At 39.3% G+C, this 72,089-nt stretch overlaps 1 protein-coding gene across 1 annotated transcript; it reads left to right on the plus strand.

Moving 5' to 3' along the window:
• The first annotated feature begins 28,667 nt into the window (after positions 1 to 28,667).
• Positions 28,668 to 30,367, plus strand: LOC121986560 (protein DETOXIFICATION 52-like). The gene has a single exon (XM_042540524.1). It carries the CDS (start codon positions 28,709 to 28,711, stop codon positions 30,365 to 30,367), a length of 1,659 nt encoding a protein of 552 aa, XP_042396458.1. The 5' UTR covers positions 28,668 to 28,708.
• The last annotated feature ends 41,722 nt before the right edge of the window (positions 30,368 to 72,089 follow it).

Genomic DNA, 72,089 nt, shown 5'->3' on the forward strand with positions numbered 1-72,089 from the left:
CGGGAGGGAAAATCCAGATGGATCGGGGATGATCGGACTCTTGGTGAAAGTCCAAGTAGGTCAAAGGGATTGACCGGACAGGTGGGGAATCCTAGCAGGTCAAGGAGTGACCGGATGCTAGGAATTAAGTACCAACAGGTCGAGGTTGACCAAATGTGGGTTTGGGAGACTTGGGACTTGGTTTGGGCAAAATGCCCGATCGTCCGCATCGATCCAGTTGATCGTTAGGTATCCGATCGTCCGTGACCGATCGATAACAAACGAAGGCAAGAAGCTATCGACGGTCGGGACCGACAGCGAAGTTGATCGGCTCCACGACCGATCGAGACGCACGGAGAGGTGGGATCGACCCGTGGACCGATCCTGGCCTCGACGGTCCCGGGGCATCGATCAGAAACGCAGAAAGTTGGGCAACTTTCGATCCGATCGTCCGGGACCGATCAAGAGGTTCCCTGATCGGTCCATGAATCGATCGGCTAGATTTCTTCTGTGGCTTCTTCGCAGTTATAAAAGGAGATCAAGGCTTTGGTGCTTCCCCCTTCTTCTTCTTCTTCCTGTCCCTAAGTGCTGCTTGAGTTTTGTTGAGCTCCTCCGAAGCTTCGCGTGAGCTTCCGGCTGGATCAGCTGCTGCTGTTGTCCGAGAAGTTGTTGCTTCACAGGCAGTCGACGAGAAGGCGAGTTAGTGTTTGTACATTGTTCTTGTCCTTCTACTTGTATTCCTTGTATTCTATCTTGCTGTTGCGAGTTATTGTGGCGAGGTTTCTCCACCCACAAGGAGTATCTATTAGCCGGGTTTCCGGGGACTCATCCACCGACGGATTGGTAGGCTTCGTCCACCTTACGGACACGCCGAGGAGTAGGAGTATCATCTCCGAACCTCGTTACATCGCTGCGTCTAAGGTTTGATATTCTTCTTTTCGTTTCTAGTTTATTTTTCCGCTGCGCTAACGAATTGTAGGAAGAAACGCGATCGATTTGGGGCGGCTATTCACACCCCCCTCTCTAGCCGAGTACAAAGGATCCCAACAAGTGGTATCAGAGCGAGGCCGCTCTTCGACGGATCAACACCCGGGGGAGCACGGGCTAGAGATGGATCTCTATGGAGAAGATGTCACGATTCAACCCTTCTACGAGTCTCACGACAACTTCACATATTGGAAGGTAAGGATGATGTATTTTCTTAGGACTAATATGTTAAATTGGTTTTGTGTACAAGAAGGGTTTTCCCCACCGATGGATGAGGAAGGAAAACCTATCAAGAAGAAGGAGTGGACGAAAGAGCAAATCCACCAATCCACAATCAACGACGAGGTAACGAAAATTCTTGAATTTTCATTACCTAGTGATATCTTGCATAAGATAGGTAGATACAACGATGCCAAGGAATTGTGGAACAACTTGGCAAAGTTCCATGAGGAGAGCTCAAATTCAAGCCATGAAGAGGAGCTAAGTGAGCCAAGTAGCTCACATCATGGAGGGAGCGAATTGGGAGTTGAGGGCTACTCAACATCCAAGGAAGAAGAGGAGGAGAGTTCCTCTTGTTCAAGTTCGGAGCAAGAAGAAGAGACATCTACCTCCGGAAGGGATGAGGAAGAGAGCTCACACCCATCCCCAAACCTAGGTAACTCAAGCATTTCAATTTCAAATAAGTTACATATAATATGCTTTGAGTGTAGGGAACATGGACATTACAAGAGTAAGTGTCCAAAGAGGGTAAGAAAGATTCCACCGGCGCCAAAAGTCAAGGAAGCCGGAGTCCCAAAACGCAAGGGCAAGGAGCACATCGTGTGCTTCCAATGCAAGCAAAGGGGACACTATAGGAGCCATTGTCCGAGGGGGAGGCAACCTCACAAGGGCAAGAGACCGGGCACAACGATAGGGGGAGCTAAGGCAAACCCTAAGGTAACCTCTAAGGTTCATTATTGCAATTCTAATAAAACTCATGCTAGTAGTTTTGTTGCAATTGTTAATAATGATAAGCATGTTAACTTTAGGAACCAATACATGTGCTTAGGAGCTAAACATGTTAGCCTAGGTAAGGATAACACTAGAAATACCAACCCTAGGATTAACGCTTCTAAAGTTAAGGAAAACCTAGGTAGAAATCCCAAGAAGACTAGACATATGCCTAGGAATATCTCAAGAGAAAATGACAAATTAAAACTTGAGGTATTAGAGAGGGAAAATCAAGTCTTGAGGTCAAGACTTGATAATTTGGAAAAGGCTCTTAAAAACATAGAGAAGTCATCTCTAGGGTTTAAGGGTCAAAAACCAATGTCCAAGGACAAGAAAGGTTTGGGTCACAAACCTAAGTCCCAATTGGTCAAGCCCACTTATCATAATGTTCCATTCGATTATGGAACAAAACCTAAGGCTAGGAAGACCATTACCAAGGTCACAAGGAGTCACCCCTAGACCTTGATGAGACCCAAATGACCAAGGCTTTAAAGCCTAAGAGGGTCATTAGGAGGGTTGCTAGGGAAGTTATCCCTAGTGAATATTTAGTGAACCCAATGAGCTCTAATAGGTATTGGGTTCCTAGGAGCATCTTCTCTACCCCATAAATGGGTTAGAGAGTGTCAACTCCAATAAGAAGGGTAGTTAACCCAACTTTGAGGAAATTGACACTCAAGGAGCATTTTCAAGGTTTTGTGAACCTTTGAAATGAAATGGAATTATCATTTACTCCTTGGAAGAGTAAAATGTGCCATTATGGAAAAGAATGATCTTATTTGGCACAATTTAAGAAAACCTAGAGAAATACCATAATTGGGATTTTGGTTTTCTCTTAGGGATATATGGGCAATCTAGGGTTAGATTTTAAGTTAGCTAAGGCTAAGGATACTTAGATAGGGAATTTAGGTATTTTATTTGTGCTAACTTGCCATGATTGGTTGCCATATGCCATGCCATGACATCATATTTATCTTATTATCATTTGAAATGTCATGATAATGCTTAGGTTATTTATATGTCATGTGTTAGTTTAGTTTCAAACTTTATGCCATGACATCATGACATTGGCACATGTTTTCATTTATGATATCATTTTATGCCATGTCATCATCTCTTGCATTAATAATCAATTGAATTGATTTAAGGATGAAAAACACATTTTGATATTGAGATCAAATTTGTGTTTAGAAAATGCATGAGAACTTAGCCTAAGTTGACCTTAACCCATATCTCACATCAAAATTGACTTGGATGTGTTTGATACACTTTAGATGTGTGTGAGATATTAGACTCATGAGTTAGGATCAAGGTACATAGGTCTTGTACCTAGATGAGCCTAATTCAAGAAATGGGGATCATAGGGAAAGCTTGTGTACAAGTCATGTACATCTAGCCCTAAGATTATGGTCCTAAATTCAAATGGTTTTAAAAGCATTTTAAAATTGATTTGAAAAACCTTGATGAAGCTTTCCTAGTGATAGCATTCATCATTGGACATTGTGATACAAAATTGACTTAACTTTGAACTATTTCAAAGCTTTTGAATTTTGTATCAAGATTGAAAAATGGAAACTATTTTCATAGAAAATTATTTTTCCGTGATAGAATATGGTATGAGGAGTGTATCCTCAAAATTTTACGATTTTTGGAATTTTCTGGAATTTATTAGGAGTTTCTGAATTTCGGAAGGGAAATCAGATTCAGAGGCTGGATCGGTCACCGGACCGATCCAGAGAAGACCGATCGGTCCGGACCGATCGAGTTCTGATCGGTCCGGGACCGATCAGTGCTGTGTCTCGATTTTCAGCGGTGTCCAAATTTCAGTTTTGAAGTTGAGTTTCAATCAAGGTTTGAAACTCTCAAGACATTGGTGCAATGGTCAAGGGGAGTTGATCATTAGGGGAGTTTACCTATTAGTCAAGGGGAGTTGACTTTAGGGGGAGTTTTTATCCTTAAGATTTTTGAGGATTAGTGATATGGGATTATCGCTAAGTTGATTGTTGAGTTTAGTACCAAGGGAAATTAAGTTTCAATGAAAGGTATGGGACTTTCATTAGGAAGAAACTCTTGACCTTGATATTCTCTCTTTTTGATGTGTGTCAAAAAGGGGGAGAGTGATTGGAGAATTATTGAAAACCCAAGTTAGGTTATCGTTAACCTAAGCTAGGGAAGAATGTCAAGGAAATGTTCGAGGAAGAACATTGGAATACTTTTGATGTGTGTCAGGGGAGAATTATTGGAGAACCCAAGTTAGGTTATCGGGTTAACCTAAGGGAGAATGTCCAGAGAATGTTCAAGGAAAGAACATTGGACATTGGAAGATGGTTGAAAACCTAAGTTAGGTTATCGATTAACCTAACTTGATTATGGTTTTGTCAAACATCGAAAGGGGAGATTGTTAGGCAACCAGGTCAAGGTTGACTGGTTGACCCGACTCGAGTTGACTTGACCGAGTTGTATTTTGATGTTTGACTTGAAGATTGTTGATGCAACCTAGGTCAAGATTGACCCAGTTGAGTTGCATGTTGATGTTCGACACTGTGAGAGAGTTCATTCTTGATGTGGGACAAGAATAGATGTTTGAGATTATTCAGTGCAACCGTAGGTCAAGGTTGACTGGTTGACTGATTCGGGAAAAGTCCAAGTATAAAGACTTGGCACGGAAAAGTCCAAGCAGGAGCTTGGCACGGAAAAGTCCAAGTATGGAGACTTGTCACGAAAAGTCCAAGCAGGGAGCTTGGCACGTGAAAAGTCCAAGTATGGAGACTCAGCCGGGAAAGTCAAGCCAGGCACGGGAAAATCCTAGTGAGTGAAGCTAGGTGAAGGTGAAAGTCCCGGTGAGTGAAGCAGCTGGGAAAATCACGGTGAGTGAAGCCGGTGAAAATCCTAGTGAGTGAAGCTAGGTGAATGAGAAAGTCCTAACTGGATGTTAGGCGGGGAAAGTCCCGTGAGTGAAGCCGAGGGAAAGTCCCGTGAGTGAAGCCGGCAATGAGAAAGTCCTAATCGGATGTTAGGCAGGAAACTCGTGAGTGAAGCCGTGAAAGTCCCGTGAGTGAAGCCGTGCAAGGAAAATCCAGATGGATCATGATCGGACTTACGGTGTTGAAAGTCCAAGTAGGTCAAAGGATTGACCGGACACCGGGGAATTCTAGCAGTCGAGGGAGTGACCGATGCTAGGAATTAAGTACCAACAGTCGAGGTTGACCAAATGTGGGTTTGGGAGACTTGGGACTTGGTTTGGGCAAAATCTCACGCCATGACACCGATGGAGTGATCCGTTTCGTTGCTCTCCGTGCTCGCAACGAAGGCAAGAAGCTATCGCTCTTCCTCGACGATCAGACACTGATCGGTCTCACGACCGATCGAGACGCAGCCGAGAGGTGGGATCGGCCTGCGGACCGATCCAGTTGGCTCGACGTCCATGCATCGATCAGAAACGCAATGAAAGTTGGGCAACTTTCGGAATGGCGCCGATCGGTCCGGGACCGATCAAGAGGTTCCCGATCGGTCCACGCATCGGGCACTGCCCGACGCAACGGCCAGATTTCTTCTCCACCGCTTCGCCTTCGCAGTTATAAAAGGAGATCAAGGCTGTGCTGGCCCCCTTCTTCTTCTTCCCGTCCCTAAGTCTTGTTGGCTTGAGTTTTGTTGAGCTCCTCAAGCTTCGCGTGAGCTTCCAGCCGTCGATCAGCTGCTGCTTGTTGTGAAGTTGTTGCTTCACAGTCGACGAGAAGGCGAGTTAGTGTTTGTACATTGTTCTTGTCCTTCTACTTGTATTCCTTGTATTCTATCTTGTTGTGTTATTGTGGGCAGGTTTCTCCACCCACAAGGAGTATTAGCCGTTTCTGGGGACTCATCCACCGACGGATTGGTAGGCTTCGTCCACCTTACGGACACGCCGAGGAGTAGGAGTATCATCTCGAAACCTCGTTACATGCGTCTAAGGTTTGATATTCTTCTTTTCGTTTCTAGTTTATTTTGCGCTAACGAATTGTAGGAAGAAACGCGATCGATTTGGGGCGGCTACACACCCCTCTCTAGCCGAGTACAAAGGATCCCAACAAGTGGTATCAGAGCGAGGCCGCTCTTGACGGATCAACACCGGGGAGCACGGGCTAGAGATGGATCTTGGAGAAGATGTCACGATTCAACCCTTCTACGAGTCTCACGACAACTTCACATATTGGAAGGTAAGGATGATGTATTTTCTTAGGACTAATATGTTAAATTGGTTTTGTGTACAAGAAGGGTTTTCCCCACGATGGATGAGGAAGGAAAACCTATCAAGAAGAAGGAGTGGACGAAAGAGCAAATCCACCAATCCACAATCAACGACGAGGTAACGAAAATTCTTGAATTTTCATTACCTAGTGATATCTTGCATAAGATAGGTAGATACAACGATGCCAAGGAATTGTGGAACAACTTGGCAAAGTTCCATGAGGAGAGCTCAAATTCAAGCCATGAAGAGGAGCTAAGTGAGCCAAGTAGCTCACATCATGGAGGGAGCGAATTGGGAGTTGAGGGCTACTCAACATCCAAGGAAAAAGAGGAGGAGAGTTCCTCTTGTTCAAGTTCGGAGCAAGAAGAAGAGACATCTACCTCCGGAAGGGATGAGGAAGAGAGCTCACACCCATCCCCAAACCTAGGTAACTCAAGCATTTCAATTTCAAATAAGTTACATATAATATGCTTTGAGTGTAGGGAACATGGACATTACAAGAGTAAGTGTCCAAAGAGGGTAAGAAAGATTCCACCGGCGCCAAAAGTCAAGGAAGCCGGAGTCCCAAAACGCAAGGGCAAGGAGCACATCGTGTGCTTCCAATGCAAGCAAAGGGGACACTATAGGAGCCATTGTCCGAGGGGGAGGCAACCTCACAAGGGCAAGAGACCGGGCACAACGATAGGGGGAGCTAAGGCAAACCCTAAGGTAACCTCTAAGGTTCATTATTGCAATTCTAATAAAACTCATGCTAGTAGTTTTGTTGCAATTGTTAATAATGATAAGCATGTTAACTTTAGGAACCAATACATGTGCTTAGGAGCTAAACATGTTAGCCTAGGTAAGGATAACACTAGAAATACCAACCCTAGGATTAACGCTTCTAAAGTTAAGGAAAACCTAGGTAGAAATCCCAAGAAGACTAGACATATGCCTAGGAATATCTCAAGAGAAAATGACAAATTAAAACTTGAGGTATTAGAGAGGGAAAATCAAGTCTTGAGGTCAAGACTTGATAATTTGAAAAGGCTCTTAAAAACATAGAGAAGTCATCTCTAGGGTTTAAGGGTCAAAAACCAATGTCCAAGGACAAGAAAGGTTTGGGTCACAAACCTAAGTCCCAATTGGTCAAGCCCACTTATCATAATGTTCCATTCGATTATGGAACAAAACCTAAGGCTAGGAAGACCATTACCAAGGTCACAAGGGGAGTCACCCCTATAGTTGACCTTGATGAGACCCAAATGACCAAGGCTTTAAAGCCTAAGAGGGTCATTAGGAGGGTTGCTAGGGAAGTTATCCCTAGTGAATATTTAGTGAACCCAATGAGCTCTAATAGGTATTGGGTTCCTAGGAGCATCTTCTCTACCCCATAAATGGGTTAGAGAGTGTCAACTCCAATAAGAAGGGTAGTTAACCCAACTTTGAGGAAATTGACACTCAAGGAGCATTTTCAAGGTTTTGTGAACCTTTGAAAATGAAAGGAATTATCATTCACTCCTTGGAAGAGTAAAGTGTGCCAATGAGAATATTTTAATCTTATTTGGCACAATTTAAGAAAACCTAGAGAAAACCATAATTGGGATCTTGGTTTTCTCTTAGGGATATATGGGCAATCTAGGGTTAGATTTTAAGTTAGCTAAGGCTAAGGATACTTAGATAGGGAATTTAGGTATTTTATTTGTGCTAACTTACCATGATTGGTTGCCATATGCCATGCCATGACATCATATTTATCTTATTATCATTTGAAATGTCATGATAATGCTTAGGTTATTTATATGTCATGTGTTAGTTTAGTTTCAAACTTTATGCCATGACATCATGACATTGGCACATGTTTTCATTTATGATATCATTTTATGCCATGTCATCATCTCTTGCATTAATAATCAATTGAATTGATTTAAGGATGAAAAACACATTTTGATATTGAGATCAAATTTGTGTTTAGAAAATGCATGAGAACTTAGCCTAAGTTGACCTTAACCCATATCTCACATCAAAATTGACTTGGATGTGTTTGATACACTTTAGATGTGTGTGAGATATTAGACTCATGAGTTAGGATCAAGGTACATAGGTCTTGTACCTAGATGAGCCTAATTCAAGAAATGGGGATCATAGGGAAAGCTTGTGTACAAGTCATGTACATCTAGCCCTAAGATTATGGTCCTAAATTCAAATGGTTTTAAAAGCATTTTAAAATTGATTTGAAAAACCTTGATGAAGCTTTCCTAGTGATAGCATTCATCATTGGACATTGTGATACAAAATTGACTTAACTTTGAACTATTTCAAAGCTTTTGAATTTTGTATCAAGATTGAAAAATGGAAACTATTTTCATAAAAAATTATTTTTCCGTGATAGAATATGGTATGAGGAGTGTATCCTCAAAATTTTACGATTTTTGGAATTTTCTGGAATTTATTAGGAGTTTCTGAATTTCCGGGAAGGAAATCAGAAATCTGCTCAGATTTTGGATCGGTCACCTGACCGATCCAGAAGGACCGATCGGTCCGGGACCGATCCGGAGTTCGATCGGTCCGGGACCGATCGGTGTTCTCGATTTTCAGCAGTGTCCGAAATTTCAGTTTTGAAGTTGAGTTTCAATTTACGAAGGTTTGAAACTCTCCAAGACATCGTGTTGGTGCAATGGTCAAGGGGAGTTGATCATTAGGGGGAGTTTACCTATTAGTCAAGGGGAGTTGACTTTAGGGAGTTTTTACTTAAGATTTTGAGGATTAGTGATATGGGATTATCGCTAAGTTGATTGTTGAGTTTAGTACCAAGGGGAAATTAAGAGTTTCAATGAAGGTATGGGACTTTCATTAGGAAGAAACTCTTGACCTTGATATCTCTCCTTTTTCTTTTGATGTGTGTCAAAAGGGAAGACGTTCATTGGAGAATTATTGAAAACCCAAGTTAGGTTATCGGGTTAACCTAAGCTAGGGAAGAATGTCAAGGAATGTTGAGGAAGAACATTGGAATACTTTTGATGTGTGTCAAAAGGGGAGAATTATTGGAGAACCCAAGTTGGGTTATCGGGTTAACCTAAAGGGAGAATGTCCAGAGAATGTTCAAGGAAAGAACATTGGATTGGAAGATGGTTGAAAACCTAAGTTAGGTTATCGATTAACCTAACTTGATTATGGTTTTGTCAAACATCAAAAGGGAGATTGTTGGTGCAACCTTAGGTCAAGGTTGACTGGTTGACCCGACTCGAGTTGACTTGACTCGAGTTGTATTTTGATGTTTGACTTGGGAAGATTGTTGATGCAACCTTAGGTCAAGATTGACCTAGTTGAGTTGCATGTTGATGTTGACACTCAGAGAGTTCTATTCTTGATGTGGGACAAGAATAGATGTTTGGGAGATTATTAGTGCAACCGTAGGTCAAGGTTGACTGGTTGACTGATTCGGGAAGTCCAAGTATAAAGACTTGGCACGAAAAGTCCAAGCAGGGAGCTTGGCATTGGAAAAGTCCAAGTATGGAGACTTGTCACGGAAAAGTCCAAGCGAGGAGCTTGGCACGTGAAAAGTCCAAGTATGGAGACTATCGTCAGGAAGTGAAGCCAGGCACGGGAAAATCCTAGTGAGTGAAGCTAGGTGAAGGTGAAAGTCCCGGTGAGTGAAGCTGGCATTGGGAAAATCGTGAGTGAAGCGGTGAAAATCCTAGTGAGTGAAGCTAGGTGAATGAGAAAGTCCTAACCGGGATGTTAGGCGGTGTGGAAAGTCCCGGTGAGTGAAGCCAGGCGGTTGGAAAGTCCTGGGAGTGAGGCAAGGAGAAAGTCCTAACTGGGATGTTAGGCGGTGTGGAAATCCTGGTGAGTGAAGCCGGGAAAGTCCTGGTGAGTGAAGCCGGCAAGGAAAATCGATAAAGTCCAGGATGGAGACTTGGTGTTGGAAAGTCCAAGTAGGTCAAAGGGATTGACCGGACATTTGGCGAAGAAGCAGTCGAGGAGTGACCAGATGCTAGGAATTAAGTACCAACAGTCGAGGTTGACCAAATGTGGGTTTGGGAGACTTGGGACTTGGTTTGGGCAAAAATTGCTCGGATCGGCCGCATCGATCAGTTGATACGTTGTGTATCCGACGGTGCCGTGACCGATCGATAACAAATGAAGGCAAAGAAGCATCGACGGTTCGGGACCGATCGATAACTTGACGGTCTCCACGACCGATCGAGACGCAACCGGAGAGGTGGGATGCCTGGACCGATCGGTGGCTGATCGGTCCCACGCATCGATCAGAAACGCAGTAAAGTTGGGCAACTGCGTGATCATCGCCGATCGGTCCGGGACCGATCAAGAGGTTCCCCGATCGGTCCACGCATCGATTGGCTCCGTCTTCTCTGCTGGATTCTTCTCCGCTGTGCATCTTCGCAGTTATAAAAGGAGATCAAGGCTTTGGTGCCTTCTTCTTCTTCTTCTTCTTCACTGCTGTGCTTTGAGTTTTGTTGAGCTCCTCGGAAGCTTCGCGTGAGCTTCCGTCGTCGATCACTGCTGTTGTCCGAGAAGTTGTTGCTTCACAGGCAGTCGACGAGAAGGCGAGTTAGTGTTTGTACATTGTTCTTGTCCTTCTACTTGTATTCCTTGTATTCTATCTTGCTGTTGCGAGTTATTGTGGCGAGGTTTCTCCACCCACAAGGAGTATCTATTAGCCGGGTTTCCGGGGACTCATCCACCGACGGATTGGTAGGCTTCGTCCACCTTACGGACACGCCGAGGAGTAGGAGTATCATCTCCGAACCTCGTTACATCGCTGCGTCTAAGGTTTGATATTCTTCTTTTCGTTTCTAGTTTATTTTTCCGCTGCGCTAACGAATTGTAGGAAGAAACGCGATCGATTTGGGGCGGCTATTCACACCCCCCTCTCTAGCCGAGTACAAAGGATCCCAACAAGAAGTACCCGCCTTTAATATGTAGCCTGAAACAAACCATGCCCCGTCACGTTAACCGTCTCAATCAACGCCTTGCACCAGCGCACACAATTTAGCTATCTTCGTGCAGTGCATGCCCAAGACAGTGCAAACATAATGTCTACTCACATTATCTTAACTATGAACACCAACACCCAATACACAATTCCGATCAGGAATACCAACTCAAAGAGCTCACCTTCGGACTATGATGGAAAACTCAACAACACAAAAGACACTCGAATTTTCCCAAATCGCACAAACTAATCCAAAACCCAGAATCTTTTACTCTGGCATAAATCCGAGGCATCCGAACAGACCATAGACAAGCAAGAACACCTTAAGCCCTACTCGTACCGTCTGATAAATCAAAACCATTATGAGGAGACAACATAAGGTATCGAAACCAAACAAAATCTCACTATTTTGATGCAACAGATCAAGAACTGTTGTGTTCAATTAACACATCCTTGGGTTCGTTTGTCGATCTACAAGAAGAATCTCCAACCATCAAAACCGAACAATAATCAAAATCCCTTGAGAGGCAACATGAGGAATCAACAACCGAGTCTACCAACACTAAATCCATTTTGAAGAATCAAAACCCAAACAAAGGAGCAAAGAAGTCCACTGAACTCAAGCGAAATCCTTCGAAACCCATTTGTAAATCAAGCGAAATCCTTGTGCAGACACCATCCCAGCACCCCTAATCTTGTTGTTAGCCTACCCAACCATACCTACAAGAGAAGTTACTTGCCGGATCAATTAGGGCACGCGCGAGGAAGAAAGATCGACGACTGTGGCTCGGCGACCGTGGCTCGGTGCTGGATTTGGGCAGCGTCGCGTGAGGGCTTGGGAAGGAGGAGAGCAAGCGGCTGTAGCTCGAGAGGGAAAGACCGTCGGCTGTGGTGTCCGTGCGAGGAGGAGAGGCCGGCGGTGAAGATGGGGCGGTGTCGCGAGGTGAGGCTTGGGGGAAGAGAAAATCGCTGGCTGTCTGGCTCGCGTGAGGGAGAGATCCGGCGGTGCAGTGCTCGGGCGAGGGAAGGAGGGAGTCGGCAGTGATGCGAGGTGCGTGCTTGGGGAAGAAGCTGGCGGTGGTTCGGAGAAGGAGGTGTCGGGTTGGAAATTTAGGGTTGGAGGGTTTTTATAAAAAAAACGTAGGTTTAGTGCAATTAAACCCTAAGTTGATTCCTTAATCAACTCCTACTTTCGGGTATTTCTAAGAGGCTTTTATCGGGCCCATCAGTGCATCCCCTCTAAATGCGTTATACGAGTTCCAATAAAATCCAAGAAAATTTCTAAAAATTTCTAAAAATTCCAATAAGATTATTCGCCTATTAACTTTATTATTTAATTATTATCTGATTCAGTATTTTACATTCTCCCCCACTAATAAAAATTTGATCCCTAAATTTACTACTTAACTCAGGGATCCTCATCTAAGGATAACAACCAAATAACATACTCATATACTAGTCCATCCTAGCATCATGATCAAATCTCCAACTATGAGGGATTATAGTTCCCATATAAAACTACAAGATGATCCTCTTCCAAGTAGATATTAATAACTCTGTGAGTTATGAGCTCACCCTGCTTTCGCTACTCCCACGCTACTATCTAACCCACTATGGATAAATCACTACTTCTGAAGTCCATAATCCACTATCAACAGATCCTCCAACATCTATATAAAGTGCTCAAATTATCAACATCATCAACCAAACCTGCTAGCCTCCCGAATAATGATAGAGAAAAAGGAAACATCCAACCTTCAACACCCACTGTCTATAAACTTAGATATACCCATCATGGTTCAACATTGCACGTCCATGTCGTACCACTACAGAGACAATATCTAGTGGGGAAGTTTATTATCATAAATCTCTAGTGAGACAAACCAATCATATTCTCATCCTTCCAAATACTCAAATATCCACAATACAAAAATTATAATCCAAAATCCAAATGATCACTCAACCGTAAGATCACTGAAATTGGATCACCAACTCCATAACTATCACACAAGTGCTACTCCTCATGTTTCTATCAACATCAAATACCAAACGATAGATCATCAAGTCATATATCCACTAATAGAGTATCTGGAAATCAAATATTACAACATTTAGATGTTGTGTAAGAGGATATCCACTAATAAATCATCAGGAATCAGCATATCACAATATCTGATCTCACCAATGACTGACACAACACAAGTCATACATGGTATAAACAACTAGTCAAGTAATAACAGAAATGTATGATAATAGTATATCACATACCTCCTATAGCATGGAGATTCCTATCGCTGCCTGATCCCAAAACCCGAAGGTCATATAGAGGAATCAATTTACAAAGGGAACACAAACAAAAAACCGAAACCCCAAAAATAGGCATCGTAAAACTTCGCTCTGATACCACTAAATTGGAATCAGATTAACTCAAAAACCCAAAACACGAAAAACAACAAACATCGTAAACCCGCTCTGATACCACTAAATTGGTATTAAATTAACTCGAAAATCTTGAACACGAAAAACACAGACTTTGTAAACCCGCTCTGATACCACTAAATTGGTATCAGATTAACTCGAAAATCTTGAACACGAAAAACACAGACTTCGTAAACCCGCTCTGATACCACTAAATTGGTATCAGATTATCTAGAAAATCTTGAACATGAAAAACACAGACTTCGTAAACCCACTCTGATACCAAAAATTGGTATCAGATTAACTCAAAAATCCATAATACGAAATCAGCATCGCAAACCCGCTCTGATACCATAAATTGGTATCAAATTAACTCAAAAATAATCATAAATTGAAACAAGATCGAAACTGCTCTGATACCATAAATTGTCACGCCCCAGAGGAGTCCTTGCTAGACAAAAATCCGACAACACCTCCCCTGTACGGGTGACAATCTGAAGCAATAAATACATATATACTCAACATATAAACATAATCCACAGCCCGTACGGCTGGATATTAGCACACAACCATGCAGTTTAAAAATACAGCCCACTCAGCTGGACAAAAATGGAAAACACACAACTACGCAATATATAATAACAGCCCACATGGCAGAAAGTAAACGCAGCGAAAAACACAAAATAATACGAACATAAGACCAACAACGGCACTAACAAAAATACCTGCAATCACTAGACTTGACTCCAAAACTCACATCGACTTATTGAAAAGCAAAATACACAAAATCAACATACCACCCGAACGATAACAAAACCAAAAAGAAAACTATTCTCGAGTGTGACGTGAGACTGGTAGCTGGGACTCTCCAAGCATCCATGACTCATCTACTTGTTACCTGGCGAAAGAAAACCAGTTTGCGAGGTGGTGAGTATTGGAACTCAGCGGGTAAGGAAAGATGGTGCATGAATATAATAAACAAATAGGGAATGCTAAAAAGGAATACAGTCTCATAAGAAGAATAGCAGATACTAAAACAAAACCATAATAAATGCTCATACCTGAAACCATATCCTAGGCTAGTAATAGAAGGTCAGAAGTAGTACTAATCTGCTACAATACGCGCGCCTCATAACTACAGAGGAAATATGTAAAATATATACAAACTTCCAATAAGTAAACCAAGGACTAAACACCTACAACGAGGGCATATCTCGACATAAGCAAACATAGCAACATAAGTGAGCAACAGCCACATAAACTAATACCAGCAGCAAAAGCAAGCAACAGCAGCATAAGCTAGCAATAGCAGCAAAAGTAGCAACAACATCATTAGCAGATATAATATAACAGCATATGCACGGATGGTCACCCCGCCCACCTCACTACACCATGACCCCTGTATGGTCGAGAGGCCGGATCGATGACAACTATATCACTCAAAGACTGCCACTCCTCTCAAGAGACCGAGTGGACAGGTGCTGAGTAGCTAACTAGCCACACAGCGAAGGGGGTCCCTGCTGCTCGCAACTTCAGCTACCACTACCCACAAGTGGCCGAGTGCGGCACGACAGGATAAGCGGCTTCAACTCCAGCTACCACTCTCTCGAGTGGCCGAGGATGCGGCCCTGGTCAACGACTCTCTCGACTGTAAGGGAGAATTGATCGTTGACATGCATGCCATGACATGATGCGCCAAATGTAACAATCATCATACAAATATAAGCAAAATTTTGGGTATGCTACATGAAACCAGCATGCTCAATATAGTACATAAATAAACAACAGTCAAAGTATACAAACATGGTGTCTAGTATCTGCTACTTATCATGGACAACAACAAGAGACTATATCGATATGGAAATGAATATCTCAAAGATCACGTGGAAGTATCAAGTGCAAGAAAAATAAGAGTGAAGTCAAGGTAAAATAGTTTCTTATCCAAAATAGTTCATGCACCAAGGTCAAAGCACTAAAAGAAACAAAGCAAAAAGTACCCGCCTTTAATATGTAGCTTGAAACAAACCACGGCCCGTCACGTCAACCGTCGCAATCAACGCCTTGCACTAGCGCACACAATTTTGCTATCTTCGTGCAATGCATGCCCAAGACAATGCAAACATAATGTCTACTCACATTATCTTAACTATGAACACCAACACCCAATAAACAATTCCGATTAGGAATACCAACTCAAAGAGCTCACCTTCGGACTGTGATGGAAAACTCAACAACATAAAAGACTCTCAAATTTTCCCAAATCGCATAAACTAATCCAAAACCCAGAATCGTTTACTCCAGCATAAATCCAAGGCATCCGAACAGACCATAGACAAGCAAGAACACCTTAAGCCCTACTCGTACCGTCTGATAAATCAAAACCATTAAGAGGAGACAACACAAGGTACCGAAACCAATCAAAATCTCACTATTTTGATGCAACAGATCAAGAATTGTTGTGTTGAATTAACACATCCTTGGGTTAGTTTGTCGATCTACAAGAAGAAGCTCCAACCATCAAAACCGAATAATAATCAAAATCCCTTGAGAGGCAACATGAGGAATCAACAACCGAGTCTACCAACACTAAATCCATTTTGAAGAATCAAAACCCAAACAAAGGAGCAAAGAAGTCCACTGAACTCAAGAGAAATCCTTCGAACCCCATTTGTAAATCAAGCGAAAACCTTGTGCAGACACCATGCCAGCACCCCTAATCTTGTTGTTAGCCTACCCAACCATACCTACAAGAGAAGTTACTTGCCGGATCAATTAGGGCACGCACGAGGAAGAAAGATCGACGACTGTGGCTCGGCGACCGTGGCTCGGTGCTGGATTTGGGCAGCGTCGCGTGAGGGCTTGGGAAGGAGGAGATCAAGCGGTTGTAGCTCGAGAGGGAAAGACCGTCGGCTGTGGTGCCCGTGCGAGGAGGAGGAGAGGTCGGCGGTGAAGATGGGGCGGTGTCGCGAGGTGAGGCTTGGGGGAAGAGAAAATCGCTGGCTGTCTGGCTCGCGTGAGGGAGAGATCCGGCGGTGCAGTGCTCGGGCGAGGGAAGGAAGGAGTCGGCGGTGATGCGAGGTGCATGCTTAGGGAAGAAGCCGGCGGTGGTTCGGAGAAGGAGGTGTCGGGTAGGAAATTTAGGGTTGGAGGGTTTTTATAAAAAAAACTTAGGTTTAGTGCAATTAAACCCTAAGTTGATTCCTTAATCAACTCCTACTTCCGGGTATTTCTAACAGGCTTTTATCGGACCCATTAGTGCATCCCCTCTAAATGCGTTATACGAGCTTCAATAAAATTTTAGAAAATTTCTAAAAATTTTAAAAATTCTAATAAGATTATTCGCCCATTAACTTTAGTATTTAATTATTATCTGATTCAGTATTTTACAAAATTAATTATACACATATGTAAATTTTTTAGTTATATATATGTTTCAATTTTTAACTCTGCCCATGACGAATCAGTCATGGTCGGTCCCAAGCTCGGATAAAAGAGAAGGGTTGCGTTAGGTTATTAGCCAACATTAAAACTATGAGAAATATTTAATGAATAAATCCATTAAATTATTGTGCTAATCCTAGGCTGTTCCTCGGAATGAAGGTATTGTAGAGTTTGACTGTAACGTCTTGGCAATGACCGCTACATCTCCAGAACTTAGTGTAGTGCTAGATATATAAGAGTTCATGTTGTATAGTCCGATTGTAATATATCGACAAGGATCACTACATCTCCAGGAGAACTTCGATGTAGTGTTAAATATACAAGAGTTCTCACACTATAAGTTGGATAATAATAAATCTGATAAGAAAACTAATAATTTAATATTTGAAACATCAAACATAGGAACCCTCATTAGTAAATCAATGAAAGTAGTAGATATGAGATTAGGAGAAGAATTAGTATTTTGTGTGTACAAGAGACAAAATGAGTAGGCGAGAAGGTAAAGATGATAGAAAATTGGGATTTTAAGTTATGGTACACAAGAAAGAGTAAAGCAAGAAATGGAGTACATATTGTTGCAGATAGTTCGTTAGTGGATAAGTTATAGGAGTAGTTAGAAAATAGGATAGAATTATAGCCCTTAAGATAATAGTAGCGAAAGAAACTATGAACATAATTATATAGTGCATATGCATCGCAAGTATGATTAAATGAAACTACCAAATCAAGGTTTTGGGATGACTTAGATGAATATTACAAAACATTCTGTCAAATGAAATGATTTTAATAGGAGGTGATATAAATGAGCCTATCAGACTGAAAAATAAAGAATATGAGAGAGTACATGGAGGTTATGTTTTTGGAATGAGAAATAAGGAAGGGAAAACTATATTAGATTTTGCGATAGTATATGACCTTATATTAGTTAATATATTTTTTAAGAAAAAAGCAAAACACTTAGTTATCTTCAAAAGTGGAAAAATAAATTGCAAATTAATTTTTTTATGATTAGGAAGAATGATAGAAAGATGTATAAAGATTGCGAGGTCATCCATGGAGAAAGTCTAACTACTCAACATAGGTTAGTAATATTGGATATACACCTCAAACATAGTATTAATAAAAAAAATACATACAACTCCTAAAATTAAGTGGTGAAAGTTAAAAGATGAGAAAAAAAATATATTTAAGGAGAAGGTAAGAATATAAGCATTAGGTAAAATATATAGTGACTCTAATAGGACATAAAATAAGATGGTATCAAAGTTGAAAATAGTAGCTAAGAGTGTACTCAGTGAGTCAAAGGGACATGTACTACTAAGTAAGGAATCTTTGTGGTAGAATGAGAAAGTACAAGAGAAAATGAATAGCTTATAAGGAATTATATATTTGTAAGAACGAGAAAAATTTTAAAAAATATACAATAGCTAAGAAAGAAACTAAGAAAGTAGTGAATGCAAAAAAAAATGAAAATTTTGAACAATTATATAAAAAATTAGATACAAAATAAGGGGAAAGAGACATTTATAGAATAACTAAAGTGAAAGAAAGGAAGACAAGAGATCTTATCTAAATAAAATGTATTAAAGATGAATATAATAAGATACTATTAAACAATAAAGAAATAAAATGGTAGTGGAAGAGGTATTCTCAACAACTTTTTAATGAAGGTTTAGGTGACCAACTTAACTTAGGTAATTTAAATAGGTCAAATGAGAATAGAAATTTAAATTTTTATTGCAGAATTCATACTTCAGAAGTAGAACAAGCTTTAAATGAGATATACAATGAAAAAGCCGTTGGATCAGATAATACTCCGATAGAGGTATGCAAGTGCCTAGGGAAACAAGGTATTGAATGAGTTATAAAATTATTTAATATGATATTGAAAATAAAAAAAATATCTAATCAATGGAGGATAAGTACTCTAGTTCCCTTATATAAGAACAAGAGAAATACACAAAATTATGCAAACTATAGGGGTATTAAACTAATGAGTCATATCATGAAAATTTGCAAAAAAAAAAAAGTAATACAAAATACATTAAGGAAGGAGACCTCAGTGATCAAAAATAAATTTGGATTTATGCCTAGAAGATCGATAATAGAAGTTATACATCTTCTTAGACAATTAATTGAAAAGTATCAAGAGCAAAAATGAGATCTACACATGGTATTCATTGACTTAGAAAATGCTTATGATAGAGTTCCAAGAGAAATTATATTGAGAATTCTAGAAAAGAGATGTGTTAGCGTAACATAATTTAACTAATTAAGGATAAGTACGAAGATGTAATGACAAGAGTAAAGACTTCATGCGAAGTAACTGAAGCATTTCCAATAAAGATAAGGTTACATCAATGATCAATTCTAAGTCCCTATCTTTTTACACTAATTATAGATGAACTCATTGCACACATTCACTACAAGAATTTTTGGATTTAACCACACCTAATAGACAACAGTTTTTCAAGAAATTGTTATCTTTTTTCCATTCAACAACAGTTTTATTGAAAACTGTTGTTGTTCACCATAATATTTTTTAAATAACAACAGTTTTTCAAAACACTGTTGTCTAATGTGTATCAAAGACAACGGTTTTAAAAAACTATTGTCTTTTAGTGTTGCTTATGTGATAATATACAACAGTTTTATTAAACTGTTGTCTATTGAATGTTGTTGAATCCTAAAAACACAACAGTTTTTTTAACTTCATGAAAAAAAACCTAAAACCCACTTCTCTGTGACTCTTCAAACGAACAAAAACCTATCTCTGACTCCTCCTTCCCGACTCCTCCACGAAAAACGCTCCTCCTCCAAATTTGACTTTATTTGGAGGTCAAATGATGGAGATCAAGCAGAATTAATATGAGCCGTTGATCCAGATCAAGAGAAATCTTCCTCCTTCATTCAGATCTAAGCCATCCAACCCTCCATCCAGATTTGAAGCTACATGGACCATTGGATCGAAGCAAGAAGGCAACTAGATCTGCACCACTCATCTCTTCATCAGCAAGATCAAATGAATCCATCTTCATCAAATCGGACGGCCCAGATTAAAGGAGGAGAAAACCATTACCTTTCCTTTATTTCTTCGCACGGCACAGTACCAGAACCCCCGATTCTGATCTCGCGCGGCTTCTCCTCGAGCTAGGGCTCGCGACGCCACCGCCCTTCCACTTCTTCTCCTTCACCAACGGCCGGCGGCAACCTCTGCCCACACACCGCCGCCGGCCGACCATCCACTGCCCAATCTTCCTCTTCTGGATTCCAATCGGTGACGACAGCAGCAAAGATCTCTTGGTGGCAATAGCGAGCGACGGCAGCAGAAATGAGCATCCACCTTGTCGGAGGGGTTCTCCCACAAGATCCTTCACCTTACGGCGGTCTTCTTCACTTCTTCCTACTGGGGTTCAGGCGGTAGAGGTAGAGGTTGGCGGTGGTTCATTCCAGCACCTCCATTACTTCCGTTCATCTTCCATCCGAGGGGGTTCCTTGGTGGAAGATTCGTTTATCATCACCGTTGTTGAAGCAAGCACAGCCGGTATTTGGTTGTTGTTCATCGGTTCTGGGAGTTCAGGAGCTGGGCGTTTTGTGTGAAGCTCCTTCATCAGATTCCGAACAAAGTAGCACTTCCCTTCATCAGATTTGGAAAGCTCTATTTGTTGCAGTTTTTCTTCACTTGATTCGAATTGATTGTTGATTTTTGTTTAAACGTTGATGAATGCTTGTAATTGATGATCTCCCGTGTTCATTTTTGCATGCACTTTGTTCAACTCAATTTATGCCTTTGATGTGTTCGACGAAATGCCCCAAACACTTTGATTAATGCATTTTAGTTCTTTAATTTCTTTCAATGCTTTGTTTGGTTAAATGTTAGTGATAGTTGTCCTTTTATTGTATGCAATTAGGATTAGATTTCTTTAATGCTCTAGATTACGTTCTATGCTTAATTTCTTTAGTTGCTTACTTTATGTTGTCTTTAATTTCCTTGCAATCATAGCTTAAGTTAGACTAGGTTTTCTTATTTGCATCGTCTTTCATTTCTTAGGTTTGGTTCATTTAATAATTTGCTCTTTCATTCCTTAGTTTGGTTCCGTTAATAGTGAAATCGTAGTGTAGAGTGACAATGCACTATGAGATCACTACTAATGGATAGATAGAATGTCTTTCATTAATTATGATTAGATTTCATACTTGCTTTGCTCTTTTGTTCTTTAGGTTTAATTTCATATTTGTTTTGTTATTTCATATCGTAGTTCAAAATTCAATGATATTTGTTTTGCGCTATGAGATGCCTTAATTTGGGATTGTAGCATACTTTTTGACCAAAGAAGTATAGATCAATGATAGATTGTTCTTCAATCTACAACTCTTTTTAGCATCTTTATCCTGCTATAATGTTATTCTTTAAGATTATGTTGCATTGATTTCTAAAAGTTGCATGACATCTCTCTACTCTGCCTTCAAAACCAACGATTTATGTTGTTTCAGGTAATTACTACAGCCATTCCTACTATAGTTGGTGAAAACTTTAACGTGTTCATGACTTTAAAATAGTATATTCCAGATTTTCTTAAGGTGAGGACACAAATTTAATGAGGAATATACTTTATAAGCTGTTAACATCTAAATTGATATCCTATGCATCAACTTGATGATGTAATAGATCTTGAGATTCCAAGAGGAAGAAATAGACTTGTTTCTTTAAACGGTGAAACTTAAATTAAAGATTAGAAAGTCAACTGATGTAACATGCCACTCCACTTCTCTTTTTATGATTTAGCTCATGATCAATGTAAACTAAAGTATTAATCCAAAGCCTATGGTAACTTTCTGAATTCATTTTTATTTAAGGCATTCTTTCCTTTAATGACCCCTTTTAGAATTTAATGTATGACTTCTTAGCATCATATGGAGTGTGTGGGAACGTTTGCATTAGATTGTACCTTTTAGAATTAATGTTGCTTGATCACTGGGAAAAATAATGTTTGCATGGTTTATAATAGAAGCTTTGTATACAGTGACATAGAATGAAAATTCTGCTTAATAAGAAATTTAAGAGCCACCATATTATTTCAAGAGGTTACCATTTATGTTACATAGATAACGCTTTTTGCACTTCTGCTAGATGACTATATCAAATGATTTTTATGGTTATGTAACATTTATGCAATGCAATTAGAATCACGCGTACAGTTTAGTTTCTAATTTGTAATATATATCTTTATTCAAATAGGTGTCCTCAAGAGTATTGGGAAGAATGCTGACAAGCTAAAAATATGGAGAGACTTTAACAAATTAAGGAGCACTAGGAGCTGCAATCCCTCCTCTTCACCGACATCTAAGTAGAAAATCTCGTGTTATATTGTTCTACCTGTGTTTTAATAGTGTTATCATTTTGTTGGTTGCTTATGAAATTTTGTTACTTGCTTATGAAATTTCTTCAGAATGTTATAGATATTATTTTTGAATGTTAGAAAATTGTATATTAAATTTTATTTTGAAATTTAGTATTTTGAATGATTTATAATATTAGAAAATTGTGTATTAATTTTTTTATTTTTTATCTAAAAAAGATAATGGTTTTTCACCGATGTCGTAGATAGTTTAAAACTATTGTTGAAGATCCTGTTATTAAAGGTAGACGCTCAAAGATAATGGTGAAAAACTGTTGTCTTTGAAGGAAAAGACAACAGTTTTTCACCGTTGTAAAAATGTTGTCTTTGCCTTCAAAGACAACGGTTAAAAACTGTTATCTTTGGGCACCCCTTTTAACAACATAGCATTTAACAATAGTTCTAAATGGGCTACGACAACGGTGAAAAACCGTTGTTGTTAGGTTTTTTTCTTGTAGTGATTCAAGATACAATATCATGGTGCATGTTGTTTACACTAATTATAGACGAATTCACTGTACACATTCAAGACACAATATCATGGTGTATGTTATTTGTAGATGATATTACTTTGGTAGATGAGACACGTGAAGGAGTAAATGCTAAACTAGAATCTTGGCGGAAAACGCTAGAAGGGAAGGGTTTTAGGCTTAGTAGAATAAAGATAGAATATATGAAATTTAAGTTTAGCAATATTAGATGTAATAAAATAATTATTAAGATAAGAGATAACGAGTTGCCATAAACCGAGATTTTTAAATATTTAGGATTATTTTTGTAAAATGATGAAGGAATTGAGAGAGATGTCTTACATAGAATATAATACAAGCAGGTGGTTGAAATAGAGGAGAGCATCGAATGTTTTATGTAACTGTAAAGTACCTCTAAAACTTAAAGTAAAATTCTACAAAACTAAAGTTAAACCTACTATATTATATGGAGTTGAATGTTGAAATATGACTCGAGCACATGAGCAAAAGATTAGAGTTACAGAGATGAGGATGTTAAAATAGATGTGTAGACATACGAGAATGGATAAAATAAAAATGAGAGCACTAGAGAGAAAGTTGGAGTTACATCCATTAAAATTAGTTTATATGAATTGTTTTTGTTTGTATTATTGTGATTGTATGGATTGTGATTGTTTATATGATTGTGATTGTATGTATGAATTATATTTGTTTTGCCATCATATGTGATGGTTTATAGATATGAAAATTGTAAACTGAGTATATTCTGAATATACAAGTTTCTTGGTCATTTTTTGAAATTTATTAACGGAATACCGACAGAATTTGTATTCCATCAGTAAATATCGAAACTAGTTTATGATACACAGTCGGTGTTCACTGATGGAATATTATTTTCCATTGGTAAACACCGATGGGATCCTAGATTCCGTCGATGTTTACCAATGAAAAATAATATTTCGTCGGTAAACACCAACAGAATCTTAGATCCCATCAGTATTTATCGACAAATACAAATTTCATTGATGATTATCGATAGAAAATAATATTTCATCGGTAAGTAATGTTATGGGACAGATTTCCATTCTATAAATACAAACAAAATTATACATTTTGTCAGTGAACATCGACGAAATTTGTATTCCGTAAGTATAATTATCGATGAAATACAAATTCCGTCACAAAAACCGTCTCTAATAATATCTTTCGACTATTGTATTTCCATCATGATTTTATCGCTAAACTAATATAGCTACATAAATTTTTGTTAGAAATAAGGGATTTTTTTTATTGCTTCCTTCCGAATTAATCGATTCAATAACTTAGATTCCTAGTGGCCATTAAAAAATCTTAATGATCGATGTGATAATTAGGGGTGCAAATATGTCAAACCACAAGGTAGCCACTCGTAAATGGCTTAGTCAAAATTCTATTTGAGCTCGAAGTTAACCGAGCTCAAGCCGGCTTAGATTAATTAGAAATCGAGTCGAACTCGAACCTAATATAATTATTACCAGTTCGGTAGTTCGTCGAGCCAAATGAATCAGTAATAATATTTATTTTTATAACATATGATATATTAATTTTTTTTATTAAAAATAATAAAAAAAAAAAAATGTGAGTTCGAGTTTAGTCAATAATTAAATATTTAGCTTGAGCTCAAATTCAACTCCATATGCTCGAACAAGCTTAAGCTTGAGTTAAACTAATATAAATTGAATCAAGCTGAGCTCGAGATTAGATTGACTTGAGCTTGGCTGAGTTCGTTTACCGTCCCGTCCCAGTGACATCTGATAACCGACTCTTTATTGTGATGGTTGGAGTCATGCAACTACCATATTATAATATTTTGTATGTAAAATTAAAATATATTAAAATTGATTATTATTTTATTTAATAGCACATGCATAGTGGTGTAACTAAGGAGTTGATTTTTGTTAAAACTTATTTATTAGAATTTTTATTAAGCTTAGTCAAATCTATTTTTTATGGAACTAACTAAGACCGTTTTGTCGTTATATAAGTATTTTATATATTCTTGTACATCAAATAAATATAAATTAACTTTATTAAACTAAATACCAAGTTTATTTATAAACATCTATTTCTAAAGAATATCTTCTTCAAAATATATAGAATATTTGGATGAGAATATCAAGGAAGACACCCAAATAAATATTGCTTCTAAAATAAAAATAAAAGGATAAACTTTGCAAAGAAAAATATTTGATGATTTAATGTTTAAATGTTGGGATTAAAAGAATTTAGATTTATTTTTTAAACCTCATATGAATATAGATATTTTTCATCTTTTAAATTTATAATTTTTTTATATATTTTTAATGTGAGACTTAAATTGTATTCTCATTAATCCTCTCCTCAAATAAAGTATCACTATTATTTTCATGGTCCGGATCTCCCCTCAAATATCTGATCATTTTTAATCTGCTTCGGGCCTCCCCTCAACGTCATTCACCGTCATCTCACATGACATCCGATCTATACGCTTCTTTCTCACTCTAATACCACTTGTTGAAATCAAAAGAATTCACATATGTCTATAATGGTATGATATTGTCCACTTTAGATCTAAACCCTCATAGATTTATTTTTGAACTCTATCCAAAACACCTCATACTAATAAAAATATCTTCTATCTTTTAAACTCATAATTTTTTCTATATATTTTAAACATGTGACTTTGATTCTATTTCAAACATGAAATACAAATGCGTAGAGTTCATCCCTTTAAGAACAATTCAAACAATAATCTAGACTCACTATTTAATGAAGTAGTTAATCATTAAAAATATAAACTATGAAAAGACTAAAATTTATTTAACGCTAATATAATTTTAAGTAGGTAGATAACTTGAATTTGATAGTTTTAAGTAGTCAACATTAATTTCCAATAAAATATTTTTAATAAGTTGTATTTTCAAAAGGAATGTGGTTCTAAGAAGCCAAGTAAGCTATAATTTTCAAAAACCAACTCTAGTTTTCAACAAGGTTCGTTACAGCCTTAACATGCAAACAAACAATTTCAAACTTATACCATCCCTACTCCAACTAACATATTAATTAAGTCTTAAGTCATAGATGTTAAGAAGGAATAATATAATGAAGCATGAAGAAGAAAAAAAGAGGTTAGGATTAGGTTTCATTTATGCTATTATCATATCACCATACGATGCTATTTATAAATATGTGTCTAAATATTAATAATGGGTCACTGGATCTCAAATTAGCGGATTGCGGGTTGTGTACGGGGAATATCCAATTATGCTTTAGAGCTTGACCATATGTGATGGATTTCTCATAGTGGAGCTGGCCACATAGTGTAAGTTTGCTATGCCAACAGAAGTTATTCCTTGGCATACATAAAGAATTTATAAAAATAAAAAAAATAAGGCAAATTTTAGGTCATCGGTTCTTTAGAATTAACCTTTGATAGAGATGTTATACGTCCATTATCTGCACTAGTAATAAAAAATTTATAGAAATCATATGCTATGTGTTTGAAAAATACAAATGATTCAATTTATTTCTTCATTTTTTTTTCATATTTAACCCTTTTGTGAGTCAAATTTGTCCTCTTACTTTAGGTTGAAGAAATAAAGAGAGAAAGAAAGGGATAATAAAATATCAATGATACCATTTACTTCAAATGAGGATGATATTCTAATTTAGAGATTTTAGTCAACTAATGCTTATCTGTTCTATCTCCACATGTACATAAATTGTAAGCTAAAATAAACATTTTGACCTTAAAAGAATGTGCAAAATAAGTTTGATATGATAAATTGTAATGTATAAATATGTAGATTGTTATTATATTAATGACCAATTTGAGTTACCCATAAAACCTATAAAAAAAATATCTACGTACGATTATTGTTTGTTGTTGGTTAATTAAACAACTTGGTTTGGTTGCTAAGTAATAGTGTGATCCGGTGGTAAGATAGAACTCGTTTGGTAGGAGGTCAAAGTGGTCAACGCCCTAGGCAGGCGTCTGATCGGGCGAGCTACCTTCCCAGTCAACATGAAGGGTAGCCGGTCCGATACTCTGACAGCTCGGTCAGATACCGGGCTTCCGATGCTCATAAAGTTCAAGCAGGGAGGCACGAAGGCCGCGCGGCCGTCTCGCTCGGCTAAACTGTGGATGTAATCTCGACCCGGCAGACAGGGGTCCCTCGCCCAATGGGGGGAGCCGGGTAGTAGAGCATTGGCTGAGCGGACGCTCGGCCCGACCATTGCATCACCCGGATAGTAGACCTGTCGTGAGCGGCTCTCCTGCTCGGCTCAATGAAAGACAAAAGGAGCAGTTGATGAGATCTCCCTAGGGACCAGTATCATTGATAGGTGGCATGGTCGGTGGCATGGTTAGACATAGAATCGTACAGTGGAAGCTTCCACTGTCACGTCAGGGATATGCTCGGGTTGTTAAGGTATGACGCCAGACACGCTTTTCTGATACATCCTTTCCAGGTATGCTTTGAGAAGCGTGTGCACATTGGGAAGTGTGCACGTGCCTCCCGAAAGTCCTATATAAGGACCCCAGAGTTCGACGGAGGTATGTTTACTACTATAGCTACAATTATGTTGTTGTTCTTTTCTCTCTACTTCATTCTTCATTCATTTGTCGCCGATGACTGACTTGAGCGTCGGAGGGTTATCGTTGGGAACCCTTCCCTGGCTTGGCACTAACTACTTGTGGTTGCAGACTCAATTTGTCGGAGATCCACATCATCTTCAGTCGATATCTAGTCAACATGAGCATTATCTTTCCAGCATTCGTCGACTCACTCTCGAACATATCATAGTGCTTGACCAACAAGTTTTCTTTGTCAATGATTATAGTTGATCCATTAATCGATCTTATGTTACTCGATCTGGTCAACCAAATAATTAATTATTTGATGCAAAAGCACAAACATTTATTCTTTATGAGCTCTTTGATCTCAATTTTAAGCAAATAGCCTCTGTAAAATTTATGCACCATATATATACACACACTCAAATCAACTTAATTGAATACACAACATATAATGTTGTGTTAAGCTCTTTGATTGCAACCTATTACAATTCTTTATCATTCTAGTTTTTCTTTTTTTTTTTATAATTACATGCACAAAATATAATTCTATGAAAATGTATAGAAAATAGAATTAAGCAAACGTCTGATAAGTGACTTATGTTGAGCAATAATATTGAAGATTACAATTATTACGTCAGTTTTGCAGGATTGAATGAGCAGTTACATGGATGGAAACAGGTTACGAAACTATATGGGCAAAACAGGGCGACAGTGCCATCCTTGCCTTTTTAATTTTGGCCATCTAAATTTAATATGAGTCCCTGCTTGGCTATCCATGAGTGACAGTAATCATAGAATGTTGATAGTGAATTATCTACCAATTCAATATTTTTAGATCAATTGTTCATTAATACAAATTCTATCTGTTAATTATCCTGCATCCCAGGCAGCTCTTCATTGGCTTTGGCAGAGAGTGGTTGGTCGGTCTATTTTGGGCCATGCATGATCAAAATGGAGGAGCTCCCCGGTGAGGAGGGGACGGGTTACAAAAAGATCATCGATCGCACCATGTCTGAAGTTGTTAAATACTATTGTTAGATTTGTAGCAGAAGGGTCACCTGATAAATGGAAAATAAAAAAAATCTAAAAGCTATTCAATTCCATGCACTGGGATTTTATTAATTTTGAAATTGAAGTATTAACAGGTCACCAATCTAAAGCGACCTTCGCTCGTTAAGGAAGCCTCTTGTTAAGGCTCACACAGTGGGCAGTGGAAACCGAAGGAAGCATTGCGCAAACAGAGCAGCGGCAGCAGCTTCCGCCGCGATGCGCAACACGACGCCGTCCGTCTCAATGGCCCCATCCGACGAGAAGAATGTTCTTCTCTCGCCCGGCCATATCTACCTCGCTATAGTCCCTCGTCTTTCTAGCCAATCGAGGCTTGGCGATGACATTAAAGAGCAGGGAACTTCCGGTGAGGAGAAATCGTTTCCGCCGCCGGAGGAGATGCTGAAGGAAGCTGCCTCACTCTTCCGTCTCTCTTTACCCATTGCGCTTACGGCGCTGCTGCTCTACGTGCGCTCGGTCGTGTCCATGCTGTTCCTGGGCTCGCTGGGTGACCTCCCCCTGGCCGCTGGCTCCCTCGCCATCGCCTTCGCCAACATCACCGGCTACTCCGTCCTGTCGGGGCTTTCGCTCGGCATGGAACCGCTCTGCTCGCAGGCGTTCGGCGCCAACCAGCCGCGCCTCATGAGGCTGACCTTCCACCGTTCCGTTCTCTTTCTCCTCTGCTCCTCGCTGCCTATCGCGCTGCTCTGGCTCAACATGTCGCGGATCCTGCTCTTCCTCCGGCAGGACCCGGAGATCACCGCGCTGGCTCAGGATTACCTCCTGTTCGCGCTCCCGGACCTCCTCTGCTTCTCCCTCATACACCCACTCCGGATCTACCTACGGTCGCAGGGCGTCACTCGGCCGCTCACTACCGCGGCCGCCATCGCCGCCGCCGTCCACCTACCGGCCAATTTCCTCCTCGTGATCCACCTTGGCCTGGGTGCGCCCGGCGTGGCCGCGGCCACCGCTGCCTCAAACCTCGCGCTCGTCCTCTGCCTCCTCCCGCTCGTGCCCCTCGGGCCCACCACGGAGTGCCTCTCGGGATGGGGCCCGCTGGCCCGCCTCGCCGCCCCCAGCTGCGCCTCCGTGTGCCTCGAGTGGTGGTGGTACGAGCTTATGATTCTCCTCTGCGGCCTCCTCCCGGACCCCCGTGCCTCCGTCGCATCCATGGGCGTTCTCATCCAGACCACCGCCCTCGTCTACGTCTTCCCATCCTCCCTCGGCTTCGGCGTCTCTGCTCGCGTCGGGAACGAGCTCGGAGCCGACCGCCCTGCGCGCGCGCGCGTCTCTGCGACCATTTCCGTGCTCCTCGCCGCCGCCATGGGCCTCGCCGCGATGTGCTTCTCCGCCGCTGTCAGGGAGCGATGGGGCCAGATGTTCACCGACGACGCTGACATCCTGCGGCTGACGGCAGCGGCGCTGCCGATCGTGGGGCTATGCGAGCTCGGCAACTGCCCGCAGACCGTCGGATGCGGTGTCCTGCGTGGCAGCGCGCGCCCGTCGCGCGCTGCGCACGTCAACCTGAGCGCCTTCTACCTCGTAGGGATGCCGGTTGCCGTCGGACTGGGATTCTGGCTTGGAATGGGCTTCGTCGGGCTGTGGATGGGCCTCCTCGCGGCCCAAGTATGCTGCGCCGGCCTCATGCTTCACGCCGTAGGGACCACCGACTGGGAGGCGCAGGCTCAACGGGCCCAGTTGCTGACGCGTGCGACCGCTACCGCAGCCGTCTCGGCTCCGCCGGAGCCAGCGGTGCTGGAGGAAGTGAAGGTAAAGGAACAGGTGGCTCAGTACCGGGAGGAAGAGGGCAGATTGTATTATGAGCCACTGTTTTCGATCAAGGTGTATGAGTTGGAGAAGATGAAACCGGCTATCTAGAAAAGGTTACTACTATCTATTAATTCATTGCAAAATTGCACTGCTCGACGATTGTTAAAAAAAAAAAAAAAATTAATTGCTGGAGTCAAAGCATCTAATAAAGCCTTATAACTTTACATAAAGAGACAAGAACAGCTAATTTGTATATCATGTTTTTGGATATCAATTGCTCTCTCCATCGTGAATTAGTTAAACTTCGTCCCCGTTTGTGTCGGATGATTTAATAATATTGGACTTTTCGAAGATATCAGCATCACTATAAATCTCAGAGGATTCATGTGAGTCGACCAGTCAAAAAAACAAAAGAAAAAAAAAACATCTACAATTAAAGTTGGCCTAGTGACTACATTTTGCATGCGTTGGAACTGTAACAATGCATACATATATATGGATGTTCCCTTAGCTTATAATTATCAGCTGGATTGGGAGACAAGAAAGAGACCCTGTCATTTGGAGCTATCCAACTAATTAAATTAGACCATGTTTCTCCCAATTGCTGCGACACAGCACGACGCTAGTCATTAGCAAACTACGTCGACGATATTTACATCGATCGATGGTTCGTTGTATCCATGCATGCCGTCGATGTCTCATCGCCTCGAGTCTGTTAGGACATATCCATCACCCCCCTCCATTAGTTTGCTTCACCTATTGCTGGCCACTACATATTCATTTTCACGGTCACAAGTTGACGAGAAGCATGACATAGAGGTTCGTTGTGCACGAATGGATGAGATCGATCGCATCGCGGAAGGATAGACCCAAATGACTCGCAGCCTGATCTTTGACCAAAAAACGGAAAACACATACTCACTCTTTAATTACGACCCGCGTCAGACGTAGACCTCAGGTTTGTTTTCAGCCTCCTTACTGTCTGATTTCATTCTCGTGACATCTCACATTCAATTTCTTTCTCAATTTGTTTATGTCAGCCGAATTGGCGTCACGTTGGCTACTTGTAGGACAGTTTAATTTTAAAGTTTTACCGAGACACAGCACTCTCGTGCCCAGTTCAAGAGCACTATCACCGAGTTCATTTAATTTAATATGCGATGGCATGGATAATTGTGGCTAACAATGACTTAGCTAACTACCAAACTACTTTTAAAAATCACTTTGGATTTGGGTGCCGATCGTGTTGAGTGGATCTTTAAATGCACCTGGTGAGTCTATTTAACACACAGTGCTACTAGCTGTCAACTTAGTGACAAGCTAACACACAGTATGGCCCCCAAATTCAATAGCTTTGCATCCATTCGGTTAGGATTATTAATGGGCCATGCTTATCTTCTCTGTTTTAAAGCCAAACGATCAAAGTAAACTTTAAGGCAAAAGAGCTGTAAGGTTCCAACACCTGATAGCCATCGATGACCCTGCCATTTTTCAGCAGTCATATTTACTTTTCCTCGCATAACATTAGAATAATCCCTCCTTTCAGTCGTATTAAAATCAACTGATTACCTCAAACTCTAGAGAGGAAATTGAAGGAATCAACGAGACGAAAACAATCAATAGCTTATAGATGAAGACGATATTGTAACTCTACATTTTGGCAAACTGTGAAGGACCATATGTCTATAATCAACTATCAGTAAATAGAGATCGATCGAGGAAATGAATGCCCTACCGAATAGCATTTCATTCCATCCGGCACTACTGTATGCACAATGGACCTGCATATGGAAAAAAAGAGAGAATATCGATGCTTATTGATACGGTGCGTATTTTGTGGGGTCGATAAGATGATATGGCTCGGAGTCAAGGCCGCAAGACGGTCAACAGTCTAGCTGACACGGAGGTCAAGAAGGTCAGAAGTCAGGACAACGTGGCCGGTCAATAGTCCAGCTGACGAGGAGGTCAAGAGGGTCAGAAGTCTAGCCAACGTGTCTGGTCAGCAGTTGGGCTGATATGAATAGCAGGAAAGTCAAAAGTCCAACCTACGTGGCCAAAGTCAAAAGAGAGAATTATAAGACCCAGTCCTGATAGTAAGTAGAAAATGGGCTCGTGGGCCAAATACAACTAAAGATGGAAACTACCAGCAGGTCTGCTTGCAGACCCAGCGTGCAGGTCGGGACGTACATGCCTTGGATAGCAATAAGCAGATGCGGGTCGGGAATCAGACCCAGCGTGCAGGTCGGAACATACATGCCTTGGATAGCAATAAGCAGATGCGGGTCGGGAATCAGACCCAGCGTGCAGGTCGAAACATACATGCCTTGGATAGCAATAAGCATATGCGGGTCGGGAATCAGGCCCAGCGTGCAGGTCGAAACATACATGCCTTGGATAGCAATAAGCAGATGCGGGTCGGGAATCAGGCCCAGCGTGCAGGTCGGGACGTACATGCCTTGGATAGCAATAAGCAGATGCGGGTCGGGAATCAGGCCCAGCGTGCAGGTCGGGACGTACATGCCTTGGATAGCAATAAGAAGATGCGGGTCGGGAATCAGGCCCAGAGTGCAGGTCGGAACATACATGCCTTGGATAGCGGTAAGCGAATGCAGGTCAAGAATTAGATCCCTCGTACAGGTCGGGAACGTACATGCCTTGGATAGCAATAAGCAGATGCGGGTCGGGAATCAGGCCCAGCGTGCAGGTCGGGACATACATGCCTTGGATAGCAATAAGCAGATGCAGGTCGGAAATCAGACCCAGCGTGCAGGTCGGGAATCAGACCCAGCATGCAGGTCGGAACATACATGCCTTAGATATCAATAAGCAGATGCGGGTCGGGAATCAGGTCCAGAGTGCAGGTCGGAACATACATGCCTTGGGTAGCGGTAAGCGAATGCAGGTCAAGAATTAGATCCCTCGTACAGGTCGGGATGTACATGCTTCGGATGACGCAGACAAAGGTGGGTCAGGAGGCCAGACACTACATGACAAATAGGCCTGCAAGGAATCGTAACCACCTGTCAGAGAACAATCATCACATGTCAAGGAATATTCTAACGGTGGGAGGCTCATACTCCTCTTGGTTCCTCCGCCAGCCTATAAGAGAAAGCCACGTGTCGACCACCGCCAGACAAAGCCTGACATCCGACATTTCCTGACATTCACCAGGTTCCAGAAGCCTCAGTTGCAGTATAAAAAGGGATGCTTTGTCCCTTACATAGGTACGCTCACTCGTCATTTTTCACTAAGTCTTTACTTTTCATCCTTTCTTTGCATTTTTCTGGAGAAAAAGTACCTGACTTGAGCGTCGGAGGGCCTGACCCGGGGACTTTTTCCCTGGTTTCTAGTCTCTAACGACTGGTGGACTCGTCTGAGTGTCTGCAGAGCGACAGTGTCATCGTCCTAATCACCACTCGTGGGAACCTTTCCAGGGGGGCACCCAGCACATCTAGCGCTTCGAGGACTCTCCGTCAACTTTCCGCACAACAAGGCCCGCCTTCATCCGACTCAGCTTCCGGACGGGATCACTTATAATTAAAATAACATAGTGCGAAATGATTTAATCTAGCATTTACACATGATCCTGTCTGAAAATTACAGAGATGACGCGCTGGGTATAATGGATTGGCGGTTGACTAACAGAAGACCTTTCTCTTCTCCATGATGCTTCCCTTCAATTCTACGCATAAGTAGACGAGTCGACAAAACGTTAGTGCTTAAAAATCAAGGAAGAGTCCTTGGCGAAGACCCTCTAACGCTCAAGTCAGTATTAGTCTGGACGGATGAACGAAGAATAGTAAGGAGTGTGTGCCTGAGAGTGGAGTTATAGATGTCAGAGAGCGTACTTTCACCACGGAGAGGACTCTCCTTTTATATGCCACCTCACATAACCTTCGCAATCATGAGGTGGCAAGGTGTGCCAGAGTTTGTTAGTTAAAGGGAAGTGTACAACTCAGGTGGCATGCAATAGTCCTCTGAGGAATCTTCCCCTTACCCACATGTATACCTCTTTTGTCGTTTATAACTTCTGTTATTACTGAGGCTGTTGAAGGAATATGCTGTTATAATTAGTCTGCGGATGAGAGACACGATGGTCTTCAAAGAAGCTTCCAAAAGAATATTCTCTGACACATAGTAGTTATTTTTGACAAGTTGTTAGGATGTTGTCTGTCAAGTATATCTTGGTCGGTCCTTAAGACCGACCATCTCTATTAAACTGCTCAGTTACATTCTGTATAATCGACTCTGTATTGTACTGCATGTATCTTGGTCAACCAATAAGGCCGGCCGCCTTTATATTTGTCTTGGTGTTAAGCGGCTCAATTATGTTCTGCACGTCATTGAGATATTCGTTTGTAGAATAATACTATGATGTCTTGGTCATGTTAGAAATCTATTTGAGAAATGATAGGATGCTTTGTGTTCCTTGGAAGACCTCTAATAAACCGTGCTTTGCCGGAAATATGTCCGAGTAGTAATAGGAGATTAAGGGCTTTAGACTCGGTGACCTCTTACCCGACCGGGCAGATATAGAGAGATTCACAAACCTCAAGAGGGCCGACCTATGACTGGCCGATTGTGAGATGGGTCCAACATCCCGGTCGACCTAAAAGGTCGACTGCCTTAAAACCTGATCGGCTACCAACTGACCAGACATGTTATCTTTTAGACAGAAAATCGGGCTCTATATATTTAACCAGATTAAGGTCGGTCGATCATTACTTGCCCACCTTGTACCTCAGCCGGTCTAGACCTTAGAGCATTAATGTTGGGTGAATGACGAAGCCATTCGGGGGATGCCCCCTCCTATTGACCTTGATCGCCATGTCATCTTGACTTTGATGGTCACGTCATCTCCTGGGTCCTCTTGTTACATCTTGTATCACCAGCCTCCCCTTCAAGTATAATCGAAAGAGGTATAGCCAATTGATTGGACCCAAGTTTAGTTTCTAGCCACTCTTCCCTTTCATCAAGGTCATCTAATAATCTGCACTCTTCTTTATGCCTTAAAGACTTAGTGATTTTTTTTCAAAAACTACCTGTCGATAGTTAGCTGTTCAAGAGAGATTACTGAGGACATGTAAAGATGTGCATGGTCATAGAAATGATTTGATTGTCACTTCCATCATAAATGCCTATTTATAGGTTGATGCCACGTGGCTCCCCTTTTTATTTTCTGAAACGACTTTTGACGCATGTCTCCTTGTATAGATAAACAGTCTTTGTCTTCGTTCAAATCAACAATATGTTACATGTTATTTCAATCCAATGGCCACAATTGAATTGTAGTTTTTTTTTAAAAAAAATACTAAATAGCCCATATTCTCAAAACTCTGCCTTTCATCCTCCTCACTTTCTTTTCCAGCAACCTTTCACCTGTGCTCTTCTCTTTGTCCCCTTTGGCTATAAGTAAGTCCTTCATTCTTTACCTACTTCCTATTTTTTATAGCGGAAGAAGCCTTTGCTCCTTGGTACACCTTGACCTTTTTGGATTTTGATGATGTCGATAAAGCTTATGTTTGTTCTTGGTATGAAATCCAGAAAGCTATCGAATTGTCATACCCTCTCCTACCACCCATCCTCATCATCCTCATGATAATCACATCACCTTTTTTGTGGACCAGCTAGCAACCGATCTCCATTTCCCTGTTCCTCCATTTATGTCAGTGGTGAGTCAGTATTTTCACATTCCTCTACTGCAGTTTGACCCAAATGCCATCCGTGCCCTATGTGGCACATTCATATTATTTCGTTTATTTAGCATTCCCCCTACATCCCAAAATTTCTTTCTATTTTCATATTCTAAAAAATCAGAATGAGGGGTTTTTCTTTTCCAATCTTGTCCAAAATCCATGCCCCATGTGGCACATTCATGTTATTTCATTTGTTTAGCATTCCTCTTACACCCCAATTTTTTTTTTTTCTATTTTCATATTCCAAAAAATCAAAACCAGGGGTTTTTTTTTTCCAATCTCACCCAAAATTCGTCTTTTCAAAGACATGCCCTATTCGAATAAGGGTTGGAAGTCATGTTCCTTTTTTCCTTGAAATGCCTAAGTCTGCCTCTTAGCCGACCAATTGACAATTTTCCCTTCCTCCTCTTCCTGAAATAGGGAATTATAAACAGAATGCTACTTATATCAAGTACTTTCCCAAGCTAAGAAGTCAACAGTTTAAGATCCACCGGTGGTTACGTGAAGGCCTCTTGCACTTGTTTGGCTTGAGTCCTATACAAAAGAAGCTTCCCGACTCTCTTTTTAAGTTTTGAGAACTTGGTCACTATATTATCACTAAGGTATTTTTTATTTTATATAGCGAATGCCCTTTTCTCTGCACTAGTCGATGACTCGATCGACCTGGAAGAGCAAGAAATTATTGCTAAGGAGCCATAACTACAAGACGATCGAGGCTTACAATCGACCGCCCCTACTAGTGAGGCGTCCGAGAGTCTCGTAGCTAAGTCCGGCATGGTTGCTGCTTCAGAGGAACTGCCTTTCCTTACATCTCCAATGTCTGCAGGTCCTCCCTTGGAATGGGAGGGCGTTCCTCTAAAAAGACGCAAAAGATGCAAACTTGTCCACATCGAAATCCCTGAAAAATAGCACCCTCGGAAGAAACACCCCTAGGTGAGGTGCCTTCCGGTCACTTATCCCCTACCTTGGCAGAACCCATCCAGGAAGAAGTACGAGAACAATCTTCCGAGCGGACCCTATCCGCTCTTACTTCTGCTAGCCCCACGTCAGAGACTGCCCAGACACAAGAGGTCATATCCCTACCAAATGAGCCAATAGATGCAACTCTCTTTGTATCTCCTCAAACGAAGACTCCGTTGGGCTCTACCGGGCCAAGATGACCTTATCAATTTTTGACCATTTTTGATATGTCGCTCACCCAGGCCATAACTTCTTCCTCGACTGCCCTGACCAGCGAGCTACTTTTAAGAGGCCATTTAACAAAGGCCTGGGAGGATGTTGTAAGTCAGCTCAACAAGCTAACTCCTAAGGAATTAGCAGACAAATATGCTTACTTTCAAACTTAGGTGAAATATTTTAACCTACTCCTTTCGACATTAACTGTTTCTAATGTTGTTTGTCTTTTTCTTCAGAGCTAGGTGATTGAGATGAGTGCCAGCCAATAATTATACTATTTGGCACAAGAAAATGAATAACTGAAGCAACAACTTTCTGAAGCCACTACTGCCCTCTCCTCTGAATGGTCGAGTGGGCTAGAAGCCCAGGTCCAAGAGGCTCAACGTCTAGTAAAAGTTGAACTTAAGAGGGCGACTAGCTTAAAGAATGCTCTAGATACCTCTAAAGCTAAACTCCAATCATAGACGATCCTTTGGGAAAATCTGAAGACAGAGCTGGCTGAAAAAATTGTAGAATCTGATTGCCTCTCCTCTTAATTGAAGGAGCAAAAGGCTACTCATGACGCTGACTTAGCTGCCAAAGTTTCTGAGTTGGTGGCCCAAGAGGTTGATCAAGATGCTTCATGCTTAGATTTAGTAACCGCCCAGACCGCATTAGCTACCAAAGAATCAGAGTTAGCGGGTATTTCAGCTGAGTTAATAGCTACCCAGGTAGAGCTGGAGGCCTACCGAGTAGGAGAAGATTAACGCTTCGAAGCGAGGAAGATAGTCCTTTTCCAAACACTTGAGTTCAATGTGTCCATCGCCCCCTCTTGAAAAGCACTTCTTCTTGGAGCAAAGGGCACAATAGAACAACTAAAGGAAGGTGGTCATTTAGCTTCCGATCCTCCAGTCCACTTCCTTAACCGCAAGAGGATAAACCGTAAAGCCCCGCCTGACCTATTTCCAAAACTATTCTAATTTTCTATGATTAACTTTGTAATCATCCTTTCCTTTGGTCATGGATCAAGACTCCATCTTTGTTTTGTGAACTATCAAACTTTTAATTTTGCTTTGTGTCTTTATTTTAACGTTTATTTACCCAATGACTTGGGTCCCAATAACTTGTGTGTTTTCTTGAGTGTGCATGATATACTAAGAGCAGTGCGAGTCTGTCTGGACTAAAATCCGGCCGGCTACAGTCTACAAGACCATTCATCGAATCTTGGAAGCTCAACGAGACTAAGTTCGTTCGATATGAACCTCGCTCGGGGTTAAGAATCGATCTAGCATGCATTCGGATAGACTTCTCATTATTTTCCCTGTCATTCTCCCAGGCAAGTCCTAAGAACTCGTTCAGGCTTATGACCATCTGGGCTTTTGAGAGAGTGGCACAAAAAATAAGGCTTACCTCGATAAAGACGTTGATGCTTTGAGAGGACTACCTGTCAAATCGATTATCACCGTAGGCTTTCTACGGGTGACACGTGTGTGTGTGCATTATTCTTATAAGTGCACGTATTTTCCCATATCGGATGTTTCTTCTTACTATCCCATGGTCCAGACTTTAGCCCACCTATTTATTGTTATAATCCGATGGCTCTGCTTGAAAGGTGATTTTTAGGGATTTTCATAACAAAGGCTTCAAGAATTTTAACTTCTTCCTTCCTTTCTTCTTCTTCTTCTTCTTCTTTGCTGCTTTTCTTCGTTGTTCGCTTACTTTCCATACTCATCTCCTTCTCCTCATAAAAATGGCTGAGGATAATGTGTGGTATATGCACTGCTCCTCAGACTTCAGCATCATGGATGCTCACAACCTCAATTTCAACTATGGGACGCCTACTTTCATAGTTATACCCAACAATGATGATCACCCTCACATTCCTCCACCTGAAAGTGTAGTTGTTTTTAGGGAACAGGTTATAGTGGTGTTGCATTTTCCTATCCACTCTTTCTTTATTACAGTTAGCCAATATTTTCATCTACCACTTCATCAACTTCTCCCCAGTTCCCTTCGCATCCTAAGTGACGCCACTATCATTTTTCGTTTATTTGACCTCTTTTTATCTCCATGTCTATTTCATCATTACTTTTATCCTCAACAAGTGACGGATGACCTATTTCATTTCCGTGCCCATCCTAAGATGGATTTATTTGATAGGATTCTAGCCCAAGGTGAATGGCGAGAGAAATTCTTCTTCATTCAACTCCCAGCTTCTTTGCCTTGCCTCATAACCTAGCTGCAACATCTTTCCACCATCCTAGATTTGGGTAATATTCACACTGACTCGTCCTTGCACAAGGCTTTGGAGAGACTGAGAAGCCTAAAATTCAGCCTACCTGAGCTAACCATAGAGGGATTGTTATATGTTTTTGGACTTATTTAGGTCAACCTTGGGCTGAGTGGTACTTTTGGTAGGAAATCTTCATCCATTCCTTAGATATTTGTAAAGGTTTTTCTTATGATGTTTTCTTATTGTTGTAGTGAAGGCTATCACCCCAGCATTTCTTTTCAAACATACTCAGCTGAATGAAGATGTTTTGAACCAATGGGGGGAAACACTGCTAAAGGATCACGCCTAGCAAGCTTCACCATCGGCCAGTTGTTTGCCCCCCATATATTCTCCTAAAGGAACTTCCTCTTCTAGCTCTACTAATTCAGACACTCCACTTATATTTAAGCACAAAAGGCCACTGCCAAAGACTTTGGGTCTGAATCTATCTGAGCAAACAACCACTAAGCGGACTTCCTCTGATATGACCAAGGGTTCCTTTGTAGGTAAAGAGCCTAGATCTCAAAAACATCGTCGAACTCATTCTAGAATTGCTATGATGGGGCCAACCCTTCTTACTCCTGCATCTTATGCGATTGCCCTAGATATCCAGCCAGTCGAGATAATACTAGAATCTTTGGCTACTTAGCTTACTCCGACGCAAGATTTAGGCGCTTCTTTAATCATCCTAGGTTCTAAATGAACTTTCAATACCAGACCGACTGATCTTACACCTGGGCTCTCACTAGTCGCATAGGACCATGGGCTGGTCAGGAAAGCACCAGTGCCTTTGCCCACTCCGCCTACCTTAGTTCATTCGAAGTCACCTAGGACTTCCATCGCTCTCCCTTTAAGGCCCAGCTTTCCAACTAGTCCTCCTTGTCATTTTAAGCAATCTCATGTATTGCCCAGTCAGCAAGGAATGGAGGCTACTACTCCATCTTCGTATGGGGTATTAAAGTTAAAAGATCCCTTGGCTAAATCTTGGTTAAAGGCTCGTGAATAGTCAAGAACATCTATCGTGTCAGTATGCATGGATGAACACGCCCTAAATGCAATCGCAATAAGCTTATAGTTTGGTATACCTTATGGACTAAGATTTCATTGGCATGCCTTATGGACTAAGACCTCCTTGTTCTTTTTCAATTTTTCACTTTTGGGATGCACTTAACCCAAATGGCTGTGTGTAGGATCAAAAAGTGCTGGGGGGGGGGGGGGGGGAATAGCACTCATAGGTAATTCATTTATTTTGAGTAGAACACGCAGCGAAAAAATAAACAATGCAAACACTAAGAATTTACTTGGTTCAAAGCCTATGGCGACTCCTACTCCAAGGCCCGCATGTAAGAGTGCTTTCGATGGGCAATCACTATAGCTTCAGAAATATTACAAAAGAATACAATAATTAAAGCACTACCAAATATTATACTGACAATAAGAAAATCTGAAATTGAAAGCTTCGAGTCGTCGGAATAAAATTAGGACTTCGCCGGATCGATTTGTTAGTAGCACACGGAAGAAGGATTGCAAGTATTTGATTTTCTTTTAGCTACTGCTCAAACCGTCCTTAAGTAGGCTATTGAGGGCGCCTCTAGTACCCATAGGAGGCACCTCCAGCCCGCCGAATCTGTAGTGTCGATAAACTCCTCCGTCTTCACTGCTTATCCACTCGAAGGCGCCTCCAAGCTCCATAGAGGGCGCCCTCCATCCAGTGTTCAAGGTGCCTTCCATCTCCTTGGAGGGTGCCTTCACACCCTGTTGTGCGCGGCTTCGACTAATGCACCCGAGACACCTCCAAGCTCCATGGAGGGCGCCTCTGGTACTATTCATCCGAGGCTTCGCTCTTGTGCAACTCCCTTCCTGCAAGGTATATTAGTCCACAAACAAAGTATACGCTACAAAATAAAGTTATCATAATAAAATAAGATAAATATAGATATTTGACAGTCACTGGATTACTCGGTTCTGACTTCGGATTTCCTCCAAAAATCCTAGGTCAAACCGACGCTTACTGTTCCCTCGTCGGGGAACACGTCCTCACTTACTCCTCTCAGGAGAGTTTACCTGTTGTCAGATTGATCCTCCAGATCAACTGGACTTTCTGTCTAGGGTTACCCCCCAAGACCTAGCGTTACCACTCCCTAGGATTACCACCCCCTAGGACCTAGGGTTATCACCCCCTAGGGTTTTCTTCAGCATAGGGTTACTATCCCCTAGGACCTAGGGTACCACACCCTAGGGTTTTCCACCTACCTAACCACAGCTAGGACTTTCCACCACCTAGGGTTACCACCCCCTAGGACCTACTACCTCCTAGGATTTTCCACCTGCCTAGAATCCATTAGGACTTTTGCCTAAGAAAACTTAGGACTTTCCTGCAAGCTCAATGAACCTTGTTAGATAACAAGACAACTTAACTTTAGACCCTTTGATATAATCAAAACACAGGTTCAATCGTCGGATGCTTCCCGCAGCAACACTATGGACTTAGAGTGTGCCAACAAAGTCTTGAGAGGGCGAGAGTAGAAGAATTATAATTTGTAGTACTCGTTCCAAGCACTGAAGTGACTATCTTACAAGGAGAGGTTGAAGCTCAGGCCAAAGTGACCTCTCAAGTATGAGGTAAAATATGAGGGAATCTCAACTATTAGCAAAGTCTCACTATACAGACAAGAAAAGGTTGAAAATCTGATTATAAACTAGTGAGTCTCAGCTTCGAGTAGAGAGGACTATGAGAGCTAGGGCCGTTTCAAACCTAGATAAAAAATCTACCTTGCTGGAGGAATAAAGGGCTTCTCACATGGCTAGCTTCTCTACACAAACCACTGCATCTTATTCCAAGGACTTAACAATATTAGAATTGTAATGCCCGCCCTTCTTACCTTATGGCAAACGTTACTCTTTCATTATAAATTTCAAATTTTTGTTTCTATTAAATGACGTAGGCATGTAGAAGCCTTGATTGAGTACTTAGAATTTCAGTGATGCATCTATTCTTTAACAACTCTAAACATGATTTTAATGGAGTCAAACAAGCATTGCAAGCAATTATTTGTATGCAAGTATTCAACATATAATGCTACTTAACGTAAGCAACATTTAGCCAATTTCAATAGACAATGGTAACTCAAGCTCTTAATCTTGTGGAGCAAAGATTAGGACTATTAGATTGCTAACTCTTTAGACGCTCTAATTACTGTCAAACTAGTAATTTCATCTTAAACAAATCATGGTAGTAATTCATGCAGAGTGGAGTAAGACAACACGATAGCATAAAGATTTAGCACATTGTAAGTATTGGCAAGTTTCAAGGTCTTCTTCCACTGTTCCACCACACACACACCCAACACCGCTCCTACTGCCTCCTCATACTCGAGCTTTCCTTTACCTTTATCTGCAGTATAAGGAAATGCAAATCTATAAGCAAGAATACTTAGTAAGTACCATCTACTCACAAAATAGTGCATTAAAAAGGAAACATGCTTTTCAAATGATTGTAGGAAAACACATGCTTGCACTTGACAGTAATTCATGCTAAAACATATAATTCGGAAATATGTACATGACATGCTCTTTAAATAAATTTTTCATGCAAAACATAAACTTAAAACCATGCTTGTACTGGAAACATATAATCTTGCCATACTTTTGAGTTCATGAATGCTACACTTTATAACCAAAGTTCCCAAGCTTAGGAATTCTTCCACTTAACAAACAACGAATTTTTGAAACTTTATAATAGATAACTATTAAAAATAATAAAAAACTTGCTTTGGGCCCGACATTGTACCACTTTGCGTGCATCCTTAATAAGATCTGAGGTAGCTAATCCCGAACCTACTAAGGTACTACTAGGCGATCTAGGGCCTAGGGGCGATCTAGGAGCCCACCCATGGACCTTGTGTCCGGTACATGCCAATTTAAAGTAAAATACTTCCTTTTTTTAATATTGTCATTTAAACAAGCACCTTGTGTGCTCTTAATCTCTCACTTATAGGGAAGCACTTTAGGACACTTGAATATGCTTCTTAGCCCCAAAACTAAATGGGAAGCAATTCAAGATACTCTAGACCTGCTCTTAATCCCAAGATTTAGATGGGGAGCATCTTACATTCCATATCATGTATCTTCTTTAAACATGCATAAAATCATACTAAAACTACTACAAGAACATTTACCCATGTATAATCGAAGCAACTTATACTGCAGGTCAGTAGTACTTGCATCCTTTCGCTATATCTTACTATTATACCACTAGGGTTTAGGAAAGAACAAAGCCCCTCTTGTATGCCTTAATCTCCGAGTCGCTCTTCACGCGCGTATTAATCCTCGTGAGAACCCCCCTCTTAGAATCTCCTCCTGAAAAGCTTCAAAAAGGTGGAAACCTAGGGTTCTTGGCCGAAAATGAGAAAAGGGGAGGAGGAGTTTCGGATGGAGAAGGAGAAAGGAAAATGAGAAGTTGTGTTTTGTCTCTTCCCTTTCCTTTTTATACTAAGTGAAAGTTGAAGCATCTCATCATGCATATCCTACATATAATGAATAGTTTCCTGTTCCCAATGTGATGCTTTACCATCACCCTAATGGCAACTTTAACCAATCTCAAATAAAAGGTCTAGGGTTCGAATCCTAGCTGGGTTATATATGTTTTTTTTTTTTTTGGAAAAGAGGCAATTTACGGGCGTTACAAGAATAGCATAGAAGACTAGATACACAAATGACCCTGTTGGGATCGCTACAAGCCAAGTTAAACTCGACCAAGGTCAAGTTGGCGATGTATAAGGCCAAGGAGGACTAGCGTTTTGAGGCTAGACGAAAGACTTATCTCAATTCTCATGATTTTGGGACAACATTCGCTAAGCACATCTCTAAGACACTCACCCATGTGGTGGAGGGAGCGACTAGACAATTAAGGGAGGGCGACAATCTATTACAGAACCTTCCCCATGATTCATAGATCATCATCGCCTCAATAGAGAGCTCCCCGAACACATCTTTAGTGAGTTCGACTAAGTGTATACCCACAATTGTCATTCCAGGGCTCATGTGTGGTCATAAATCATCAATCATAATGTTAAAACATGCATTAAACATTATTAAGTATCACCTTTTTTCTTGCAAACCTCTAGCAGATCTTCAGAACCACCGACACTTCACACAATTACTTAATCCACCCCACAGACTGAGTGTGGTAATAGCGATAATCCAAGTGAACAATATGTAGAAATGAATTGCATCATAAGGGCTGGAGGATATGCTGAATGATATATTGGTACCGACCAGAGTAATCAGATCGGATGACTATAAACCCTCAATACATTCATGAGACCATTCCTAAGAGAACTCTTCATAATTACCGGCAATACTAAATAATAACCATGGTTAGGTAATAACACTGAGAATATCATGCCCGCCTAATAATTATAGTCATTTATAGCAGACTTACCCTTTATAACAAATTTCTGAGCTGAATAATAAACCAGACAGGATGGCACTATCGAATATAATAATTCGGCTAAATAATATAATAATAATTCCTTGCTAATCTGAATCAGTTCGAAGACTTTGATAATAGGTGATTTGAAGATACAAGGACCCACTTATTTAGGACTCGACCAACTGCTTGAGAATTTAGAATATAAAAGAGCCAATAATTTTTTATTGTTGGTTGCCGAACTGAATAATGGAAGTGAGCGGGATAAGTATACCATATAGAAATTTAATAATCTAGATAATAGAAGCATGATAACATGCTTGCTTATAACCCTGTCGATTACACAGAGTCTGGGTCAGGCCTGGCTGGAGGCTCAGGGGCTATAATTTCTCGATTCCTTTGAGTCACGAGAGCATGCTCGCTTATAACCCAGCCGATCGTACGGGAGTCTGGGACAGACCCAGCCAGATACTCGGGGGGGGGGGGGTGATAATTTCTAGAATTCTTTGAGTCACGAGAGCATGCTTGCTTATTATAACTCGGTCGATCGCGTGAAAGTCTAGAATAGGCTCGGCCAAAGGCTTGGGGGCTATAATTTCCGGATTTCTCTGAGTCGCGAGAGTATGCTCGCTTATAACCTAGTTGATTGCACGGGAGTCTAGGACAGGCTTGTGTTGGAGGCTCGAGGGATATAATTTTTGAATTTCTCTGAGTCATGAGAGCATGCTCATTTATAGCCCAATCGATCGCACAGGAATCTGGGATAGGCCTGGTTGGAGGCTCAAGGGTTATAATATCTTGATTTCTTTGAGCCACGAGAGCATGCTCACTTATAATATGGTTAATCGCACAAGAGTCTGGGACAGGCACGGCTGGAGGCTCGGGGCTATAATTAATTTATGGATTTCTCTGAGTTGCAAGAGCATGCTCGCTTATTACTAGGCCGATCGCACGGGAGTCTGGGACAAGCATGGTCAAAGGCTCGGGGGTTATAATTTCTGGATTTCTCTGAGTCGTGAGAGCATGCTCGCTTATAACCTAGCCGATCATGCGGGAGTCTCGGATAGGCCTGGCCGGAGGCTCGAGGGATATAATTTCTAGATTTCTCAGAGTAGCAAGAGCATGCTGGCTTATAACCCGACCGATCGCATGGGAGTCTGAGACATGCCCGACTGGAGGGATTAAATTAAGGGGGAGGTATAACATTTTTCTTGTATTTATTACAAGATTTATTATTTGTAATAATTACATATTTACTTGTTTTAAATAGTTTTATTATTTGTTTTAACCCTAACTTAATTTGCATTGATGTATATCAAAAAGGGAGAGATTATAAATACCCTGGATAAGTTTTGTTATGATTAACTGAGTTAAATTAGGCTCTACGGTTTGACCCCTTGTGTCTAAGTGTGCAAAGACTTAGGAACACAAGAAGTCGAGCAGAAGATGCAGCTGGTGAGAAGGATGATACGGGAAGTGAGTCGACGGACTCGGTGCATTAGAGGGATGAGGAGCTACAGAATAGTACACCGATGGACAAGAAGGATGCGTACGACACTTTCGATGGATGAAAAGCTAGAAGGAAGAACACTTGAGGAGAAGGCCAGAGTTAGGCTTGTGTGAGTTCAACTATGGGGGGCTAGAGGATCACCCAAGCGGCCAAACAAGCAACCGAACAAGTCAACACCGAGTTGACTTTGTTCAAGCACCTGGACCAGGTCCAGGTGCTCGGACTCCAAGCGCCTGGAGCAGTCCCGACCAAATCAGTGAGTCATTCGATCAGTTATAGCGAGGATCAATATTGGAGTGCACGTCAGTTCTCCAAGAGCTCTGACCGAGCTTAGAAGCCTAGGAATTGATAAGTCATTGACGAGTCCAAACTTGATCGTTGTTGTCGGTGAATCCTTTTGGCGTCATGGAGATCTTTTTAGAACAATACACAGCACGAAAGTCATATAGAATGTTGTTTTGAAATTGCTAGTTGAAGGCTCTTTTTATAGCCTTGTCCGAGCGCTTGGATCGATCTCGGGTACCCCCATCAAGCTGAGGTGGCATGACCTCAGCGAAGCCCTATCCGCCAAAGTATATCCCGATCCAGGCGCCTGGACCACTCCCAAGTGCTTGGACACTAACATGTGCCGACTAATCAAAGGACACAACCTCATCTATATGAGTGGTTGGGGTTCGGGCACATCCAAGCGCCTGGACCTATTATGGGTGCTCGGACGCTTCCCGAGAACTTAAAGTCCCTTTTCTGGCCAACTTTTAGCTTCGATTTCCTACACCACAAAGTTAAAAACAAATAGACATAATATAATAATTTGGTCAGTCTCAGGACTGTCTAGTTCTAACTTTGGATTTTTGCTAAAATTTTAATTCAAACCAATGTCTACTATTCACTCAACGGGGAACACGTCCTCACTTACTCCTCTTAGGAGAGTTATCAAATACCTATTTGGACTTTTGCTCAGTATCTGACCTTGACTTACAGGACTTCTACTAGACGTTCGATCATCGCCCCATTTAGACTTCCTCTTGGTGTTCACTATTGGTTGCTACTCGGAAAACCTAATGGTTCCACTGTACAAAAATTTTGTACAAAGGTCTGAACCTTTTCCTAGCTACCATATGTTCTTTTAAATTAAACTCGGATCGCCTGCGGAACTTAACACGTTTGATCCTAAGTTTAATTTATTTATTCTTTTAGGTTTAGACTTGGATCTCCTGCGGAACTTAACACTTTCGATCCAAATCACCTAGGTTATTAATTCTATTAAATATTAATTTCCAAAATTGGCTTCCAGTACTGACGTGGTGAGGCACATGGCCTTCTTGGATATGGGAGCAACCACCACCGACTAGACAAAGCCTTTTAAGGAAAGCTAATATTTAATTTCCTTAAATAACTTTAGGTCAACCGAAAAGAACAATCAAATCACAAGGAAAAGAAAAAACAAAAGAACACAACATCGAAAACAAATTCGAAATACTAGAATCGCATGCCTCTTGTATTTGGTAGTTTTACAAAGAAATAAAACTAGCATGATGCGGAAAAATATTACTAGTTATACCTTTCTTTTGAGACAAAGACCTCTTGATCTTCTACCGTATTCCTCTTCTAACCTCGGACGTTGTGTGGGCAACGATCTTCTGAGATGAGAACCACCTTTCCACCTTCCTTCTTTCTTCTAGATTTCGGCCACAATAAATTTCTTCAAGGATGAAGAATTTCGGCCACCACCAATGCTCCAAGGGATGCTAGAGACGAGGCTTGCTTTCTCTTCTTCTTCTCCTTCCTTGATCCAGCCACAAACAAGAGCTCCACCAAGAAGATAGGTTTCGGCCAACAAGAGGAGAGGAGAGAAATAGGGTCGGCCACCAAAACCAAGGAAGAGAGGGAGGAAAAGAATAGAGGTTGTTTTTTTCCATGAAGGCTCCTCCACCTCTTCTTTTATAATCCTTGGTCTTGGCAAATAAGGAAATTTTAATAAAAACTTCCTTAATTCTTTTGCCATGAAAAGAAAAAATTTATTTAATTAAAATTAATTTTTCTTCTCATTATTATAATTGCCGGCCAAACCAAATCTCCAAGCAAATAAAAATTTTAAACACAAATTAAAACTTCCTTATTTGCTTCCGAAAATTTTATAAAAATTTCTCCAATAATTTTTATCCCTTCATGATTGGTTAAAAGGAAATTTTATAAATTAAATCTTTCTTTAAACATGTGGATAATTTCCGGAAAGTTATCTCTAAAAATTAAAATCTCCTTTCAATCTACAAATAAGGAAAGATATCAAATCTTTTCTTAATCTTTTGTAGAAACTAATAAAAGAGAATTATTAATTTTTAAACTTTTAAATCATGAACATGGTTAAAAGGAAAGTTTTTACCAAAATTAAAATCAACCTTTTTAATCTACAAATAAGGAAAGATATTTAGCTCTTCTCTTATTCTTTTGTAGAATCTTATAAAAGGAAAGATTTAAATTTTTAAACTCTCTTTTAAATCATGTTATCCACATAAGAAAAATTTTAAAAATAAAAATCATTTTATTTTAATTTGGGTCGGCCACACCAAGCTTGAACCCAAGCTAGGGCCGGCCACCTTGAAGCACCCATGAACCAAACTTTGGCCGGCCCTAGCTTGGTCTCCAAGCTAGCTTGGCCGGCCCCTATGGGATGGGTAAGAAGGTGGGTATAGGTGGGTATAGTACTCTATAATTAAGAGGCTACGATAGGGACCGAGAGGAGGAATTGGTTTTGGTCTCCCGATAAAATTAAGCATCCCGTGTTCGCCCCGAACACACAACTTAATTTTATCAATAATAATTCATTCCATTAGAGAACTATTATTGAACTACCGCACCAATCCCAAATTACATTTTGGGCTCCTTCTTATTATGAGTGTGTTAGTCTCCCTGTGTTTAAGATGTTGAATGTCCACTAATTAAGTGAGTTACTGACAACTCATTTAATTAATATCTTAGTCTAAGAGTAGTACCACTCAACCTTATCGTCATGTTGGACTAAGTCCACCTGCAGGGTTTAACATGACAATCCTTATGAGCTCCTCTTGGGGACATTCTCAACCTAGATTACTAGGATACAGTTTCCTTCTATAATCAACAACCCACACTATAAGTGATATCATTTCTCAACTTATCGGGCTTATTGATTTATCGAACTAAATCTCACCCATTGATAAATTAAAGAAATAAATATCAAATATATGTGCTTGTTATTATATTAGGATTAAGAGCACACACTTCCATAATAACTGAGGTCTTTGTTCCTTTATAAAGTCAGTATAAAAGAAACGACCTCTAATGGTCCTATTCAATACACTCTAAGTGTACTAGTGTAATTATATAGTTAAGATAAACTAATACCTAATTACACTACGACCTTCCAATGGTTTGTTCCTTTCCATTTTGGTCGTGATCTACTGTTTATAATTTATAAGGTACTGATAACATGATCCTCTGTGTTTGACACCACACACCATGTAATTGACAATATAAATTAATTGAACAACTACATTTATTATAAATGTAGACATTTGACCAATGTGATTCTTATTTCTAGATAAATGTTTATACCAAAAGCTAGACTTTTAGTATACATCCTAACAATCTCCCACTTATACTAAAATACTAAGCAGCTATATCTGCTGCCATACATCTGATTCCCAACCCTTCAACATGCCCATCAAAAGCTCTTGCCTTAAGGGCCTTAGTGAAAAGATCTATAGGTTATCATCTGATGCAATCTAGGCAGCAACAACTTTTCCTCGTTTATACGATTTCTCGTAATGGGTGGTACTTGCGCTCTATTATGTTTACTTGCCTTATAGACTCATGATTTCTTCGAGTTTGCTACTGCACCACTATTATTACAATAAATTGTAATAATCTTTGGACAAACCAGAAAATCATATCTAAGTCTATCTTGAGGTTATTGAGTCATTCAGCTTTTATAACTACCTCAGAAGTTTGCCATATACTCAGATTCTATGGTGGAGTCCAGAAAAACACCTATGCTTATCACTCTTCCATAGTTATGACTTTACCTCCTAAAGTAAACACAAAACCCCGAGGTTGACTTACTATTGTCCCTATCCGACTGGAAGTCAAAATCCGTGCAACCCACAGGGACCAAAATAACTGCCTTGTAAGCTAGCATATAATCTCTAGTGCCTCTAAGGTACTTCAATATATGCTTTACTGCAGTCCAATGTCCTTGTCCAGGATTACTTTGATATCTGCTAACTATACCCTTGGCAAAACAGATTTCTGATCTCGTGCATAACATACATTACGCTTCCGCAGCCGAAGCATAAAGAACTGCCTTCATTTCCTCTATCTCCTTTGATGTCTATGGAGACATTTCCTTAGATAAAGTTACTCCATGCTAAAAAGGTAAGAAATTTTTCTTGGAGTTTTGCATGCTTAAAACGAGCAAGGATTTTTTCGATATATGAAGCTTGGGATAAGTAAAATATTCTTTTCTTGCGATCCCTTATTACTTTGATCTCAAGAATATATACATTCTCCCAAGTCCTTCATATCGAATTGCTTGGACAACCATACCCTTACTTCTGACAACATTTTGATATTGTTTCCAACTATAAAAAATGTTATCTACGTATAGTACAAGAAATACCACCACGTTTCCATCACACTTTTTGTATACACAAGACTTATCCGGTTACTAAAAAAAAACATAGGTTTGGATTATTTTGATAAACCGGATGTTCCAAGACCTTGAAGCTTTGCTTCAGTCAATAGACTGATTGAGCTTGCACACAAGATGCTCTTTGCCTTTTGCAATGAACTCTTCTGGTTACTTTATATGGATGCTTTCTTCAAGACTTCCATTAAGGAATGCTGTCTTGGCATCCACTTGCCAAATAGATAAAAGAATCCAGATAGACTTAAGCATGGCTACCAGTGAAAAAGTTTTCTTTTTCATCAAGCCTTTCTTTTAAAGTTTCCACCTTCCTGTCTATCCATCTTTTCCTATTGTAGACCTATTTTTACCCAATGACTTTTACACCATCTGGTGATTCTACAAGCTTCCAGATTTTATTAGAATACTTATATTCTAATTCTGTATTAATTGCTCTTTGCCAAGATGCTGCATCTTTATTTTGGAGTGCTTCATCATATTTTCGGGATTAGACTCATGTTCATTTGGGATCAAGTCCAAAAACTTTCCCAAAACATGAATCCTTTTGGTTGTTTGACAACCCTCCCACTACGATGATGTACTTGTCTATAATTGTGTATCAAATGTGATACGTGTTGTAGTTTCTTGTGACATTTCATCTTGTATAGTTGGTATTAGATTAGACATGTCCTTTATAATTTCTTTAAGAACAAATTTACTTATGGTCTTGTGGTTTATTACATAGTCATTTTCTAAAAATCGATGATTGATGCTAACAATGACCTTCTGATTTTTAAGACTATAAACTACTTTCATTTCTCTAGGATAACTTACAAACAAGTGAATTCCTGTCCAACTTATCATTGTCTCTCTTCAGCATATGTGCTGGACTACCCGAATCCGAATATGCTTCAAAATAGGCTTATGCCTATTTAGCAATTCTATATGAGTAGAGAGTTCTGACTTTGGAAGGTACTGTGTTCACTTCTGTTTCCAGAGTATATCCTTAAAATGAATTTGGTAATTTTCCAAATAACTCATCATCAATCTACTTATTTCCATAAGAGTCCTATACCTTCCTTTTTCTACACCATTCTGTAGGGGTGTACCAGGTGCAGTTAGTTTGGATTGAATCCCTACTTTTGATAAGTGACTCCTAAATTCTCCCAAGAGATACTTGCCACTACGATCTCACCGTAGTGTCTTGATACTATTACTTTGACGTTTCTCCGCATCAGCCTTGTACTCTTTGAACTAATCAAAGTACTTAGTCTTGCGGCACATTAAGTAAATGTATTTGTATCTTGAATAGTTATCTATAAAATAGATGAAATATTCGATACTACCTCTTGCCTGGATAGTCATAGGATCACACAAATCAGAATAAACCAACTCCAACATATCTTTGGCTCTATACCCCTTTGACTTAAAAGCTTCTTGGTTATTTTTCCTTCCAAGTAAGACTCGCAGGTTGGAAAGATTTCCACTACTAATGAACCCAAAAGTTCATCAGCTACCAATGAATCCTACTTAAGTTAATATAACCTAGCTTTAGATGCCAAAGATATAATTGGTTCATTTCTGAAGGTTGTTTTCTCTTAAAGTTAGAAGATATGTTACTAATTTCCATTTGTTGCATCGTGGGAGTTATTGGATTATAAATTGTCAACCAACATACCAGAATAGATAACTTCCCTATTTTTCTTGATAACAACTTTGTTATCAAAATAGACACAATATCTATTCTATAATAGTTTAGAAACTGAAATCAGGTTCTTTCTAAACTTAGTATGTAAAGACAATTTCTAATAATCCATATTTTATTTCTATTAGAGAATAAACCTCTCCCACTGCAACAGCTGCTATTTTTGCAGTAATGCCCATGTGGACGGTGTTTTTATTTTCATTTAGTTGTCCGGTTTCCTGGAACCCTGCAATGAATTACAGACATGATTAATGGCATCTGTATCTATACTCCAGGTTCTGGTAGATAACACCACTAGACATGTTTCAACTAATGAATTAAATACACCTAAATTGTTCTTAGTTCTAAGAAGACAGTCTACCTTAATGTCCAAGTTCTATTTCCAATCATTACAATTGGGACTACTAAGTCTTTTCTATAGTATAACAACTAGGGGATTGACAAACATTTTAAATCCTAAGAATCACAAAAATATTTGGTCAAGATCAATTCTTTTAAAATCCTTATGAATTTTGTATGCCACGATAGTGTGGACGTATACAAAATCAAAAAAGAGATTTTATCCATTAATTTTATTATCTCGTCAACTTTACTTTATGACGAATAAAATTAATAGTTGATCTGTCTTTGATCAAATATTTGGTTAAAACTTTTTGAATTTAAAATAACATTGATTCCTCAAACAATATTATTTAAATTCACCAACACCTCAAACACCGTGAATTTTGCATGCCATGATAGTGTGGACGTATACAAAATTTAAACATTTGTAAGAGGAGGATTTTACCCATTAATTATCTTGTCAATAAATCTTTATGACAAAATAAAATTACCTCAAACACCGTTGAGTTTTGTATGCCACGATAGTGTGGACGTATAGAAAATCAAACATTTGTAAGAGGAGTTTTTAATTTTATTATCTTGTCAACCTATTTATTTGACAAATTAATAGTTGGTTTTCTTCGGTCACACAAATAATAGCAGTGACTCCGATGGGGAGGATACTATTAGACGTGCCTAAGTGTATACCATTACTTGACACTAAGTCCATTAATAAGATTGTGCCCCTTCCGATGGGGAAGATCGCACGCTCTTAATTAACTTCCTATAGTCATCCAAAATGGAAGTTTAAGCTAGTGATCTGCAAACAAGCTCATCCGATATGGAGGAAGGCACTCAGAGCCAACGCGCAAGCTTGTTGCATCACTTATAAACTAGTAATGGAGACCGTGGAATTTATTTAAAAAAAAATCTCTCTCCCACTTAGTTATTTAAAGTGAGGAATTTTGACTATGCTAGCCTACTTAGCATGCATACTAACAAGCACACACAACAAAACATAAAAAGCAATAAATAGAAAAACTAATTTTCAACTATTATGGCTTTTATCTATTGTTGTCCTCCGTGTGTCGCCAACCCTAGCTGCTGCCATCTTTGGCCACCGCCATCGGGTCTAGTTGTCGCATCCATCTTGCTCCTTGTTCCGCTGTGCCTCTGGTCCTCAAAAGGTTCCACGCCTTGCAAGATTTGATCCGCGACATAAATAGAATTTTACATTTTTCGATCCTATATTCCTCGAAGGAATGTACATGTAAACTAGATCGAACATAAAATAAAATTTACATCCATCGATCCTATATTCCATAAAAGGAATGTACATGTAACTAGATCAAAAAAAAAATCTTTATAAAACTAAATACAGCTCCTATTGTATTTTATAATACAATCATGCACACAGAATAAAATGGCCTTGACATGTCCAAGGGTCCAATCACACACATAATAACTATAAGCCATAATTGTTGGATCCTGCATCCACAAAGTTAGCACATCCTACTATTAACCTGCCTAAATTATGTATGACATGTGCATAATTAAACTAATACCAAATATACAGAGGCAAAACCCTAGCTCTGATACCAATTGTTGGTTGCTACTCGGAAAACCTAATGGTTCCACTGTACAAAAATTTTGTACAAAAGTCTGAACCTTTTCCTAGCTACCATGTGTTCTTTTAAATTAAACTCGGATCGCCTGCGGAACTTAACACGTTTGATCCTAAGTTTAATTTATTTGTTCTTTTAGGTTTAGACTTGGATCTCCTGCGGAACTTAACACTTTCGATCCAAATCACCTAGGTTATTAATTCTATTAAATATTAATTTCCAAAATTGTCTTCCAGTACTGACGTGGCGAGGCACATGACCTTCTTGGATATGGGAGCAACCACCACCGACTAGACAAAGCCTTTTAAGGAAAGCTAATATTTAATTTCCTTAAATAACTTTAGGTCAACCGAAAAGAACAATCAAATCACAAGGAAAAGAAAAAACAAAAGAACACAACATCAAAAACAAATTCGAAATACTAGAATCGCATGCCTCTTGTATTTGATAGTTTTACAATGAAATAAAACTAGCATGATGCGGAAAAATATTACTAGTTATACATTTCTTTTGAAGACAAAGACCTCTTGATCTTCTACCGTATTCCTCTTCTAACCTCGGACGTTGTGTGGGCAACGATCTTCCGAGATGAGAACCACCTTTCCACCTTCCTTCTTTCTTCTAGATTTCGGCCACAATAAATTTCTTCAAGGATGAAGAATTTCGGCCACCACCAAAGCTCCAAGGGATGCTAGAGACGAGGCTTGCTTTCTCTTCTTCTTCTCCTTCTTTGATCCGGCCACAAACAAGAGCTCCACCAAGAAGATAGGTTTTGGCCAACAAGAGGAGAGGAGAGAAATAGGGCCGGCCACCAAAACCAAGGAAGAGAGGGAGGAAAAGAATAGAGGTTGTTTTTTTCCATGAAGGCTCCTCCACCTCCTCTTTTATAATCCTTGGTCTTGGTAAATAAGGAAATTTTAATAAAAACTTCCTTAATTCTTTTGCCATGAAAAGAAAAGATTTATTTATTTAAAAATAATTTTTCTTCTCATTATTTTAATTGCCGGCCAAACCAAATCTCCAAGCAAATAAAAATTTTAAACACAAATTAAAACTTCCTTATTTGCTTCCGGAAATTTTATAAAAATTTCTCCAATAATTTTTATCCCTTCATGATTGGTTAAAAGGAAATTTTATAAATTAAATCTTTCTTTAAACATGTGGATAATTTCCGGAAAGTTATCTCTAAAAATTAAAATCTCCTTTCAATCTACAAATAAGGAAAGATATCAAATCTTTTCTTAATCTTTTGTAGAAACTAATAAAAGAGAATTATTAATTTTTAAACTTTTAAATCATGAACATGGTTAAAAGGAAAGTTTTTACCAAAATTAAAATCAACCTTTTTAATCTACAAATAAGGAAAGAGATTTAGCTCTTCTCTTAATCTTTTGTAGAATCTTATAAAAGGAAAGATTTAAATTTTTAAACTCTCTTTTAAATCATGTTATCCACATAAGAAAAATTTTAAAAATAAAAATCCTTTTATTTTAATTTGGGTCGGCCACACCAAGCTTGAACCCAAGCTAGGGCCGGCCACCTTGAAGCACCCATGAACCAAACTTTGGCCGACCCTAGCTTGGTCTCCAAGCTAGCTTGGCCGACCCCTATGGGATGGGTAAGAAGGTGGGTATAGGTGAGTATAGTACTCTATAATTAAGAGGCTACGATAGGGACCGAGAGGAGGAATTGGTTTTGGTCTCCCAATAAAATTAAGCATCCCGTGTTCGCCCCGAACACACAACTTAATTTTATCAATAATAATTCATTCCACTAGAGAACTATTATTGAACTACCGCACCAATCCCAAATTACATTTTGGGCTCCTTCTTATTATGAGTGTGTTAGTCTCCCTGTGTTTAAGATGTCGAATGTCCACTAATTAAGTGAGTTACTGACAACTCATTTAATTAATATCTTAGTCCAAGAGTAGTACCACTCAACCTTATCGTCATGTTGGACTAAGTCCACCTGCAGAGTTTAACATAACAATCCTTATGAGCTCCTCTTGGGGACATTCTCAACCTAGATTACTAGGACACAGTTTCCTTCTATAATCAACAACACACACTATAAGTGATATCATTTCTCAACTTATCGGGCTTATTGATTTATCGAACTAAATCTCACCCATTGATAAATTAAAGAAATAAATATCAAATATATGTGCTTGTTATTATATTAGGATTAAGAGCACACACTTCCATAATAACTGAGGTCTTTGTTCCTTTATAAAGTCAGTATAAAAGAAACGACCTCTAATGGTCCTATTCAATACACTCTAAGTGTACTAGTGTAATTATATAGTTAAGATAAATTAATACCTAATTACACTACGACCTTCCAATGGTTTGTTCCTTTCCCTTTTGGTCGTGAGCTACTGTTTATAATTTATAAGGTACTGATAACATGATCCTCTGTGTGTGACACCACACACCATGTTATTTACAATATAAATTAATTGAACTACTACATTTATCATAAATGTAGACATTTGACCAATGTGATTCTTATTTCTAGATAAATGTTTATACCAAAAGCTAGACTTTTAGTATACATCCTAACAATAACCCCCAAGACTTTAGCCTGATGCCCTCGATCTACCAAAAATTCTGCCAGTCCACTTGATCAAGACTTTGTGCCTAACCCCTTAACCAAGACTTTGTGCCCAATCCCTTGGCCAGAACTTCGTACCTAATCCTCTAAACCAGGACTTCATACCTAAACTGCAAGACTTCATGACCAATCCCTTGACTAGAACTTCATTGCCTAGCCTTAACTAGGTCTTGCCTGTACACTCAGGTAAGCTTGTTAGATCACAACACAACTTAACTTTGAATCTTTTGCTAATATCAAAATCATGTTCAGTTAGCTAATACTTCTAGCACTAACAATCTCTTACTTTTTGATTATGATAACCTGGCTCAAAGTTAAGTAAAAATATAGCACTTAAAATGAATTTGACACAAACAAAAATGTTGGAGCAATCCCAATGGTCCGTGCGACCATGTATTTTGGTGTTTGGGTAAAGAATTTAAGTTAGGTTCACCCTTGTATTTGATATGTGTATGTTAGTATGCATGTTTGCAGAATACACATATGACTTAGCTTGATGGCTTCGAGTCCGATGAAGGATGGAGCATCCGAGGGACCGTTGACAAGGCATCAAGGACAAGGGCCGAAGGATGCGACTTTGAGGCATACGCGAAGGATGACATTGAGGACGAGTCACGGGCTTGGATGCATCCGAGGGATGAGAGCCAAAGGAAGTAGGCTTGAAGGCAAGAGGTCAAGGCTGCAAAAAAGAGTCAAGTGAGTCGTAATGGTGAGGGTCTGAGTGTTGAGAGATTGTACTCGGGTACCAGTCGACTGGTGGTTTCATAAGTCGACTGGCTCAATCGACTGGACAGTCGATTGGGAGCAAACAAAATGCTTCTGTTCACTCGGCCAGTGTAGAGCAATCGATTGGTACTTTCACTAGTCGATTGGTATTGAGTCGTTGAGCTGTAACGGTCGAATCTCCACAGAGGGTAGTCGACTAGTACTTTCACTAGTCGACTGGTAGGCGGAATTTTCCAACCTGTGGCCTATATAACCAAGGGTTGGAAGCTTGGTTAAGGTTGACGAAATAGAGGTGGTTAACCCCTATTAGTAGTCTACCTTGAAGCTATGATTGGTGGGCGGTATATTGTTCAAGGTTGTGTGAGGTTTACTCCATCGAGAAGGAGTTCGTGATAGCTAGAGTTCCTAGGCTTGATCCACCGAAGGATCACATGGATCGTCCATCTTATGGATAATCGTGGAGTAGGAGCAAGTTATCTCTGAACCACGTAAACGGACGTGTTAGCGGTTTACTTGTCTTTACCTTTCTTGTTTATATTTCTTTGTATTTCCGCTGCACAAGCTAACCATTGTAGGAAGCAATCGATTTGGGGGTGCCGTCTATTCAACCCCCTTCTAGCTGGCCACACGAGATCTCCTACAGAAACTCTTAAAAAGTAAGTTCAATTGTTAATTTTTTTTAAAAATTTTCATAGTAAGGATTTTTCAACTTAGCTCTCCCTTAATTTATCATTCTTCCCTTGGAGATTAAGAAAGGTTGCATACTTTGAAAAAAAAATATTAACTTAACTTTTAACCTTTCTCTTCCCCTTTAATATATATCAACAAATTTTAGGAAGAAAAATATATGTTTTCAAATTAAAACATCTTGTAATTTAACAAGTTTTTAAAATACTTAGTTTTTAAAAAAAATACTCATATTTTTAAAATTTTCTAGGTTTTCAAAAATTTATAAATTACTCACTATAATTTTGAAGATAAAATCTATTTTCAATAAAAAGTATTTTAAAAAAAATTATTTTGCAATTTACTAAGACAATTTTCTAAGCAAATAAAGAAGTTTGTACTCAAGGGAAATAAATATATTGAGTTTGCTACAAATTGAGTGTACTTAGATAAGCAAGATTTCTAAGAATTAAAAACTGATTCCTTGATAGTCCAAGCACGCATAATTTTTTTGTTCTATAACCATATTCACATTATCTTTTTATATAATTTATTCAAGTCTAAATTAGTCATTTCTCGTTTTCTTTAATTCTCCCAACTTGGTAGATTATTCAGATATTTTATAAAAACTTGACAAATTATTAATTATTATTGACCATTATTAGATTTACTTCGTTTTAACTCCTTTTATGAGTCACCTATATCTAAGTGTAATGTTTAAGTAAAGAGTTGACTTAATTATTAATTAATTTTAAGCTAATTGAGTTAATTAAATTATAGTTATTCAGTTTATCTTGATTAACTATTTTTAGATTATTTAATTGAGTTAGTTAATTAGGTTGAATTAAATTGATTAAAAGTTTAATTAGATTAATTAATTTGTTAAGAATTAAAAGATTCAATTATGTTTGAATTTAAGTTGATTAGTTTAATTAATCCGTTTATATTTAACTGATTAAATTTGTTTGAATTCGATTACGTTAGATTAACAAAATGAATTTAATTAATTATGGTATAATTTAATTAGAGTAATTAGATTTAATTAATTTTAATTGATTAATTAGGTTAAGTTATTTAAATTTATTAATTAAGTTAAATTAATTAGATTGAATTAATTAATTAATTAAATTAATTAAGTTTGATTAAAAGTTTTAATTAGATTCAATTAATTATTAGGTTATTATTTATTTAAGTTGGGTATATAAGTTATTAATTAAATGTAAGTTAACTGAATTAAATGCGTTAACAGAATTTGAATTAAATTATGTTATTAATTTGATTTTCGGTTCAATAAGTTTTAATTAAATTATTGAATTAGATTAGATTAATTAATTATGTTTTGATTAATTAAGTTGATTAATTAGTTTAGGGTTAATTAATTAGATTAATTAATTAGTTACTAACTGAGTTATAATTAAATTAATTATATTGATTAGATTAATTAATTAGATTAATAAATAATTAGTTTAGGTTTGATTAATTTGAGTTTGATTACTTAATTTGAGTTTGATTAAGAGGTTTTAATTCAATTAATTGATTAAGTCAAATTTATTATTTATTTAGTTGGATTAATTAGTTTAGATTAATTTATTTTTAATTAATTAAGTAAGATTATAAATTAAATTTGGATTAATTAAGTTAATTAATTAGTTTAGGGGTATTTAATTCAATTCTATTAATTAAATGTGTTTGATTAATTAATTATTAATTTCAGTTTAATATTTTTAATTATGTTTAAATTTTAAGTTAAATTAAATTTTGGTTAAATTAACTTGAGTGATTTTAATTTAAGTTGAAATAATTAAGTTTATTTTAATTTAACCTATTTTTTCGTTTTCAAACAAGGAGCCTTATATGGTTTGTGAGATGATTATTAATTTTATCTTTATTAATTTAATTTGAAATCTAAGGATTGATTGACATTTGAGTTATATTCAATTTTAACTATTGGCCAATTAAATACACATTTAAAAATTAGCTTCCAGACTGTGGTGAGGCATAGGGACCTTCTTGGGTATCGAAATAACGACTACTTCTAGACAAAGCTTTTTTAAGAAATTATATATTTAATTTTTTTACTGAAAGATCTTGGTCTAACTAGTCTAGGATGTGGTTAGGTAACTTTAGTTAGTTCCACTTAGCTAAGTAGACTGAATAGGGTATGCCTTACCTTACTTGACTTCTAGACCAAGCTTCCCTAATGTACTATAATCTAGCTTCACCCTGGTACTAGGTTGAGCAAGTTTCAAACAAGCCTAAGTTCTTATCTAACCATTATAAATTTAAAAATAAGCAAATAAATAATGCGGTAAATCAAACAAGCATGCAAGTTTATTTAATAACAAAAATAATTTTTCTATTAGCTTCCTCTAGATTATAACCTTGATATGATCTATCTAGGTAATGAATTTGATCCTTAGGGATCTAATACTGATTTGGTCTAACTTGATTAATCAAGTTTGATTTACGGACTCATGCTTGGACTTGGTTTCTAACGTTTTGATTTATAATTGACAAGTAAGATTTAAATCTTATTTTAGCCTTGTATCCGAGTTCGAATTGATTGTATACCATCCTTTATTTTCCAAGAATCATATTAAGATTTTTGGAATCCAAAGTAAACTATTTCAATTAATTCTTAAGTTCTATGAATTGAGTTTTCAAATTAGAATTTTTTTTCCACAAGTTGTTGGACTTGAGTTGAAGTTCCACTTTGAACTGATTGAGTCAAAGGACTTGGGTTAGTCTCTTCCTTAAGGGCTATTACCTCCTTTTGGAGTGACTTGACCTGGACATTGGACTTAGCTAACTTACAAGTCAAATATGAAATCATGTTATATAATTTTTCAATTAGAATAGGACTTACAGTGGTGTTAGAACCTTCTGAATTAGATACAAATCCATAGCTTCTCTCATACTTAACCTCCAATTCGGTCTTAGGCTTGGCTTTAGATTTAGTCTCGACAATGTCAACTTGTATCAGTAGTGCCAATAAGCTTGGTTGAGTTTGTTCTTCTTTGTCCGACTCTTTCGATGACTCAGATCACGTTACTTTCAGGGCCTTTAATTGGATCATCCTCTCTTTCTTTAGCATGTTTCGAACTAAGATGACTAGTTCGGAGGTGATATCTTTGTCGTCATTTGAATCTAATTCATCTTTGGATTCAAGTTCAATTCTAGGCTTGGGCTTTGACTCAGTCTTGAATTTTTCCTGCAAGCAAGGCAATATCTTTCTCAACTAGGCATGCATTAGTTTGTTTGCGTAACTCAAAATTAGAAAATAATTCATCTAATCTAATAATTGAAAGATCCTTGGAAACCTTGTAGGAATCTACCATAGATGCCTATAAGATATTCTTAGGAAAGGCTTGTAGTGCATACCTTATAATATTACGGTTCTTCACTTTATGTCCAATCGAGTGGAGTCCATTGAGCAGATCTTGGATTCGACCATATAGTTATCTTGCTGATTCTCCATTATACATTTTGATGTTATATAATTTATTTGAAAACAAATCTTTCTTGCATACCTTAGAGTCGAAAGTTCTTTCATGAAGTTTGATCAACTTTTGCCAGAGATTCTTTGCGCTGCTGAACTATCCAACTCGGTTCAACTCCTCTTTGGTCAAGTCGCACTGTAAGATATAAGTGGCCTTTGTGTTTACCTCGATTTTCATTTTGTTGGTTCATCCCATTTGTTGTAGATAAGAGGTACTCCATCTTTGGTGGGGAGTGTAATTCTTGTTTAGATCAGGATCCATAACTCCACTTGGGTCTTGAGATGATACTCCATTCAACCCTTCCAGTAACAGAAGTCCTCACTAAAGAAAAGAGGCGAGTGTGCAGTACTGTAGCTTTCTTAACGGGTCACTTTGAATAAACCTCACAAAAGAAAAACAAAAAGTAGAATGTACCAAGACTTGATCTTGGATTACTAGTACAAAGTAAAGAGAGAAAGAAATATCGCTCGAGTGATGTTGTACCAACTTCAAGAAAATCTAAAAAATAGGAAATTTATCAAAAGATATTATTACACCAATTCTAACTTATGACTAAAACTTGAAAAATGTAAAACCAGACTAAAATTATTTTTTACTTAAAAGAAATATATTTTTTGCTTAAAAAAAATAAAAAAGCAGCAAAATGCTCTTATGGTGGTTGCATCAATTTAGAGCACCCTTGCTCTGATAATAATTGTAAATCGAAAGACATGCTAGAGGGAAGGGGGTGAATAGTGCTTATGATTTTTTCACATTTTTGTAAAATAGTCGAGAGTACTCAACGAAAATAAGAAAGATAAAAACCAATGCTAACACAATTTCTTTTACTTGATCCGGAGTCTTTGACGACTCCTACTCCAAGGTCTGTGATCGTTGATTGCTTCCATTTGAAAATCCACTAAAGATTTATCAATTACAATAAATGAAATGAAAATAATAGATACTTATATTAACAACTTGCAAGGATGTAGACTTGATCGTTGTTATCAGTGGATCATTTCAATGTTGTGGAGAGCTTTTCAAAATAGTACATAAGCATGGAAGTCATAGAGAATGATGTTCTGAAGCTGCTGGTTGAAGGCTCTTTTTATAGCCTTGTCTGGGTGCCTGGACTGGTCTCGGGCGCCCTTGTCAAGCTGATGTGGCATGACCTCAACAAAGCTCTATCTGCCAAAGTTTAACCTGATCCAAGCGCCTGGACCACTCTTGGGTGCTTGGATGCTGACGTGTGCTGGCTAATCGGAGTGTGCCACCTCATCCACATGAGTGGTTGGGTTTGTGCCCATCCAGGCGTATGGACCCACTTCGGGCGCTCGGACCTTCGAGCGCTCAGACCCTTGCCGAGTGCTTGGAAGTCTCTTTTCCGGTCAACTTCTAGCTTTAATTTCCTTCACCACAGAGTTAGAAATAATAGGGATTGTTTGGTTCTGACTTTGGATTTCACTAAAATCTTAGGTCAAACTGATGCCTACCGTTCCTTCAATAGGGAACACGTCCTCACCTACTCTTCTCAGGAGCGTTACCTTTTGTCAAACACCTATTTGCACTTTTGATCAATATCTAACCTTGACCTCCGTGATTTCTACTAGATGTCTGATTCTCGATTTATCTAGACTTCTGCCTGCTGTTCACGATCCCCAGGACTTTCGCCTGATGTCCTCGATCTGTTAAGACTTTTGCCCAGTCCACTTGACCAGGATTTCATACCTAATCCCCTTGACCAGGACTTCATGCTTAATCTCTTGACCAGGACTCCATGCTCAATCCTCTCGACCAGGACTTCATGCCCAACCCTTTACTAGGACTTTATTGCCTAGCCTCAACTAGGTCTTACCTGTACACTTAGGTAAGCTTGTTAGATCACAACACAACTTAACTTTGAACCCTTTGTCATTATCAAAATTAGGTTCGATTAGCTGCTACTTCAAGCTAGTGTCGAGACTAAGACTGGGATGGAATGATGATAAAATCCAAGACTGAGCCAAGGATGTGTCAAGATCTAGGACTGATACATAGGAATATAGCCGAGATATGAGACTAAACCAAACTAGTGTCGGAAGCTGAGGTTGAGACATAGACGACGTCATGACATGAGGCTAAGACATAGATGATTTTAGGACTTTAGACTGAGACACGAATAGTATTGGGACCCGAGGTTGAGCACAGATGCTAGTGACTAAAGCCAAGCCTCAATGGTTATCCTCTCTAAAAGCACACTCTCTTACTCAACCTATTTTTCTGCTTACTAGTGTTTGTTACTTAGTTTTGCACATATTAGACTCTTACTTAGTTTCTTTTATAAATCTTCTAGGAAAAATGTTGATTTCAAAATCCCAATCTTATTAGATTTTTCAAATTTAGGACTTAGCCTAGGAGCTCACCCTAGAAATCATGTTCCCCTAGATTTTAGCTAGAGCATCTCACAAGCACCCTAGGCTTAACTTGCTTGTGTTTGAATTAAACTTAGAACGATGTGAGATGCATAGGGTACAACCAATACTTCAGTATGCTTATTTTTGTGCATCACAGTAAGTCTGGGCATTAAATACCAAAAATACAGTAATCAAGTTAAGTGATCCTTGTTGGTGCGGTTAGCACTAACGATTTAACCCAGATTTTGATGAATGACAAATCAGGTTAAGTTAGTCTGTTGTTGTCTAACACTCTGATCGAGTGTGCAGGAGAAGCCCAGACAGGTCGACGGGCTGACCGAAGCTAGGTCGACGGGCTGACCGGATAGCTGGCGAGAAGTCCAAGCGGGTCGACGGGCTGACCGGACGCTTGGCGAGAAGTCCAGCTAGGTCGACGGGTTGACCGGATAGCTGGCGAGAAGTCCAAGCGGGTCGACGGGCTGACCGGACGCTTGGCGAGAAGTCCAGCTAGGTCGATGGGCTGACTGGATAGCTGGCGAGAAGTCCAGACGGGTCGAAGGGCTGACCGGACGTCTGGCAGGTGAGTAAAGGTAAGTCACTGGAAGGGAGTGACTGTGAGGACACGTTCCCGGGAAGGGAACATTAGGCGTCGATCCGGCTTAGATCCATTTCGGATATCTAAGTCGAGATCGTGACTAGATTCCGGTCTCAGAAAGACGGAATCTAAGTCATACCTTTCATGTCAAACTCATGAACTATGCTAACACTTTGTTTTGCAGGAAATTTATTATACTTGCCTCGGACTAACCTTGTCTTGCAGGAGAAGGACCTGTTCTGGAGAAAGGTAGTCCGGGCACCCGGAGGGGATCCGGGCGCCCGGAGGTCCGGGCGCCCGGGAGGCAAGTTTTATCCCGATTGCGCGTCGCCACGTGGAGCTCACTGATTGGACCTGCCACATCTCACCAGGGCGCCTGGAAGGGATCCGGGGCGCCCTGAGCTTCATATAAAAGAAGGGGCAAGGGTAGAGCTTCAACAAGAACTTAGAATCCAAGATCTGCTGCTCTGTGCTCTTGCGACGCCACGAAAAGCTCTCCGACTCAGTGCTGATTTTGTTTTAATTCTATTGTCGGTATTTTCTTTATCTGTCAATTCTTGTACTTAACTCTGTAATATTTGAATTGATAGTGATTGCCCAACGAAAGTGGTCAAGGACCACGGGCCTTCGAGTAGGAGTCATCACAGGCTCCGAACGAAGTAAAAAAACAACTGTGTTCATTTACTTTTCCGCTGCGTATTTTTACTCGTCTTTTTCGAATCGATATTCACCCCCCCTCTATCGAATCTAACGGTCCTACAAGTGGTATCAGAGCAGGTACCGCTCTGATTTGGTGCAACCACCAATCAGGCAAAGGGGGGACTTTTTTAAAGAAAAATTAGATATCGTTTGCCTTTCGTTTTTTCCCTCCAAAACGGTTTTTGAAAAATACATCGCCATCTTTTCACCATTGTTTAGTATTTAAAAAATATTACATTTTCAAAATTTTGAAATAATATTTTTTTCAAATATTTTATTATTTTTTTCGAAAATAGTGAAATATTATTTTTTCCAGCACTGCTAATCCAAGGCCAAGTCTTGGGATTTTTTTTCTGTTTCTCTGTGTGCAAGAATAATGACTCTTCAAGAAGGTGAAAAGATGGCGATGTAAAAAACATAATTTTTAAGTTTCAAAAATTTTTTTTTAAAAAAATTAAAAATTCCTAAGCAAATTTTTTTTTATGTAATGGAAAACTTTCAAAATTTCTAAGTTAAAAACATAGGAATTTTTTTTTTCTAATTTAGAAAAATAATAATTTTCTCATTTTTTTTTTAAACATGAATATTTTTGAAAATGTTTTCTAAAACAAATTGAATAACCCTGTTAAAGTATTAAGTAATTTAAATTAATGCTTTTTTAGTTAGTCAATTAAACTTTTCATTTCAATACTTGGCTTCCATGTAGTGGCGAGGCACTAGGCCTTCTTGGTTATTGGAGCAACAACCACTTTCTAGACAAAGCCGCATAAAGAAATTACATGTTTAATTCTCTTGCTGAAAATGCTAAGTTTAATTTTAATTTTTAAGTTAAACAAGTTTTTGGAACCCAATAGAGATTCCTTCCTACAGGGTTAGTCAAGTATTTTCTAGGCACATAGGCTTTTGATATTTTTCTGATTTAATTTTGGTGAAACCTATAGTACCAGTTTAATCCTCTATAATTTTTAAAAGCAGAAATATTTAAACCGTTAGACCTTCTCAATCTTTCTATTTCTTCTTTTAATTTTTCATTTTCAAGTTTCAATTTATCAAAATCCTCTATTAGACATGATTTAGCCAAAATTCTTTTTTGTTTCTAGAATTTCATTTTTTAATTTGGTATTTTTATTTTCTAATTTATACATGGATTTTGCCATAGCCTTAATACCAAAGTAAAGCTGATCAGGAGGTAAGAGGCATACCTCACTTACCATACCAGACTTGAAGTCTGATTCTCCCCCTGATTCGCTGCATTCCTCTGAGGTCGCTCCCCCTTCATCGATGCTGGGTTCTGATGTACTTTTCCCTTCATAGCTTGCCATCAGTGATATCCCGGCATATTCTTGATTCTCGAACTCAAATGATGAAGTGTCGTCCCAAGTGGCTTTTAGGTTCTTGTGCTTCTTGGGTATCTTGACCTTGTCCTTCTTGAGTTCTGGGCAATCTTCTTCTAAGTGTCCTTCTTTTTGACATTGGTAGCAACGAACCCTTCTTCTATTTCTTTGATTTTTCTTATTCTGCATTTCTTTAAACTTATTAGATCTAAAGAACTTTTTGAAATTTCTTACCATATACGCTTCCTGATCCTCTTCTAAGTCTGACTCGGGTTCATCCTTCTTGGTTGCGTTTAGTGCCATTATTTGACTTGATTCCTTAGTTGTCCCTGCACACCTGGTTTCATGTAATTCAAGAGTGGAAAACAATTCTTCTAAGGTACTTACCTCTAGGTCCTTTGAAATGTAATATGCGTCGATGATTGACGCCCATTTTGGAGTTCTATGAAACGCATTGAGTGCGTAGCGTATGGTGTCCTGATTTGTTACCATTTCACCGAGGTTTTCGAGACCAGTAATTAATTCTTTTACCTTTGCGTGTAGATCGGCTACCTTCTCACTTTTTTCCAGACGAATGTTCGTCAGTTTGTTTCAGAGGATGTCTCTTCTAGCCAGTTTTGCTTCGGATGTCCCTTCGTGGAGTTCCAGGAACTTCTCCCAGAGTTCTTTGGCCGACGAGTAGCTTCCGATGCGGTTGACTTTTTGAGGCGGCAACACTCTTAGCAGGTGATATTCCGCATGGTTGTTCGCTACGGAATCACTCTGCTCCTTCTTTGTCTACTGGCTCTCTTCTTTTTCTTCTCCATTCTGATTCGTCGGAGCTACAAAGCCATACTTTATAATTAACCGAATTTCGAAATCAGTTTTTAGGAATACCTCCATACGATGCTTCCAGTGTGCGAAGTCCCCCTCGAATTTTGGTGGAACGATGCTTGGTCCGGCCATCTCGTTGCTTCGATCGGTGGTTAGTCCTCCTGAAGCGCCTTGCTCTGATACCACTTGTTGGTCCCTTTGGAGGCTGGCAAGAGGGGAGGGGTGAATTGCCCTACAAAAATTAAACAGCCTTTCTAAGATTTTCAACTAATTAACAAACACTTGTAATCATAAAAAGAAGAGACTAATTAAAGAAATCAGACACAAAGGGTTTACTTGGTTTGCAATAAGAGGATTGCTAATCCAAGGAAAAAATGGCGCACTATCTGATGATCTCCTCTGGGCGGAGTAGCCTCTTACAGCGTTGACAACACAAACAGAAAAGTAAAGCACAGAGAAATTGATTACAAGTCGATTGAATTATCTATGCAAATTAGTGTTATATTTATAGCATTGATCGGGGCGCCCTGGGGGGGATAAAATTTTATCCCTCAATGTTCAGATCGAGTCAAAAACTTGATCTGGTCAAAATCCACTTCCGGGCGCCCAAAATGGTTCCGGGTGCCCGGAATGGATCCAGGCGCCCGGACCACTTAAGTCAACCCAGTTGACTTTTTATGGTCCGGTTCCACTGCTTAGGTTCAGCTCATCTCGGTTCGGGTCTTCTGTTCCGGCTTCGCTAGCTTGGGTGATCTCGGCCATTCGGAATAGGGCTCACCCAAACCCAAGTTCCGGCCTTCTCCTCGAGCAACCTTCCTTCCCGGTTTCTCGTCCCTCGAACGTCGCGTACGTTCTTCTCATCTGCCAGTGTACTCTTCCGCGGTCACCTCGTCCCTCGGACGCACCGAGCCCGTCGGCTCTCTCCCGTGCCGTCCTTCTCGCTAGCCGCGTCTTCCGCTCGACTTCTTGTGTTCCTAAGCTCCTGTACACTTAGACACGAGGGTTAGATAAAACAGGACCTAACTTAACTTGTTTGATCACATCAAAACACCTTAGGGTTCCAACAGAAATAATTTATGACAAATATTTTTACACTTAGCTAAAAGTCTTACAAGAACACTTCTTCTAAAAAGCTAAGTATTTTTCAAGGTATGACTAACCTTTTTCAAAATCTTTTTCAAATCTACCTAAGTACTCTGGTTTCTCTTTCCCTCCACAAGTTTTTGATATATGGCAAAGAGGGAGAGTAGCATAAAAATTCAAAAGAAAGCCCAAATTAAGGGGGAGCCTTACACTTTAAAGTTTTAGCTTAAGCTTTGGTTGCGTTTAAAAATTATTACTTATGCATCTATTTACTTATGTCTGTTTGTACTTAACTTTGAATTTCAGTTGCCATAATCAAAAAGGGAGAGATTGTTGGTGCGGGAAGCATCCGACTATCGAACCCGTGTTTTGATAATGGCTAAGGGTTCAAAGTTAAGTTGTTTTGTGATCTAACAGTTTGAATGAGCTTGCAGGAAAGTCCTAAGTGTACTTAGGCAAAAGTCCTAGCTACGGTTGGGCAGGTGGAAAACCCTAGGGGGTGATAACTGTTGGATCGAGACCGCGCTAGAGGGGGGGGGGGGTGAATAGCGCTCGTGGCTAAATCGTTCGATTATCGGAATTGTAAAACGTTCGTAGAGTAATTAAAGCAGCGGAATAAAGAAAACAAATACAAGAACACGGTCGTTTACTTCGTTCGGAGCCTAGGTCGACTCCTACTCGAAGGCCCGCGATCCTTGATCGCTTTCCGTGGGCAACAACTATAAGCTCGTATGAATATTACAATCTAATTACAAATGTAACTGCAATTTAAAATTATACCGACAATAGTAGTAGGAAAGAAATCTGAGCTCCGGGTCGTCGGAATGTTGCAACAGCACTTTGGAAGCAATACTTGAGCAGAAAACAGTAGAATGGAAGCTTGGAAGTTGTTAATCTTCACTGCTGCTCGAAGACCCCTTATAAAGGGCATCCAAGGCGCCTTGAAAGCCTCTGAAGGCGCCTCCATAGCTCCGAGTCCACCGTGCAGATGAGCGCTGACCATTCTGCGCCTTATCACCTTGAAGGCGCCTTCATAGGTCTTCAAGGCGCCTTCCAAGGCGCCTCCATAGCCAACCGAGGCGCCTTCAGCCCTGCTTCGCGGCCAGGTCAGCTTTTGCACCCGAGGCGCCTCCAAGCTCCATGGAGGCGCCTCAGACACTGTTCATCCGAGGTTAATCTTTACACTTTGGTCCCTGCAAGATACATTAGTCCCAAATATACCCTGCAGCACAAAGTTAGCACATAAAACATAATAGATGTGATAATGACAGTCTTCAGACTGTCCGAGTCTGACTTCGGGTTTCCGACCGGAAACCCTAGGTCGACCCAACGCCTATTGTTCCCTCTACGGGGAACGCGTCCTCACCTACTCCACTCAGGAGATTTACCTGCTGCCAGTGCGATCCTCCAGATCGACTGGACTTTTGCTCAGCACTCGACGCTTTCGGACTTTCTGCTGGACATCCGCTTCCCGGCTAGTCCAGTCTTTCACCTGGTTCGCGACACCAGGACTTTCAACCTAGGGTTACCACCCCCTAGGACTTTTGCCTGAATCCATCGACCTGCCAAGACTTTCCGCATAGGGTTACCACCCCCTATGACCTAGGGTTACCACCCCCTAGGGTTTCCCCTTTGCCTAACCGCAGTTAGGACTTTTCTCCACCTAGTGTTACCACCCCTTAGGACCTAGGGTTACCACCCTTAGGGTTTTCACCTGCCTAACCGCAGTTAGGACTTTCCTGAAACACTCAATCAACATGTTAGATAACACCACACCTTAACTTTGAATCCTTTGCCATTATCAAAACTTAGGTTCGATCGTCGGATGCTTCCCGCACCAACAATCTCCCCCTTTTTGATTATGGCAACCCAAATTCAAAGTTAAGTAAAACATATACATGAATATATCAATGGATTTTAAGTGAACAAGCTTAAGTATATAAATTCAAATAAAAGCATTACTTAAGCTAACACTTAAACTTTTGCGAAGCTCCCCCTTAATAAAGGGCTTTCTTTTTGAATTTTTTACTTTTGAATTTTCTACTCTCCCCCTTAATAAAAGCAACATTTTTTACTTTTGAATTTCCTACTCTCCCCCTTTGCCATATATCAAAAAATAAGCCAGTTGAAGGCAAGTTTTAAGTTTTTTAGAAAAAACAGATTTAGTCTTTGAAAAAAAAAATGCTTGTGTAACACTTATAATAAAATTTTACTGAAAAGTTGTTAGTTAAGGGAGAAAGAGGACTTAACAAGGAATATTTTTCTCTTAAGTTAAAAAGGCTAATGTATGGAAGACTTTGAAGAATGACTTTAGCCTCTTTTTAAACTTAGTTGTTTTATGAAAAAACACTTAATTAAATTTAGAAAAAAAAACTTAGCTAGATTTTAAAGGATTTTTGAAGCCAGATTATGTTTAAAGAAATTTGAAGTCTCATTATACTTAGCAAAAATCTTTTGAAAGCCATGAGTTAAATTTTGCGAGTAAAGAAATATGCTTTTAATACTTTTAGCTAAGTATAGAATGAATCTAAGAGGTAACTTAGAAAAGTATTTTAGCCAAAATTTATAAAGGTGGCTAAGTTTGAGAAAGTTGCTCAATGAATCACTTAGCTAAGCCTTTTGCAAATATTGAATTTTGAAAATATAGCTTAAGTGAAAAGGGTCTTAGCTTAATTTTGAATAAAATAATACATATTTTTGAAAAAGAACTTGTTAATTTTTAGGTTGAAGAGAGAGAGTAGCTAAAATTTAGGTTAATTATTCAGTTGGTCCTTAAGTCCAAGCATAAGTCAAGTTAAATAGCAATCAAATTATTTAATTGGTGTTGATCAGGTATCAGAGCCCTGAAGTTTAAATATTTTTAAAATGATTTTGAAAGATTTTTCAAATAATTTTGAAATTCAGTTTTGAAAGATTTTTAAACTAATTTTTAAAAGATTTTTCAAATAATTTTGAAATGAAGTTTAAAAAGATTTTTAAAATGATTTTTAAAAGATTTTTAAAATAATTTTTGAAATTAAATTTTGAAAGAATTTTGAAATTAAGTTTCGA

The sequence above is a fragment of the Zingiber officinale genome, chromosome 5B (genome assembly GCF_018446385.1).
Source record: "Zingiber officinale cultivar Zhangliang chromosome 5B, Zo_v1.1, whole genome shotgun sequence".
Classification (NCBI taxonomy): Eukaryota; Viridiplantae; Streptophyta; class Magnoliopsida; order Zingiberales; family Zingiberaceae; genus Zingiber; species Zingiber officinale.

Bases quoted from the DNA above. Each gene is read 5' to 3' on its own strand.
- LOC121986560 (XM_042540524.1), top strand. From the start codon at position 28,709: ATGCGCAACACGACGCCGTCCGTCTCAATGGCCCCATCCGACGAGAAG.